Below are 72,089 nucleotides of genomic sequence, written 5' to 3'. Positions count from 1 at the left end.
CTAATTCTGAACGTGACTTTTCTTGATCTAAATAATAAAATTTAACTAATTTAATTCTTAATCCATTCAATTTAATCCAAAATTCATGTTATGGAAAAATTATCATTTGTCCTTATACTTTTAACTTCTTTACAATTTAGTCCTTAGGCTCGTAAAATGAATTTTATGCAATTTTGCCCCTAACCAAGCCTAGCTGAATTTCATATACATCCATATCAGCCCATAAAATTCACAATTTCACACATTTAACATAAAATTTTCACATTTCACAATTTAACCCCTAATTGGCAATTTCATTAAAAATCCCTTAACAAAAGTTGTCTAGTCAACAACAAGGACTCATATTCTTCCATTAAACTTCAAAAACAACTAGGATGCTCTCATGGAAAAACCCTAGACTTTCAACCATTTTGCAAATTAATCCCCTAATTAGCTAGGTTAAGCAACAACGATTCTAAAAACATAAAAATCAATAAAAATGAACACCAAAATCACTTACATGCAATGACTTTTATTAAGAAAAATTTTCAAGCTTCAATGGCTCCTCTATGCTGAAATTTTCGGTTGGTATATGTGTGAGGAATATGAGTATTTTGTTTTATTTTGTTTTTATCTTTAATTGACTAATTACCTAATTACCCTTACCTAACTTAAAAATTTTCAAAAATACCATGCCATGCACATCCACTATCTCAATTAGTGGTCTAATTACCAAATAAAGACCTCCACTTTAAAGTTCTATAGCTATTTAACACCTTTTTCTAATAGAACCCAACTTTCACACTTTACGCGATTTAGTCCCTTTTCACAAATTGAGCATACAAACGGTAAAATTTCTTAACAAAATTTTTATACCATAATTCTAACATGCTGTAGATATTAAAATAATATTAAAATAAATTTTACGATCTCAAATTTGTGGTCACGAAGCCACTGTTCCTATTTCACTGAAAACAGGCCGTTACATAAGTTTCATTCTCATTGTATTTACTAACCTTTCACAAGTTTACTCCATTTGTAATGACCCAGTTTCTAATGGTGTCAAAAAATGCAGTTTTAGGACCTCCTTTCCATAAACTGAGTCCGCAAATATTAATTTGGGATATTTAAAAAGTTATTATATAGATGAATTGAAATTTGGATAAGTAATTTAGTCAAAATTATAGCTAATTAAGACTCAGGGACTAAATTGTAAAAGTTTGATTGTTATAGATTTTTCAATTAGGAAATGGCTTGGGGAATTAAATTGCAATTAGCCAAATGTATAAAATTGTAATTAAATCCTTGGCAAATATGAGATAGTGGACGGTAAAGACAAAATCCATTAAGTAAAATTTAAACTAAATTATGTTAAGTAATTAAGATTTATTAAATTAATTAACCTTTAATCATCTTATAAATAAGATGATAAGTGAAAGGAAAGAGAACTTCTCATCTTCATCCTTCCTCCTTAACTGATTGTCCATTGAAGAGAAAAGAGAAAAACCACTTTTAAGGTTTGACAACCCACCATCAATTAGGAAATGCAATTAAGTCCTTTTCTTATAATTTTATAAATTTGAAGACACGAGAACTTGATTTAGTTAGCCCATGTACGATTTTTTGAAATTGTTAAAGTTTTAGAAAGCTTCCTGTAATGGCCTGAATTTTCAGTGGTGTCAGAAAGGTGATTCGAGGTCACTAAATTTGACAAGTGAGTAGAAAATATTATTAATTTAGTGAGAATAAGTTAAATGTGAAGTTAGGAAAATTATTTGAAATAGTGAATAGTGTACTAGAAATAAATATTAAAATAATTAAAATAAAAAATGAGGTATCGAGACCTCGAAGATTTTAAACCGAGCCATAAATATTTTTATAAATATTTATGGAGTGTTAAAAAGTTAGTATTAAAATTTCGTCAAGAAATTTTAAAGTTCCGATAGTTAATTGAACAAAAAGGACTAAATTGTAGTAAATGTAAAATTATGGAAAATAATTAAATAGCTTAGATGATAAAAAAAGAGGGCTTAAAAGGCAAATAGACCCAAGGCCTATTTAGGCTGGACGGCAAAGGTACAAAATCAACAAGAAAATAAGGAGAATTAATGGCAAAATTGGAATATTACAAAATTTACTTAATAAAGCTAGGATTGAAGTGGAATTATCTAGACTTCTCATTATTTTTCTGCATTCTCATCAGTAAAAACACCATAGAAGGGTATTCTTTAAGCTGGTTTTTCATATTTTTACTGCAAGTAAGTTCATATGGCTGAAATTTAATGATTAAATGTTAATTTCATGAATGATATAGTGTATGATGTATATATTTGTTGATGAATTGAGAATAAAATAACAATACGAAAACCGAATAAATGATCAAATTGAGACGAACGTCGGATTTGAGTACTTCTGATCAGTGACAAGTGACAAGTGATAAGTGGTAGCTTTAGCTACACTTATCTGATCAGTGACAAGTGACAAGTGATAAATGTGATCCGTGTAAGATCGTGGCAGGGCTGTGACTTTGGAAAGTGATAAGTGATCATATGCAATACCATAGTTATACTATGGCAAAGTGGAAGTGAAGTACTCAATTTTCCGTAACCGTTCCCTAATTTGATTAAGGATGGCAAGTGATAAATGGACCCAAAAGAATTATAGTAATTGGATAAGTGGTAGTGAGTTTATACAAGAGGACTCACCAATGATTGTGGTTGACAGGTGAACTTAGTAATGGTGTATAATGTATAAGTGTATGAATGTTTGGTAAGATTTATGTTTTATATCTATGAACTTACTAAGTTTCTATAAACTTACTTGAGTGTAGTCAATGTCTCATGTAGATTGACGTGAAAATATACGGAGGATCGGATCAACACTGAGGATCACACTATCCAGATTATCTCTGGTAGCTTTTGTAAATTTCCTTTTTGATTTATATGGCATGTATATAGTTTGATGATTATATAAATGCCAAAACTTGTTTAATGAATATGTATTAAAGTAAAGAGTGATGAATATGCTAAATGGTATAATTACAATAGAAGTATGTTTTGGGCTTTGGAGACCCATTTAAAGGACATTATGACATGTTTCGGTAAATGAATAGTAATTAACTCATAATAACAGAAAATTAATTCGGTAAACTTCGGTAATGCCTCGTACCTTATTCTGACAAAGAATATGGATAGGGGGTGTTACACTTCCATTGTTGATTTTTTGAAGAATTAAGTGTGAAATTGATAGAAATTAAGCTTAGATTTTGAAAAGCACTAAATTGTAAAGCTTAATTGATAGTTTCGTACATTAGAGACCAAATAGAATAAAATGCAAAATTGTTATGAAATTTTGGTAGGAGTAGAAAGTAGAAAGTCCCTAATGAATATATGTGAAATCAAATTTTAATCTGAAGGTCTAGATCAAAATTTATGTTTGTCCCGGGTTTAAGGACTAAATTAAATAAATTGAAAAATATGTATGACTTCGTATATTGTGATTTGGTATGGAATGTGATATTGTGTTATTGTAAAATTATTATTCGTAGCTAAAGACGACAAAGAATCGTCGAGAGGGAAAGGAAAAACGAGAGTCGACAATGAGTGACGCAAGCTATTAGTTTGTAAATCTATGATTCAGATCAATTTAATTGTTGCATATTTATGATGTTTTGCATAGTATGATTCATATAAAACGGTTGTTTGAATTAAACTAATATGATTGTGATTGATTATTGAGATAAATGACTAAATTGTATATAATGAAAAGTAGCGTAGCTTAATGATTTATGGTGTTTAGTATGAAATTGAGTTGAGATATGTTATATGACTTGATGAAATGATAAATTGATAATAAATTAAGATTGATATAATTTTAATTGAGTTATATAATATAATCGAAAAATTAGTTACCTTATTAACTATTCGGGCAAAGTTGAATATAGTTGGCATGCCATACGATAGGTTGTGTAAAAACCCATTTTTTAGTGGTGGCAGAAATGGTGGTTTCGGGGACACAAATTTGACAAATGAGTTCGTAAATATTATAGAATTACTTTGAAGTTTGATTTAATGATTTTGTTAATTGAACGAATAATTAGGTTTAAGTGGTAGGCCCTTAAAGTCAAGTGGTTTTAGAAAATGAGGGATCAGAATCTTGTTTCTATAAATTGAGCTCGTAAATATTTTTATTAAATATTTACGGAGTTATTATTTTAGTATGTGAAGGTTCTGTTCAAAAATTTTAATGTTCGGATAGTTAATTAATTGAAAATGACTAAATCGTAAAAATGTAAAACCTAATCGCTATGGAATTTTATGGATTAAATGGTTTAGTTGTTATAAGTGAATGGATTTAAAAGGAAAATATACCTTTTGTAGTATAAATGTACGGTTAATGGCTAGGAAATTTGTTAGTTGAATGAAATCATTAAGCGTTATATAGTAATTAAGTTAAAAATAAGCATAAGTTATAGAAAAATAATAAACAAACTATCATCTTCTCTAACCTAGAGCCACCAAAAATAGAAAAGAAGAAAAAATAACACTGTTGAAGACTTTAAAGTTTCGGTTTAGCTAGAGTGCATGCATGTAAGTCCATTTTCACCCTTTTTTTAATGATTTCTATGTTTCTGTAATCGTTTGAGCTTAATCTAGCTAACCCGATAGTCAATTCGTAAAATATCACCAAATGTAACTTCTCCTCCATTCTTTGGCATTAGTTCCATGAAATGACTTTTGTTATCGATCATGGGTCTAGAGCATCCACTATCAAGGTACCATGAGTTCTTCTTAGAGTTGCTTGTCTTGAAGTAATGTTCTTCCTCCTACAAGCACAAAGTTAAACTTTGGATTTTGGTACCCAAACTTTCTTGGGTTCATTAGCATTAGTCTTAACAATTTTTGTTCCCTTAGGAATCCACTTCTTTAAATCATCATCATTTTGAGATGTGTTTAATTCTTTTGGAATCCACACACTTTTAGTGAATTTGCTCCTAGATGTGAGCTTCCTTAGAGAACATACTTGTCTATCATGCCACTTTTTGTGACAATGTGTGCATGAGAGTGAGACATCATAAATATAGCTTGGATTCTCAAAGAAAATTTTAAATTTTCTTTCTCTTTGTAATTTTACAAAACCTAAGCCACTCTTGTCAAATAAGGCTCTTTGAGATTCAAGCATATTAGTTTTTGTTGCCCTATATGGAACATAAAAAAGGAATTATCCAAGTTCTTATTCTTTAAAATCAAATAATCAATTTGAGTTTGCATATCATTAAATTTCTTTTTTATTTCCTCTTTAGCTATGATTAGAGACTTATTTTCCTCATTTAATTTTGAAATCATTTTCTTATATTTGGAGTTAATAGTCTCAAAATCTATAGCTAATTCATCAAAGGCATATTGTAATTCTTCAAATGTATATTAATTTAATTCACTAGAATTTAGGATTACCTTTGGTTCTTCAATAGCTATAAAACATAGGTTGGCAACTTCATTGTCCTCATCACTATCGGATAAATCGCAATCGCTCCAAGTTGCCATCACGACTTTTTTCTTTTGTTTTAATGCCCCTTTCTTCTTTAATTATGGGCAATCAAATTCAATGTGACCCAGCTTTTTGCACTCATAGCAAATGATTGAGTCCTTTTCCTTCTTGCTTGGTTCACCCTTGATGATGTCTCTTTCTAGGAATCTTTTGGCTTTGTTGAACTTCATGAATTTTTTGAATTTCTTTGCAAACATAGTGTAACACCCCTTACCCGAGACCGTTTCCGGAGTCGAGCATGAGGCGTTACTTGACTTAACTTAAAAGTTTAGAGCATAAAAATTTACTTTCAAAATTAATTTTACCATTCACAATAAAGCTGTCCACCTGCGCAGCAGTCACTAAATCAATTATAACTCAAGCTACAAAACTCAAAATTTAGATCCGTAAATTTTCCCTGAAACTAGATTAATATATATTTTTACCATAAAATTTTTAGAATTTTTGGTTTAGAAAATTAGTACAGTTTATTAGTTAAAGTCTCCCCTATTTCACGGATTGACTATCCTGACCTCTTGTCACTAAAATTCAATTATCTCTTTGTACAGACTTCATATGATGCTTCCACTTATTTCTACTGAAAATAGACTCATTAAGGAATCTATACATATAAATTATAACTCATAATTACTTCTGTAAAATTTTAATGAATTTCTAAATTCAGAACAGGGACTTCAAAACATTCTTGCCCTGTTTCACTAAAATTCAAATATCTAAATGTATATAATTCTTTTGCTTACTCTACTTCTTTCATGTGAAAGTAGACTCATTCAGCTTTAATTTCATATCTCACTAAACTTATAATTATATTTCCACTATTTTTAGTGATTTTCAAAGTTACATCAATGCTGCTATCCAAAACTATTCCATTGAAATTTTTAAAAAAATCAATATAACCCCTTTATAATTACCTAACCTTCCTGCAATTTCAAATCACAACCAATTTCAAGATTTCAACTACTTCACTTGAATACTAATGAAGTTCAACCAATCAACCATTTCAAACTAAAAACATGTATTTTTCAATGTCTAACACAACCATCACATTCAAAGTTATTTTGCATACTTAGTTATTCATTCTATTACTTTTTACTTCAATTCCCTATACATGCCATATAAATCCAAAAAGTTATTTAACAAAATCTACCGGAGTATATCTGGATAGTGTGATTCTCGATGCAGATCCGATCCTCCGAATGTATAAATACATTAATCTACAAAAACAATAAACACACACATGTAAGCTTATAGAAAAGCTTAGTAAGTTCATAGGCATAAAACATAAATCTTACCAAACATTTGTACACTTATACAATATACACCATTACTAAATTTACCTGTCAACCACAATCTTTGGTGAGTTCCTTGGTATAAACTCACTACTACTTATTCTTTTACCATAATTCCTTTGGGCCCATTTGTCACTTACCATCCGTGATCAAAATTAAGGAACGGTTACAGAAAATTGAGTACTTCACTTTCACTTTGCCATAGTATAACTATGGTCTTACGTATGATCATTTATCATTTGTCCCTGATCAGATAAGTGTAGCTAAGCTACCACTTATCACTTTGTCACTTGATCAGATAAGTATAGCACTTATCACTTTTTCACTTGATCAGATAAGTATAATACTTATCACTTCTTCACTTGATCAGATAAGTGTAGCTAAAGCTACCACTTATCACTTTGTCACTTGATCAGATGAGTGTAGCACTTATCATTTTTTTCACTTGATCAGATAAGTGTAGCTAAAGCTACCACTTATCACTTTGTCTTTTGATCAGAAGTACTCAAATCCGGCGTTCCGCTTAATTTGATCATTTATTCCATTTTCGCATTTTTATTTTACTCTCATTTCAACACTAAATACATTTCATCATACATTATATTATTCATGAAATTAACATTTAATCATTAAATTTCAGCCATATGAACTTACCTGGGTCGATTTGCAGAATTTGTAAAAGTTCAGGGACTAATCAACTACTTTTTCTTTTCCTCGACTTGCTTCGGGTTCTCGATCTAAAATAAAAATTTATTCATTCATCAGCATATAATTCAATTCTAATTCATTTCACAGTTTCTGCCCTTAAATTCTCGAAATTACACTTTTACCCCAAACTTTACAATTTTTACAATTTGGTCCCTACTCAATTAACCCCTCAATTGGTCAAAATTTTCTCAATTAACACCTTTTCCAACTATTTTAGACTACTAAATAGCCTTTCATATTCAAAAACGCAACACCAAACCCTAATTCCCAACTTTTTCACAATTAGGTCCCTAAAATCAATTTCTATCAAAATTACTTTAATAGAATCATCATATAACAAAATCAAAGCTTTAATTCCATGTTTATTCATCATAAAAATTCAGTACTCATCAATGGTAACTTTCAAAATCAGCCATAAGATCAATAACTAATGAAACAATTAGTTGGACCTAATTGTAAAAGTATCAAAACCACAAAAATTAGAAGAAATAATCAAGAATTAAACTTACATGATTCAAATATATGAAAAAACAGCTTGGAGGGACTCTTCAATGGCTTTTTTTTGCTGATAATTATGAATAATTGCCTAGAAACTCTTTTAATTGAGATTTTTATTTGTTAACTTTTACAAAATATCCAATTTTACCCTTATTACATCACTTTTACAGATTTTTCTTGCCCAACCGTCCCGCCCATATAGTTTGGGCCTAATTTCCTTTTAAATCCCTCCTTTTTAATCACTTAAGCTATTTAATCACAATTTAACAAATTTTACACTATTTTCAATTTAGTCCTTTTTAGTTAATTGACTATCCAAACGTTAAAATTTTCTAACGAAACTTTAATACCAACTCAATGACACTCTAAAAATATTTCTAAAATACTTATGGCTCGGTTTAAAATCTTCGAGGTCTCGATACCTCGTTTTTTATTTTAATTATTTTAATATTTATTCCTATTACACTGTTCACTATTTCAAAAATTTTTTCCCAACTTCACATTTACTTATTCTCACTAAATTAATAATATTTTCTACTCATTTGGCAGATTTAGTGATCTCGAATCACCATTCCGACACCACTGAAAATTCAGGCCATTACAACTCTCCCCCTTTTAGGAAATTTCGTCCCCGAAATTTCGTACCTGTAAAAAAATTCGAATACAGAGATCTCATCAATTCCTCCGTTTCCCAGGTTGCCTTCTCAGACTCATGTTGATTCCATAACACCTTAACTAGTGGTACACATTTATTCCTCAACTTTTTAACCTCCCGAGCTAAAATTTTCACCGGTTCCTCTGAATAAGTCATGTCGGGTTGGAGTTCTATTTCTGTATAAGGAATTACATGTGATGGATCTGATCTATACCGTCTCAACATAGACACGTGAAACACGTCATGAATCTTTTCAAGCTCCGGGGGCAAAGCCAATCTATAAGCTACCGAACCGATTCTTTCAATAATTTCATACGGCCCGATAAATCGTGGGCTGAGTTTTCCCTTTCTGCCGAACCGCAAAATTTTCTTCCACGGTGACACTTTAAAAAACACACGATCACCCACATTAAACTTATATCCCTTCTCTTCAAATTTGCATATGATTTTTGCCGATCGGAGGCAGCTTTTAAACAATCTCGAATAATATGGACTTTTTCTTCAGTTTCCCGAATCAAGTCCACTCCCACCAGTTTCGGTTCACTTAATTCAGACCAATATAATGGACTTCTACACTTTCTTCCATACAGAGCTTCAAACGCTGCCATTTTAATACTAGTTTGATAACTATTATTATAACCAAATTCGGCTAAAGGTAAATACCTTTCCCAGCTACCGCCGAACTCAAGTATACAACACCTTAACATATCTTCTAAAATCTGAATCACTCGCTCGATCGCCTACCGTCTGGGATGAAAAGTCATCTTGAAATTTAATTTGGTGCCCAAAGCTTCCTGTAATTTACTCCAAAATCTCGAGGTAAATCTCGGATCTCGATCTGAAATAATAGATATCTGCACTCCATCTAACCTCACTATCTCAGACACATATAACTCTGCTAACTTTTCGAGCTGATAATCTGCTCTGACTGGAATAAAATGTGCTGACTTAGTTAAACCGATCAACAATCACCCATATCGAATCTTTCTTCTTCGGAGTTACTGGTAATCCAGATACAAAATCCATCGTGACATGTTCCCATTTCCACTCTGGAATTATAATGGGCTGTAACAACCTTGTCGGCACTTGATGCTCAGCTTTCACCTGTTGACAAATCAAACATCTTTTTACATACTCACAGATTTCCCGTTTCATTCCAGGCCTCCAATACATTTTCTTCAAATCACAATACATTTTTGTACTACCCGGGTGAATAGAACATATACTACTGTGAGCCTCTGATAAAATATCATTTTTCAAGTCTAAGTTATTCAGAACACATATTCTATTACGATAATATAACATACAATTTTCATCAATGGAGTATTCTGAGCTTAACTTATCTTGAACCATCTGTCGTGGTAGACCTGGTAACTCTTCAGGGAACACGTCAGGAAATTCATTCACCATTGGCACTTGTTCGAGCTTTAAATCAGAATCCTGAGTATCTAGGATATATGCCAAGAATACTTCGTTGCCTTTGCGTAATAATCTCTGAGCAGAGAGAGGTGAAATAATTCTGACTGTATCACCCATATTTTCTGACCCAACTGAGATTACATCTCCTGTTTGACATTTCAAATTGATTCGCTTATCACGACAATTCACTACCGCATTATGTTTCATTAACCAGTCCATTCCCAGAATAATGTCAAATTCCCGAAAGGGTAACAACATCAAATCAGCGGGGAATTCATAGCCTTTCACTTCCAGTGGACAATTACGACATATCAAATTAACCATCACACTTTGACCTAATGGATTTGTGACTTGTATATCAAATTCAGTGGACTCAACAGATAATTTCTTTTCAGATGCTAACATAGTGCAAATATATGAATGAGTAGACCCAGGGTCTATCAATGCATAAACAATAACATCATAAAGATAGAAAGTACCAAGAATTACATCAGAGCCGTAGCCTCTTCCCTTGCTCGAATGGCGAGGTAATGCGTCTTTGGTGCTCTATTTTCCGATCGACCAACCGATTCCTCAGACCGAATCAGGCAAATCCCTCAGTAATCGCTTCTCGCCCGAACGCCTACTTCTTTGGGGAATGGTTCTCTGTATCTCCTTCTATTCCACTTCATCTTTTTGCAGTCGGGGACAATCTCGAATAAGATGATCAGTGGCCCCACATTTATAACAAGCCCCCATATTAGTCCCGCATTCTCCAAATGATATCTTCCACAATATTGACACTTAGGCCGGAAGCATTCGAACACTTGCTCACACTTGCTGCAGTCTATCGAATACCTCGAATCGATTGTCTTGGTCTATCTCTGCCCGATCTCCCCGACATTGATGTAGTTCGACTAATTTCTTCTCTAGATTTCTTTACTGGAAAATCTGAAAATAACTTAGAAGCACCTCTTTTGAATGGCTCTTTACTTTTCTGATCCTGCTGTATTTTTCTCGTATTTCATTACCCCCAATCATCATTCTAATTTCATCATTTAACCCTTCTTCAAACCGGATACACATTTCTTCTTCAGTAGGTACAATCGACCATATTTGCTGAGGTAGACAAATTCTCTTTCATATTCAGCCATTGATTTATTTCCCTGCCGTAGGTCGAGAAATTCCCTTTTCTTTTTATCCAAATACTATCTGCCCACATATTTCTTCTTAAATTCATTTTGGAAAAATTCCCAAGAAATTTTCTCTGCCGGAACCACAGCCTCAATCGTCTCCCACCAACTATAAACTTCTTCTTTCAACACAGACACATCACATCTCAAATAATCATCTGGTGAGCAAGCCATTTCTTTAAAAATTCTTATCAAACTCTGTAACCAATATTCAGCTTTGACGGGATCATCATCAGTCTTTCCCCGAAATTCTTCGACTCCAAGTTTTCTAAGCATTTCCAATGGAGAACGCTTACTGGATTCAGTCGTTGTAGGAGGTGGAGGAGCAACCGGGGGTACCACCGATGGAGTAGTAGGGGGAGGAAGTGGTTGAGCCTGATTTCTTTCTTGCCTCATTTCAGTATACCATTGATTCATAATCCCATAAATCATATTCTTTAATTCTTGCTCTCGCATTTGGGAAATCGGAACATCACTGATTGTTCTTTGTTCAGAATTCTGTATTCTACTGTTGACTTCTTCTTGCTCAAGACGTTCGTATATATCGACATCTTTATAATCGAAGAATATCTATAAAAATAACAAAGATTAGATCGGATCATACACATCACACTATCATAGATTTATATGGCATGTATTTCTAAACACTTTACACTTCACACATATTCCGAGAACCGGCTAAACTGGGCTCTGATACCAATAAAATGTAACACCCCTTACCCGAGACCGTTGCCGGAGTCGAGCATGAGGCGTTACTTGAGTTAACTTAAAAGTTTAGAGCATAAAAATTTACTTTCAAAATTAATTTTACCATTCACAATAAAGCTGTCTACCTGCGTAGCAGTCACTAAATCAATTATAACTCAAGCTACAAAACTCAAAATTTAGATCCGTAAATTTTACTTGAAACTAGATTAATATATATTTTTACCATAAAATTTTTAGAATTTTTGGTTTAGCAAATTAGTACAGTTTATTAGTTAAAGTCTCCCCTGTTTCACGGATTGACTATCCTGACCTCTTGTCACTAAAATTCATTTATCTCTTTGTACAGACTTCATATGATGCTTCCACTTATTTCTACTGAAAATAGACTCATTAATGAATCTATACATATAAATTATAACTCATAATTACTTCTGTAAAATTTTTAATGAATTTCTAAATTCAGAACAGGGGACTTCAAAAACATTCTTGCCCTGTTTCACTAAAATTCAAATATCTAAAAGTATATAATTCTTTTGCTTACTCTACTTCTTTCATGTGAAAGTAGACTCATTCAGCTTTAATTTCATATCTCACTAAACTTATAATTATATTTCCACTATTTTTAGTGATTTTTCAAAGTTACATCAATGCTGCTGTCCAAAAACTATTCCATTGAAAGTTTTTAAAAAAAATCAATATAACCCCTTTATAATTACCTAACCTTCCCTGCAATTTCAAATCACAACCAATTTCAGTATTTCAACTACTTCACTTGAATGCTAATGAAGTTCAACCAATCAACCATTTCAAACTAAAAACATGTATTTTTCAATGTCTAACACAACCATCACATTCAAAGTTATTTTGCATACTTAGTTATTCATTCTATTACTTTTTACTTCAATTCCCTATACATGCCATATAAATCCAAAAAGTTATTTAACAAAATCTACCGGAGTATATCTGGATAGTGTGATTCTCGATGCAGATCCGATCCTCCGAATGTATAAATACGTTAATCTACAAAAACAATAAACACACACATGTAAGCTTATAGAAAAGCTTAGTAAGTTCATAGGCATAAAACATAAATCTTACCAAACATTTGTACACTTATACAATATACACCATTACTAAATTTACCTGTCAACCACAATCTTTGGTGAGTTCCTTGGTATAAACTCACTACTACTTATTCTTTTACCATAATTCCTTTGGGCCCATTTGTCACTTACCATCCGTGATCAAAATTAAGGAATGGTTACGGAAAATTGAGTACTTCACTTTCACTTTGCCATAGTATAACTATGGTCTTACGTATGATCATTTATCATTTGTCCCTGATCAGATAAGTGTAGCTAAGCTACCACTTATCACTTTGTCACTTGATCAGATAAGTATAACACTTATCACTTTTTCACTTGATCAGATAAGTATAACACTTATTACTTTTTCACTTGATCAGATAAGTGTAGCTAAAGCTACCACTTATCACTTTGTCACTTGATCAGATGAGTGATCATTTATCTATTGATCTTCATTTCATATGTCAACAAGGAACCGATGAGGTCATCAAGGGGGAGTGAGTTGAAATCCTTTAATTCTTCTATTACCGTCACTTTAGCTTCCCAAAACGTTGGGGGACTATTCAACATCTTCTTCACCATCTCCTTGTTGGGATAGATCTTCTCAAGGGCTTTGAGACCGTTGATGATGTGGGTGAAGTGATTGGATATCTCATTGATTCCTTCTTACATTTTTTCATTTTTAAAAGTTTATTTTGTCTAACACTTTAAAAATAATTTTCAGGACTTATAAATAATTTTTGCAAATTTAAGTAGAGATTTTTAATATTCTTTTTGCTATATCAAAATACTTGAAAAACTAGAGCTAACATAATGTATAGGTGATTCATATAGAGCATTTGGTATAATTGTGGTATATGTATATATTGATGTATTGGATGAGATTTGGTATATGATGTACTTGTATTGGTTGACATTAGAAATCATGTAATTTGTATGCAATTGATTATAACTTATGTTATATTGATTTGAATCAAGGAAATATCATTGAGCTTTATCACTCAACGTACGGTTTGTTTCTCGTGCGTAGGTATAGGTACATCCCGAGATCCCGAGCAGTGAATCTAACATCCAGCTAGAGATCTCCGACTCATCATTGTTTGTAAAGTCTCTTTTTGTTTGTTATACAACATGTACCTAGGTGGAGTTAGTTTTGGTATAAAATGTGAACTTGTGAATATTCATTATTTGAAATGGTAACTTGAGAATGTCAATCGATTTGAATTCCTATACTAGTGATTGGTACTTAATGAAATTGCTTAAAATATTACCCTAGTAATAATCTATCTATATGAATGAATATGTAAATTTGGTAGATGTTAAGAATTGGCATAAATGTAACATTTTGGCATGTCTTTTATGAATCCTAATGCATGAATGATAAGATGTGTTAGAAATGTAGATTTGAGAATGGTGTAATTGAGTTGAAATGGTATGTAATTGAAGTGAACTTCTTTCTAGGTGGAGCTTGTTGGTGTAAAAATGATACCATTTAGAAACAATATGTCATGTCGAGACATTGAGCGTTTGTCGTCGCCACGACACCAAGTTGTCATGGCACGACGCAACGTCGATTATTGATCACTGCGACGAGTCAGTATGTTGTGCCGTAATGAGGAATCCCCTGACATTGCGATGTTAACTCGGTATCTTTAATTCTTTACAATTTGGTCCCAACTCGACCTTGGGTTAGCAATAGAGCTTTCGTAAGCTCATATAAAACCCAAAAATGAATGTTTATTGTATCGTATGCATGTATTCTTACAATTAATTATTAAATGGAATAAAACAAAATTAGTTTTATAGTAGTTACTCCGACAACAGATGTGACACTTTGTAGCTCAAACTTGATGATCGGGTCGGGTAACAGGGTGTTACAACGTTATTTTTAACGCATAGGTAAATACGTGAAGTGAGGATTTGTCGAAGATTAGTCTCTTCACATCCCAAAAGCTAGGAGAAGAGTATGTTATCTCCACTATTTTTTTTAATTATATGACATATACCTAAGTGAATGTTTATGTAAGTAAATAGGGAACTAATTAATTTCCACACTTGTGTTTGATGTGTTTTGGTGAGTAAATATATGGTATTATTTGGTATATGAGTTATGGTTTGTGTTTGGAATGATTATGAATGATTTTGGTATGATTTGGATGCGTTTGAAAACATAATTTTTAGGTCTCCTGTCCCAGGTCTCGAGACATGTGAAGTGTGTCTTGAGTTATACAAACTTCGAAGCTAAAATCCTATAGTAATTGAGCCATGTCTCGAGACATAAGCCCTTTTGTCTTGAGACATGCACTCATTTGTCTCGAGACAGGACAACATTAAAGCTAAACTTCTACAGTGCCATGGTAATGTCTCGAGACTTATAGGCCTTAATCTCGAAACATACAAACCTGTAGTTGAGAATTTTTATTCAAATTAAATAAGGTTCGAAATAAATTTTATAGGCAATTAACCTTTATTAACAACCTAATTATATTCCTAAAAGTGTAAAAAAGTCTTTGATTCACTATTAAAAGTGTTTGAAATCGTAAATGTATGTTTAGTGTTAAATTAACATTTGTTGCTTGAGTTCACTCGAGTAAGGGGTGTTACATAAGCATAATACAAAAAAGGATGGGGGCTTACAATAAGCTGAACAAAAGAGAAAAGCAAAAGAAAAGGGAAGACACCATTTTCCTAAAAGAAAACCTAGCACGACCACTATTGACAACTCCTGTGGAATAACCACACCATCAAAACCTTCATGAAAGACTTTATTATTCTGAGATAAAATTCAAGAAGGAGCCAAGAGCTTAACAAGGAAATATGGAAGAGAGATAAAAAAAAAAGGAAGAAGGTGGTTTGTAGTGAGCTCTTAGCTACCTAACAAATTAAAAAAAAAGTTTGTGTTTGAGAGTTTAAGGAAAGAAGCTTACAATGAATGCCAAATATAAATATATCGCTTAGTTTTTTTTATCAAGTTCAAAGAAGAAGTATAGAGTAATTTAGGGAAATATGTTTTTATTTTTTTATATATGTTATTGAATCATAATAAAATTATTATATTTTGTTAAAAATATATTTATTATACTTTTGCATGTATTGCATATTTAACATTATTACTAATCTTAATTATTATTTAAGTGCTTGTTGAATTGGTGTTATGAGTGTTGTAAGTCAACTCAACATCAATTCGACCAGAGAATGTACTACTAATTCAAAATTTAAACAATATTAAATATTATTATATAGTGTTTTATCTTTTAACATTTATATAAGATCTGTAAAAGAAAACTAAACCCATAATAAATCTAAAAAAACATATACATAGCGAGATCTAAACCTAAAATATCGAGTATTTTAAATCTTAAACATTAACATTCTAACCAAAGAGTCATTATTATTTTATAAAACCTTTTACATAAAATTTGTTTTTTAACCATATCTTTGGTTTGCCATAGTTATAAATTACATTTTTATTACTTTTAATATGTATTCGTCACGCAGATTTACATATGCCCTAATTACAAATAATGCATAAATTACTTAATTGTGAAAATTAAAAAGAAATTTAGGGTACAAGACACTTTAGATTTTGTGTAAAATAAGCGTACCCATACATGATTTCAAGAATGCTCACCTACCCTTAAAGTTTGTAAAAAATTCGTAAACCTCCTTTTAAGATTTACTTATTAAACAAATTTTAAATGACAAGACAATTATACCGTTGCTATTATTTCTCTATGTATTTTCTATTTAATTTATTTATTTCTCTATTTAAAATAATAAAATTTAATTACATATTAAAGTACTATGTAATTAAATATATTTGATTTCAATTAAAATTAAATATTTCAAATTTATATTTAAATAAGTTATATATTAATTTTGATATAAATTTATTAAATTATTTGTATATAACAATTATTTGCAATTCACCTGGTTGAGATTGTGGATGACAGGGAGCACATATGGTTGTATTAATATTAAATAATTTGTTGTACTTACTTCGGTAAGATTTATAGTTTTAGCACGTTGAACTTACTAAGCTTCAATGAGCTTACTTGTGTTATTTTCTGTTCTTGTAGATACTTTGAAGGTTGGACGGTCGGATCGACACTGAAATCACACTATCCACTCATTTTTGGTAGTTTTTGGAACGTTCATTTCGGATTATATGGCATGTAATAGGCTTGTATGTCATTATTATTGTTTTGATATGTAAAATGTTAAAGTATGATTTTAAGTACAAGTAGGTAACCTAATATGATATGTGAACTAAGGAAGATGTTTTAGTGCAAATATATGGTATGTGTTAATGAAATGTTGTGATTGAGGTGCCTATGTTTGGCATATTGGTTGAGTGTTAGATGGTGTGATTTAACATACTTTGAATGATAGTTCTTTTTGTTGTAAAAATTGTATATACTTGTGGCATCAATGAGGATACATTGGTTAGGCACTTAGGATTGTTGATTTAGCATGTTTTTAGCTTGTTTAATGTCACTTTGAATAGGTCTTTTAGCTGGTAAATGGATTACCTAGAGTCCAAGTACTTGAAATGGTAAACTTGTTGTTTAAAGTTCATTTTGAGTTCACACGGCCTGAGACACGGTCGTGTGTCATTTGATGAGTTCTTTAGGGTGCAAGTCAGTGAGTTACACGGCCGTGTGACCCTACTTAGAGAGTTACATGGGTGAGGACACAGGTTGGGACACGACCGTCTGTCTTTAGTTCGATTGTTACATAGCCTGAGACACGGGCGTGTGTCTCAATCGTGTGAGGCACACGGCTTGGCCACACGACCGTGTGACCCTGTTTTGCAAATTTTACATATTTTTACTAAACTTTCCAAACTATTTCAAATTGGTCCCAAATAGTTCCTAGGTTATTTTTAGAGCCTTGAGGGCTCGATTTAGGGGCGGCATGCATGTGTATGAAAGATTTATTATGTGTTTATAGTATTGAATGATATAGTGTAAAATGTTTCTAATTGTTCAGTAATACTCTGTAACCCTAATTCGATGACGGAGACGGGTTAAGAGGGTTACACTAGCACACGGCCTGGCAAACTGATATGAGACCCTACTCATTGAGTTACACGGGTGAAGACATGGGCTGGGACACGATCGTGTGTCCCTTGGTTGAAAGTTACACGGCCTGAGGCTATGTCACACGACCGTGTGACCCCTGTTTCAAATTTTTGCTACTTTTTCCCTAACTTTCCGTTTTGTTTCAAATTAGTCTCGAATTGTTTTTAAACTATTTTAGGGCCTTGATGGCTCGATTTAGGGACGAAATGTATGTGATTGATCGGTTCATGTTATATTTAAGTTATTAAATGTTATGATATTTAAATGTTTCCGATTGTACGATAATACTCTGTAACCATAATCTGGCAACGGAGACGGGTTAGGGGTATTACAATAAATTATATATTAACTTTGATATAAATTCATTAAATTGTTTGTATATAAAAATTAATTAGTTAAAAGCTCAATTCGGAAAGAAATTGATTAAAATAAAAAAAATAAAAAGGACTCATTTTAAAATTAACTCTATGATTAAATTAAAGTTCAAATATTTAATATGTACTTACATAAAAATGGTAAATTACACCATTAGTTATTAAACTATGAGTAAGTTTTTGTTTTGGTCACTTAACTAAAAAAGTTACAATTTGATCACTGAAGTATTCAAAAGTTTTCATTTAAGTCTTGGCTGTTAAAATCGATGCTATATGAGTTTCTTTTTCGCATTACCTACACTAATTGAAAGCTCTCTTTTCCCTTTTCTTTTACAATTCAATTTTTTTCATGAAACAATTTTAGATGTTATGAATCTACAAATCAAAATTCAAACAACTTTTTTCCAATCTCCAACATTGATTGTCAGATCGATTTAGATCTAAGGTATGTTCTTCTACTTGTCAATGGGTACTGATCAATCGTATCGATTGCCGAAGCATTGCTTAGAACTCGCTGGTGAAACTTTAAAAAAAAAAAACTTAACAACTTAGTGACTTAAATAAAAACTTTTTAATAGATCAATGACTTAACTAAAAACTTACAAATAGTTCAATGATCAAATTATAATTTTTTTTTAGTTAAGTGACCAAAATGAAAACTTACCTATAGTTTAATGACTAATAGTGTGGTTTACCTAAAATTATTATTATATATATAATTATGATTCATAATGGTTTTAAACAACAATTTTACATCCAATTACGCTTTATCTTAATGGTATGTTTATTGCTATTCTTAATTTATATTTATTCTAATTTATAATTATAATTGTAGGTGTAACTTTAAAAAAAACTTACATATATTAATTAAAATATATTATGCATAATGTAATTTATAATTATATTTAATAATAATTAAAATATTTTTTAAACTAATTATAAATTTATTATGTTAATCAAATTTTTTATATATTTACTTCCTTTCATACGAGTGTAGCATCACATTTTCTAGTATTTGTTTTTTAATAAAATGCTTAGAACTACCAATAAACCCTCACCGACCCTTAAATAAGAGGATAATGCACTTCAGCGCACTCGAACCCATATCCTCCTGCATTGGTAACAATATTGATGTCAACTGATTTAAGACTCAATTAACTTTAATAAGAAATTATTAAATATAAATATTGAAGATAAAATTTTTTTTACTTGCAAATTTTCTTTTAGAAAAGTTGGGCTTTGATCCGACCCGTTAAAATCAAGTCGATTTAAACCCTCAATAAGCCCATATATAAGTTAAAACAAAGCTAGGGTTTTGTCTCCCTCTTGCTCGCATTTTCTTAAGAAAGAACAACTTTCAGCGGAAACAGCCGCTTCCTCCAACATGGTTAGCTTCTTCCTCTTTTTTTGAACCTCAAATCGCTCACTTGGATTTGTTCCCACTCTTTACTTATTAATTCAGTTCTCATATTTCCTGCTGTTTGCTTTAAATTTTCTTTTAAGATTTGTTTGATGAGTTTGTTGAATCACTATATACTTTGTACATCTTTCTATGAAAAATTGAAAAAAAGTGTTTCTTTTGTTTTTATAACGCTGATTTTGGCTTCTGGGTATTTTTGGGGTTATTTACAAAATTATATTTGATTTTTGTCTGGTCAATATCTTATTACTGTTGTATGGCAATAGCAGCTTTATACTTCTAAATATTGTTTTACATGTGATGGAGAAATAAGAAGTTTAGTTGCTGAAATTGGAATGTTAGATCAAATGTTTGTTGTTGATTTCGTGTTATGGTAGTTTTAAAATGGTTTGGGTTTCTTTGATAATTGGTTTATAATTGAGTTTTTTGAATGTGTTAACTCTCCTTTGTTTTAAATTTGGGTCCATATATTGTTTTTAATGTGAAAACTCTTGTGCTTTAAACAATATAAATTTTGGCTTTATTTAAAGTTTTCTTCTTACAGGCTAGAGGGTTGAAGAAACACTTGAAGAGGCTCAATGCCCCCAGGCATTGGATGCTCGACAAGCTTGGTGGTGCATTCGTATGTTGTTTTCCCGAGCTTTCTTTTGGCTTCCTTACCAGTCCGATGCTGCTTCATTTTAATTTTGTATTCATTGTATTTGTTAATGCAGGCGCCCAAGCCATCGTCTGGACCCCACAAGTCGAGGGAATGTTTGCCACTTATTCTCATTCTGCGAAACAGACTGAAGTATGCTTTGACATACAGAGAAGTGATTGCTATTCTTATGCAAAGGCATGTTATGGTAGATGGGAAGGTTAGGACTGATAAGACCTACCCTGCAGGTTTTATGGGTATGTGGGACTTGCCATTGTGAATCAATTAAAGTACTTGTATTTTTATTCATATTATAAAGTCATATAAAGTGGGTTCTAGTATCTCAGATCTCTGCATGTCTTGGTAAAAGCCATTGTTGCTTTTCCTCTGCATTTTTCTTGAAATACCTGTATTGATGCTTATATCCGGGCATGGGTTTGGGGATAAGACCTCCCAAATACATGTAAAATTTGGAAATATTGAACATACTTTTGTCAGAGGCATACTTGTACCTAACACTCACATTTGAGTCTGACTAAGTAGCTAAAAGTATTTTGCACTGGTCCAGGGTTCACTATTTTATCCTAGGTTTTGAAATTCATGGGTTATTACTGGTACCATGTACTTCACTCACTGAATCTTTTGGCTGAAATTCATGGCTCTTAACTGTCCCTTGTTTCTTACTACCAGATGTTGTGTCAATTCCCAAGACAAATGAGGACTTCCGTCTCCTTTATGACACTAAAGGTCGTTTCCGCCTTCATGCCATCACTGGTGATGAGACTAAGGTTTGTATTAATGGGACATTAGCTTGTGATGTTTCATGTTACTGTTCGATATTCATTATCGACTTTTACCCTGTTGTTGTCTTTTAATGATTTGACATAGTTTTGTTGAATTCATACTCCACAGTTTAAGCTCTGCAAAGTTAGGTCTGTCCAATTTGGCCAGAAGGGTATTCCATACCTGAATACCTACGATGGACGCACAATCCGTTACCCAGACCCTTTGATCAAAGCCAACGACACCATCAAGCTTGACTTAGAGAGCATCAAAATTGTTGATTTCATCAAGTTTGATGTTGGGAATGTTGTCATGGTCACTGGTGGAAGGAACAGGGGACGTGTTGGAGTGATTAAGAACAGGGAGAAGCATAAGGGTAGCTTCGAGACAATCCATGTACAAGATGCTGCTGGACACGAGTTTGCAACTCGTCTAGGCAATGTCTTCACAATCGGTAAAGGAACAAAGCCATGGGTTTCGCTTCCCAAGGGCAAGGGTATCAAGTTGTCGATCATTGAGGAAGCGAGGAAGAGGCTTGCTGCTCAGGCTGCTGCTTAAACCTATCATATCTAGAGTTTTTTTTTTGTCGAAAGACTTGTTGGATGAATGCTGGCTGGTCCTGTCCTAGCTTCTGTAGGGTTTTACGGATTTGCTTTTTATTAATGTTCTTTTTTCTATGAATTTAGTTTAGTTACTCATTTGGTTTATGTTATATTTTAACTATCATTTATCACATTACAGTTCTTTCTGAAATCTATTGTTTTACTTGGATTCGTCCTTGTCTTTTGTGATAAGTTCCTTTATGCTAAGGCTAAGGCATGGTTTTTGAAACTGGATCAGTTGGTAGGACTGAAAACTGGTCTGCAATGAGAGAGGAATCGGGTCATCCGTGAACTGGTAAAAAATTGACTGGGTATTTTTATTTTCTGGTCCAGGTATATCCTAGCCCGAAACCAAAAAACATTTTTCAGCCCAAACAACTTGAAACCGGCCCAAAGTATTTAGCCCAAAAATCTAAAATAATAAAACAAGAGAAAAAAATAAAAAGTAAAATTAAATTAAAGGCAGGGGGTTGGGTTCTCTGCCTCTGCCCTGCTCTACTGGTTGCTCTCCTATTCTCAAATGAAAATCTGAAATAAAAGAACTGAAAATTCCGGACTTAAAAGAGTAAAGAGGGGAGGGAATGGGATTTTACTTCGTAAATGAGAGTGAGGAAGAGAGAGCTTCTTTTCCACAAGGATAGACTAAATTTTGAAAAAAAATCCACTTTCTCCGCCTCTTTGGTAATTCTTTGGTAATTCTCTACCTCTTTTCTTCCTCTTTTCCTACTGCCAAACATAGTGTTAAAAGGTTTTTCTTTCAGTCTCTCCTATCTTAACTAGTAGTTGAAGGCTCAATTCTCACTTTGAGTATAGAGCAACTTTAAAATTCGTAACCAACATCTACCTTTTAATGGGCTATAGTTCTATAATCGCTCCGATGGATTCTTTGAGAAAAAAAAACTTCCAGCTTCAGATTAATTTTTGTCAAACAAGGATGCATAAGCATTAAACAATCACTTCTATGAGTAAATTAGTGGAGCAGGAAAAAAAATCAAAAGTAAAAAAAATTATTAAATATTTGGGTCCAATCATCTATTACGACATCATTAGGCTTTGTCCATTACACAACAGTTTCATTTACCTCCAACGAGGAGAATGTTTCGGCAAAGTTGCCTTCATGGCTAAATAGAACAACAAAGAAACATACTGACAAAATTTTGAACAACCTGTACTATTGTATCTCAAAATTTCACATCAGTTGTCCATGTACCTTGCACACTGGGGTGTTTGGTTACATGCCTTGTCTTCAATTTCACCACCTTTCTTCCCAATGCGTTTCTTAGTCTGGTTGCATAAAGAAGGATATCTTCAGGAGTCATATTCTTCACGCATACCACCCGCTCGTTTTTGTTCTCTGAGAAATTGGCAAGATATATGTTTTAAACGGCTGAAATGATTTTGAGAGAAAAACATGCATGTTCATATAGATATGGCTAAAAACCAATGCATGCGTGTATGCATTGTCTAAAACTCATCCAAGAATAACTTACTGTAAAAGCCCTTCAAATGTGGATGCTGCCCACGAATGAGCTCAGTAACCACCTCGAGCTGAGGGTTTTTCTCTTTAAAAGTCGGTAACTCCGACTCCATAAATGCCCTGGCATACCAATGTCAAAATTACCATGAAATTGAGAGTGATTTTGAAGAATTCAGCATCCATTTAAAGGAGAGGAACCATATTTGTACATGCTTCTCGTTATTATTAATTATAACAGTTGAACTTGAGACTACCATGGCATGAGTCGAAACCAAATGTTAACAAACCATCCTATGGCCTTGTTATTTACCTTACTTGAAAGGCATCTCAGTATTGTATTATTAAGTCATTAAAAAACCTTATTCATGTGAGAACGACTAGCAAAAGCAGTCCATTAGATCTTACCATCCCTGCAACATATTATTTACAAGAATTCCTAAAGCCAATTCCCTCTCCAGCAAGGCCCAGAATAGCCTCAGTCACAAGACAAAAGAAAAGGGTGGGAAAAGTGCTTCTCTTTCTTTTTATTTTGGTCCCAAAATACTTCAATGGACGATTAACAGCAAAGTTCAAATTTTCACTACTCTTTCACCAGGTAGCAGTGACTATCGGTGCATACACATGTAGAGATGACTTGAGTACCCTAATGTAACCCGAAGTGCTAAGCATTCAAATGTAGTTGTACAAATATTAAAGAAAGCAGCCTGTCTCAAGATGAAATCCATCATCATCCATGATATCCTGCTTAATCTATGAAATCCCACAACTTTGGTGATCATATATTTAATCACCTAAAACTCGATTCAGATCATTCATAATATCATCAACTATCAAACCATCACATAATGTGCAGATGAAAGTGACACGAAGCTTAATACTAGCTTGATATAACGGTGTAGAAGCAAATTCATTCGTTATTAGCAAATTAGCCAGCTTAAGTATACTCAGAAGTGGTTCGATAGTTTAATTTATTTATAGATACGAGTCTTCAAAGTGTAAACAAGGATGATACCTAAAATTGAAATGCAAATCTTAGCAGAAACTCTAGGCCAAAAATCAAGAAAACATTTAACAAAAAGGGACCTGCTTTATTAGGCAAACAAAGACGAGAAAAACACATTGCAATGTTCAGAAAAGAGAAATGCAACAAACATTGAAATTCAGAAAAGTACTTCACTCAAGAGTTGCCAAGCAAATTTACAAAAATTAATATTAGCCAGAAAGTTAAGAAGATAATACTCGAGGGGTTTATATAAAATTTAACAAGTGGAAAACAAGAAAGGTTGAATCATACCTGATGCCCCTGCTACTCCCTCCCCAATCACAATAGCTTACTATCAGTTTTTTAAGTTGCCAAACTCCTCGCAATGCCATCTGCATTTTCGAAACATAAACAAATTATTAAGTAATTATATGTTTAACCCATTTTTGTTTCTTTCTAAATAGCAATACAGCCAAAAACAAAAGAATTACACCCTTTGTTTTTTGCCAAAAATTTCCATAAAATTTAGAATATACTCCTTAGTAAACGAAAAAAAGAAATGAATCCATAATAATTCAAGGCACACTTCTGTTCCTGTTTCAGATTGCAATTAAGAAATGAAGTTTCTGTATTTAATCAAAAGGTCTAGCTACATATTTACTCACAAGTGAACAAAGACAACAACTCAGTCGAATCCTAAAACATGAAAATATTGAAATTTTATAAAAGATAAAAGATCCTTGGAAACCATACAAGTTTGAAGAAAAGAGGAAGAGGATAAAAAAAAATACAACCTTTGAGAGGGATTTGAAATTTCACTACAAAGAGCTGAAAGTTCGAAAAAAGGATAACCAAAACTCAACTAATTCAATTTATTCAACCCAAACAGATATAATAGCCAAAAAAAATCAAGGAAAAAGGGATAACACCGGTAGCAACGAAGCGGCAATGGCTGAACCAATGGTCTACAAATGAATAAAGAGTAGAGTAACCAATGGTCTAGAGATGCATGAGTGACTCACCTATGATGCCGCGAAGTTACCCTCAGTTGTGAGTCTCCAAAGTGAGAGATACGGCGAAATTGGAAGAGACAATAGAAAAAGGAAAAACTAACTCCATAGGCCCAATAACTTGGGTTGAGACATTGGGTCTAAAAAGATTTTAAGCTTATTAGGCCATTTCATTCTAACAGAGGTGCTCATGGGCCGGGCCAGGTTCGGGTTGAGGCTAAAAAATTTCAGCCTGCATCCTAGGCCCAGGCCCGGTCTGGCTCAAAATATGGGCCTGAAATTTTATCCAAGCCCGGCCAGGAAAAAATTTCTAAGCTCGAGCCCAGCCCGACCTATTTTTTAATAAACATAAAAAATTTATTTTAAAAAACAAGTATTTTAAAAATATTTTAAAATTAAAAAATTAAAAAATACATATTTATTATATTCGGGCTAGGCCGGGCCGGGCCCGGGTCAAAAAAGTGGTGCCCGAGGCCCGGCCCGTTTTTTAAATGGGCCTCATTTTTTGTCCAAACCCATATTTCGGGCCTATATTTTTACCCGAACCTTCCCATATTTCGGGCGGGCTGTCGGACCGGGCCGGGCCGTCTGGCCCATGAACACCTCTACATTCTAATATTAACAAAATTTCGAGTTAGTATTGGATTGATTTGGATAATAATTATTTTTTATTTATAATTTAAAAAAAATAATTATATTTAAAAAAAGATAATATAAAAGACAAGTTGGAACCATAAACAATAAATGAAGAATTGGGCAAAACCATAAGGTGAGAGGAAGACCACATGTTATAATTGTATATGATGAAACTCAAACTCGAACTTTAAAAATTTGGAGGCTAGCTTTTGCTAAGACTTCGGAAAAAAAAAGCTATACAAATTTATTTTTTTAAGTTTAAAAACAATGAACCAAACCTACGGAATATGGAATAAATTAAGATGGGTTCAATTATTTTCGGTTTAATTTTAATTAAGATTATATTTAATAGGTTTAATTATCAAAATGTTCTACCTTAATCATATTTTTTACCCAAAATTTAATCAAACAAATCTTTACCTTTTTTTACCCAAGCTAATGGGCGTTCCACATTCATTCAAATTTGAGTTATAAATATAATTACTGGTATAAAATATTTTTGTGGGTATAAAGTAGACAGACAAAATTGCAGGAGTCATATATATGATTAACAATTACACTGTACGTTAGTGGGAACCCAACCAAATGATTTAAACTCCCTAATCTAACTCAAAATAATCATTTTTTACAAATCCTCCACTGCCCCTTTTTGTACGACTTACACGCCACACCTTGAGGACTCCATCAAGGCTCCCGGTGCAGATGGTGCAACCATCTTCAACCTCCTCCCCTGCATGTCCCAAAAATGCTGTCACACATCTGATGGGTCCCCTGTGCCCAACCAAAACGGCTAGACATACATGTTGACCATCATGTTCCCTGCTCCACACCCTGCTAGATGAGTCTGCTGACCCACTGATTACATAGTTAGACACACTGGCTAAACACATGACTGCATGGGTGTGACCTTGGAGCGCACCACCGTATTGCAGTTGGCCCGATGCCCAGCCTTTCAGCCAGTAATGTACATACCCGTCGGTGCAGCCACCGTATAAGACTCCCCCGTCTGCGGTTAGTGTTAGAGTTTTGACGGGTGAGCATTTGGCTGGTAAGGTTACCATGAGTGAATGTGGCCATTCACCTCGGCAAAAATTGCGCCGCCAAACTCTGACGGTGGCGTCATCGGAGGCGGTGTAGAGTATTCCATCGTCGGCCACCACGATGGCGTTGATGGGTTCGGAATGTGCAGGGATATTCTCAATGCATTTGAGGTCTGATATTCTCCAAACTTTCACGGTTTTATCAACAGATGCTGAGTATAGGATGTTATCTGATATATTGATTGCCAGTGATGTTATTGGCCCCATATGCCTCGTCTGCAAACCAATTGATCAATGTCTGTCAAATTTGTAATAAAATCATATGCAAAGTATACCTAAATAATGTAAAAATCACAAATGCTATAAACAGTAAAGGGAGGGAGCAAAATATCAATTTCTGGAACCGTTCATACATTAATTACTCATGCAACTCTAATTTCCTTATTTAAGAACTCACCATATCCATCTTTGAACATAAGTGTCAAACACGAATAATTAAAAAGAAAATAAAAAATCGAAGTAAGCATAGATTGAAACTCGAAAGCTAGCTGATTTTCATTTCAATCTTCCCAACCATATCTCTCTGTGAACATTTATATAGAGAGAGAATTGACAACGATGTCTGTTTCTGCAGTATATATTAGAAGTTGGTGACTACGTTTTCATCAGTGAAATGCCCTAACCTAATATTACTTGCTATAATAACTTAACCAAATTTTGAGAAAGTTAGTGCAATTTAAGGTCATAAAGAAGATAACCAATATCTATAGCCAATAAATTGTGTGTCAAAGGTGTGAAACTGTGACATGATATCCCCTCCCCCCTCGCCCTTCTTACATATCATTCTTCCTTTTCTCGGTCAATCAAAGTTCCTAACAACGTTCACATATAAGATCAATGAAGGTACACTCTTTTCCAGTCCATTATTCAATTTTATGCAGTATGCCCATCACATTACATGTTTATAGCAAGAAAAGAAACTTTAGATTGGAAATTTCAGTGCATCACATTTAATGCAGAAAGCTTGATATTTCTAAAATCAACTTAGGCAGATAGTAGTTGAGAGTTGAATCTAAAAGGGACCCCATTTACTTTCTCTGCTCCCTCATATGCTTGCTAAGCATTCACTCTCCCTATCATAAAGAACCCTTCATGTTCATTATTAGCCATGTTCCTCATTTTCAACCAAAACTCACCGATCGGTTACCCCCACAACAATTCTACTTTAGTAGAACTCGAATGCATCTTGGATACGGGTATAAATCTGACACGAATATATTCGAATTTTATAAGATTTTTATGTGCTTGGAGGGTCTCTGAAGGCTCATTTCCCATTCCCAAAGTATTACACACACGTGTTCGACGTCAGAGTAAAAGCAACTTAGCTTAAAATTGCTAAAACAAATAAATATCATAAATGCATAGAGCAAGATGAACAGCTAGCTATAGAACATTACCATTTTATCTTTACTGGAAATGTAGCTCCGGACATAGCCGCTGATCCGGGGAATTGTTGCCAACTTGATATGCTTCAGTGTACCATCCCATGTTCTTCGCCACACCCGAATCTTGGTATCACCATAGGCTGCAAAAACCCTTTCATGGGATACCGCAAGAGCAACAACCGTGGATGCTTTAGTCTTTAACACTCCACACTCCGAAAACTCAGGCAACTTCCAAATACGTATCAAGTTTGTATCGGAACCAGTGTAAATGATCCCATTCGAGATAGCTATGGATAAAATCTGGCCATCTTTTTTAAGGACCGAAGATAGGCATTTATAGGAAGCATCAAGGCTTATGGTGTGGTTTGAAGGATTGGGGTTGAAAGTGCGGAGAGGTGAGGATAAAGGAGAAGTGTGCAGAGAAGGAGTGCTGTAACGAGGTGGAGAGCAATGGAAACCATTGAAGGAGGCTTCTTTGGTGGAGAGGCTTCTCAAGAAGCATTGAGCTGTGGCGTCTCTTAGTGCAAAAGAGTGGTTTGGGGGAGAGTTTGAAGGGTCTAATGAAGCCATCTTTTTGTGATGAGTTGTTTCTCTTATTGCAAAAGATGAGCAGTTTGGAGGTGAGTTGGGGGAGTCCATTGAGGCCATCTCTCTCTCTCCAGTGCAATGCAATTGAAAGAGCTTTGTAAATGATTTCTGTTGTGTGGACCTTATGGCTGTCTAAATGCAAAGAAAATACATTTAGTAGCAGTGATTTCATGATGGAAAGAAAGGTCATCAAATCTGTCGCAAAAACAAATGCTAGTACTTATTGTGGTCACGAACATGTAGGCAATGTTACATACTGTATTAATGGCATTTCCAACTAAACTTATGGAAAACATAAATCACTCTCTAGAGGTTTTTCCTTAAATAATATAATACCTACTTCTATTCAAACTCTACAAACCCTTAAATTAGAAGAAATATGAACTTTAAATTCATGGTTTTTCTTTTTGTTACAATAACATTAGTGCCGTTTGATAAAACTCAATAAATTATTTCCTAGAGTTTTTTAAAAAAACTAATATATGAGTTTCATCTACAATACGTTGAGTTTTGGTGAACATGGTAGGGCCGGATGATCTTGATACTTGTTAGGATTTGGGAACCGCCAGCTTAAATGACCCAATAGGATTCGAATCTCTGACCTGGATAGACTCGACCCGAAAGAAGAATGTTTGCCTATAAGTATAGTTCGCTGGGGACCTGCTGGAATGTTAGATGTTCCCAAAGATAGCTCGCAAGGGAAGCTTGCAAGGAGAGATCGCGTAAGCCCCGCAGGAATGAGGTCGCGAGCCCTGCAAGGAATCGCCGCTCATGACTAGCAGATACGAGGCTCGCTAGAGGAGTCAGTCCCAAGATCAGAAAGGATCGCGTGCTCCGCAGACACGCGTCCAATAAGCCAAGGGATACCCAGGCAATGTTAGCACTGGGGACAGGGAATGTTAGTACCATTGGCCCCAAGACCGAGACAAAATAGTGGACCCAATTGTAAGCTGTAATAGTACCAGTAAGAACATGTATAAATACCCCCGACGTTTCCCTTAATACGATACAAGAAAAATGTTACTTAACAATTGATGAGGTGAACTTAGAGTACTTCTGACTAGTAGATTTTCTCCAGTTTGATTCAGTTCTCTTCACCAAAAAAAAATAAAAACAAATGACTCACCCAAATGAGACTTTTCCTTTTATCCTTTCTCTCGGTCAAGTAGAAACGTCGGGCTCTGACCCCCGACAAGATGAGACAAATTTGTTCGCCGCTTGATTCACTGATAGACCCGAAAACCTTGACAATGCGATCTACTGATGGTCATCCCCTTTGCTGGACCTTAATCTTTCCTTAGGCCAGGGAATGCCCTCTTCCCTCAACCAAGAACCACCCCCACCACAGTTCCTTCATGAGTGAACAGATGGCTGCACAAGAAGCACGGTTTGTAGAACAACAAGCCTTTCAGCAAGAGTTACTATGGCAGAATGAGGAACTACGCAGAAAGGCACATGGTGACAACTAGGGGTCCCAAAAAAAGGCCAACACCTAATATGAAGCCTCGAGTACCTAGATGAAGGAGTGGCTAAATGAGATGGACGAGTTTTATCGTGACGTGAGAGCCTTGCACCTTGAGTCATGAGACATGGATTGGTTATTCTACTCTAACCCCACTAGCTTCTGAAATTGTGGCAATAGGCTTGTCCCGTGATTTCAAGGTACCTAATGATATGTTTGAAAGAAGAAGGGACTCACGAGCCTATCTGATGTAGTATAATGACTATATGAACGTGTTGGGTGCATCAGACGCAGCCAAATGCAAGGCCTTCTCTACAACGTTGAAAACAAGTGCCAATGACTGGTATCTCTCCCTCTCTCAAGGCTCAGTTTGCAACTTCTTGCAACTGGGGCAAATGTTCTTAGGAAGGTTCAGAGCCCATCGAGCGATCATGAACACACCCATGGGACTGATGTTAGTAAAGCAACGGGAGGGTTGGTCTCTTCAAGACTACGTAAAGAGGTTCCATGCAGCTACGCTCAACACAAAAAACTTGGAAGATCAGTGGGCGATAGATGCTTTCATTATGGGAGTGCAGAATGACCACGTACAATACTCGTTCACAGACAACAGACCGTAGAGCCTATCCGACTTGTACGAGCGGACCCATAAGTTTGCAGAGGCAGAAGAAATTAAGAGAGCATTACGGGCCAATTTCCAAAGGGAAGATAGACAACCCAGGAGTAGAGAGGGACATCGCACTAGGCAATCTCCTATCAACCAGACCCTGCGGGTCAGGATCGACAAGTCGCACATGACCGTAGCCCAAGGCGACACACTTAGAAACCTGTAAAGGCCCCAGCAAGAACACGAGAGGTGTTATCCTCCCCAGGGTAGGTTTGAGGGTTACACCCCATTGAATGCCACGCGAGCTTACATCCTCAACCAAGTAAAGAGCCTAGGCATCCTTCCCAAACCACCCCCGATGTCAAGTACCAATAGAAGGACGTATTCTAGAGACTGGTGTACCTTCTATGATGACATGGAGCATAAAACTGAAGACTGTTTCATGCTAAAGGGTGCAATAGAAGAAGTTGCCTGAAATGGTGAACTTGTTGAGTTCATAAATCGGGGAGATCCACAGCAAGGACAAAGTTTACAAGGACCGGATCCCAATGGTAAGCAAAGGGTGCAAGGCACCATTCATGTAAGCATAGGCACCAATGACGAGTACACATGAGGGGTGTGATATCACTTAGTTCCCCGAAGAAGCCGCGACACTAGGAAAAATAGAGTGTGGAGTTCGAAAGCGACGATGATGAGCTAATACGCGATGAGGGAGAAAACGACCCAATAGTGGTTTCAACTACAGTTGCAGGCTTTAAAGTTAAGAGGATACTTGACGATAGCGGTAACGCAGTGGAAGTCCTATCTTGGGAAGTGTATAAGAAAATGAGTTTAAAAGAACAGTCTTTGTCCGCGGCCACACTTCCACTCATATAGGTAGATCCCATCAAGAGTGTTCTCGTAATTATAACACTATAACATATTTATGTTATAAGTCCATTAAAAGTCATCCTTCCCTTATCATTACTGGTATCTAGCACTTTAATATTAGGATAGATTTATTTATAATGCTAACAGCCACATACTAATGATGTACTTTATCTCATTAAACTGAAGACTTGACTACATACCAAGTGTTGAGTTGAGTTTCCATCACGGGTGACTCTAATTAATGGGCTTAAGTCTCATCCCTTTTGAGGTCTTGTTGACTACATCTCTAGCAAGACTTTTTGTCAAAAGATCTACCAAATTTTTACTTAACCTCACATAATTAATAATGATCACTCCATCAGAGATTAATTGTCGGACAAAGCTATGTCTTAAACCAATGTGTCTAGACTTTCCATTATATATTTGCCTATATGTATTTGCTAGAGTAGCCTCACTATCACAACGAATAGAAATAGGTGAAATTAGCTTACGCCATATAAGTACATCATAAAGCAAATTTCTTAACCATTGTACTTCTTTAGATATAGTGGCTAATGCAATAAATTCTATTACCATGGTGAAATCAGTAATACATGTTTGTTTCTTGGAACCCTAAGAAATAGCTCATCCACCAAGAATGAAGATCTATCCACTAGTAGATGCATGATCTTCCAAACTTGTAATCCAACTAGCATCTAAATACCCTTTTAAAACTAAAAGATATCCATTATAATACAATCCATAGTTAATAGTTTTCTTTAAGTACCTAAGTAATCTATTCAAAGCTTGTCGATGCAAACTACTTGGATTACTTGTGTACCTACTCAATTTGCCAACAATATATGCAATATTTGGTCTTGTACAAGTCATTATGTACATAAGATAACCAATTAGACTTACATATTTCAATTGATCAATTTTCCTACCAGCATTAGATACGAATTTTATTTGAAGATCCATAGGTGTATATGCTGGTATACAATTGAAAAGATCAAACTTTTTAAGCACCTTTTTAATGTAATGTGATTGTGATAAAGCTATAGTGCTTTCCTCTCGGGTTATTTTAATCCCAAGAATAATATCTGCTATACACGTATCCTTCATAGCACAGTTGTTTGACTATAATTTCTTTTTGTTCCAAATCCGTGTAAAAAAGGAGCATGTCATCTACATATAAGCAAATTATGACACCTTTTTCATTTTCAAATTTGTTATATATGCATATATCAGATTCATTTATTTTATAGCCATTAGTTAAAACAACCTTAACAAACTTTTGGTGCCATTGCTTTGGTGTTTGTTTAAGTTCATATAGGGATTTAACAAGTTTACATATATTATGCTCCTGTTCTGGAACAACAAGTCGTTCCAGTTGTTCCATGTACACTTCCTCTTCCAATTCACCATTTAAAAATACAGTTTTAACATCCATTTGGTGAACAACCAAATTATATATTGAGGTAAGTGATATTAAGAGTCTAATTGTAGCAATTCTTGCTATTAGGGCATAGGCATTAAAGTAATCAATACCTTATTTTTGTGTAAAACCATTGGCTACCAACCTTGCTTTAAATTTATCAATGGTTCCAATGACCTCATTTTCTTTTTGAAGATCCATTTACAACCTATTGGTTTGGAACCCAGTAGAAGATAAACTAAGATCCAAGTTTGATTTCTCATTATTGAATCCATTTCATCATTTATTGCTTCTTTCAAAAATCAGAGTCTTGAGATTTTATTGCCTCTTCAAATGTAATAGGATCAGATTCCATATTATAACAATAATGTATCTTATTGCATATACTTTCACCTTTTCCTTCTACAAGAAACATAATGAAATTTGGTCTAAAATCTTTTACCTTTTCAATCCTTTTACTTTTTTAAATTCTAGACAAGATTCATCATTATTATCAATATGTTCCAGTGGAATCTCATTCTCATTTGAAGAATGAATCAATTGTTATGGTTGTAATTGTCTTAAAATAGAATTAAATCTATTTTCATAAAAATAGCATATCTTGATTCAATAATGTATTAATTGAAATTGAATCATTTGGTTCAATTACCATGAACCTATATGCCTTGCTATTATGTGCATATCTTATAAATATGAATTCAATTCCTCTTTCACCTATTTTTTTTACATTTAGGTGTTGGAACTTTGACAATAGCTCTACAACCCCAAACCTTCAAATAATTAAGGTTTGGTTTCATTTTCTTCTATTGTTCATAGAGGGTTATTTTAATTTCCTTATTAGAAACTCTATTCAATATATGGAAAACTGTTAGAACAGCTTCTCTCCAAAAACTTGGACCAAGACCTGAATATGGTAACATTGAATTTACCATTTCAGTCAAGACTATTTTTCCTTTCAGCTACACCGTTTTGTTGTGGCGTGTAAGGGGCTGAAACTTGATGGCCAATTCCAGTAGATTCAAAATAACTTTGATTATAGTATTCTCCACATCTATCCAATCTTAAGCACTTGATAAATGATTCACACTAAAGTTCAACTTGAAATTTATAAATTTTGAATTTATCAAGCGCTTCATCTTTTGAATGCTATAAATATACATAGCAATATTTAGAACAATCATCAATAAAAGTAACAAAATATTTTTTTCCACCTAATGTAGGAGTACTATGTATGTCGCATAAATCACTATGTATCAAATCAAGTAACTTCGTTTTCCTTTTATGTAACGCTTTGCTTAATTTATTTCTATTTCTGTAAATTCTGACACAACTGTGTATCTGCTTCAGTGGTTAATTTTTCTAGGTGTGTGTATGATGTCTTGGGTTCAAGTCTCCCTTTCGCCAAATTTGTTACTTTAGATCCAGGTTTTACCCTTGTTGAGTGGGCATATACAAAACTGTCTGTTAATTCATATCAGAATGAGCCTGCTGGTTCAAGTGGTAAGGGAGTTAGTGTGTTGGGGGTCTATTGCTTGAATCCTTGCGCGAGTGTGGATGTTATTTTGTTCAGATGTGTAATAGAGTTTCGATAAAGTTAGAATTCTGAGGTAGTTGAGATTGAGTTGTTAGTGGGGCGTTGGGATTTATCGAATATTTTTTATTTTTTATTTTTTATTTTTCTTCTCAAAATTTTCTCTTTCTTCCCAAAAATTTGACATCAATTTTCTCTGTTCTATGCCACTTTCTTTTCTTCTTCCTTTTCAACGATTTTGTTCTTTTATCTGCTACCTTAACTTTGTGTTTTGATATTTCGGTGTTCATCGTGCGTTTTGGTAACTGAGGGTTTCATTTGACAGTAAGTTTCAGTTCTGTTAATTGTGTAGGATTATTCAATTCATGGAGATTTTCGTTAATAGAGTAATCTAGGATGAAAGTTCTTTGAGAACGTTTTGTACAGGAATTGGAGGGAAACATTTTGTTAGTGCTCCAATGGTTTAGTACGCGTTAGCAATGGTTGCCGTCGATGGCAAGTCAATTTCGTGATGTTTTCTTATTCCGAATTCATTAATCAATCTACTAAATCGATGTTGGGTACTCTATTTTTAGGTTTCAGAAGACTCGAGAGTGGTTTCGCATCAAAAGTGTACTAGATGTGTACTCAAAATGCAGGAAATTAGGTTTTAGTGAAAGTCAAAAAAGTTTTCAGTCGACGCCACACGGGCGTATGCCTGGCCGTGTGGTTGGCTGTGTGCAAGACACGGTCGTGCGCAAGACACGACCTTTGTGATGGTGTGAGTATAGCCATGTGGGTCACACGGACTAGGCCATATTGGGTGTGTGGGCTACATGGGCGTGTGGGTTTTGGGTCTGGCCGTGTAGGCCACACGAAAAATGCCAATTTGGGAGTATGGGCCACACGGGCATGTGAGCCAACAATTCTAAAATTTTTCCTAGGGTCACATGGTTCATTCCTATCGATTGTGGGCCTACCGTAGGGTCGGAGAGGGCTAACCGAACCCTAAATTATGTGATCTAATATTCTGATAGTCTACCTTATGTAGGGTACTGGTATGTATATCTGTTATGTTTAAGTAAATATATACTATCTGAATATGAGCATGTTATGCATAATATTATTGTATCTTTTATTCTGTATCTGTGACTGATGTGGGTTTTGTATATATGGAGGAAGTGATCTGTACGGCGACACATCGCCTATATTATGGTAGCTTGACTGCATATTATTTGTAATGTGCCACTTCGACACTATATAGTATGTAGGGAGGGTGGGTGTTTTTAACCCTACATAGTGTGACGGGATGGTCGGAGATGGTGTGTAGAGGATGGGGGTAAGATTTTGCATAACTGTACTACTTATTTGATTCTGTTACCTGTATCTGAAATGGTCTTAAGCCTGAATCTGTATCTGACTGTATATGAAATTTCTGTATGTATTGCATGTCTATTTTATTTGGGTTACACACTGAGTTTACCAAAACTCACATTTGTTTGTCTGTTCTGTTTAGGTGATCCACGGACTTAGGCCGATCGGTGTAACGGAGCCTCACGGTGACCACGAGTTCATAAAATATTAAAGATTATGGTTTTTATTTTAATTTAAGGATTATTTCTAGGAGCTTTGTAATAATTGGACTCTCCGGACTGTTTGGTTAAATTTTGGGATTTGGATTTTCGTATTAATACTTTATTTGCGACGGTTAGCTAAAAACATGGTTTTTACTAAAACAAAGGTTTTTCGAAAATACGAACGAGATTTTTAAATATAACGTTTTCTATGACTTCCACTGTAATTTATGTTTTGGCAAATAAATTAATTAAATAATGCTTTTGATTATATTTATAAACGAATATGAGTTATAAAACTTGAATATTTTTCGAAACGATTCAGTTTTCAAAACACTTTTTGTGACATATCCGGATACGGCCATATCGTCTAGGCCATGTTTAGGGTGTTACCTTTAATGGTATCAGAGCCAGGTTGCAAAACTCGGGCTACAAAATTTTGGGTTCCAAAATTATGTTTTAAAAAGAACTAGTTTTTAAATAATTTAGATCATTCTAAGTAAGTATGTGGTACACCGAGTCTCCGGCGTCGATCCTGTAAGTATTTCTGAAGTTAGATAGAACTTTCTGAAAACACTGTAGTTAGCACATTCTGAAAACTGCACTGAGCTAGTTAGGGACTAAAACCTTTGAAACACTTCTGAACTTCTGATAATTTATGCATAAAATATCTGCTAATAAATATTAGAACCGATACATAAAATTTTATAATGTAGATAAAATTTGAATTTATAATGAGCACTCGTGGAACTCGCGGTCGTGGTATTTGTAGGCATAGTAGAGGCCACAAGAGGGCTCGAGCTGAGTCTTCCACCTTGGGCATATGCCAAATTTAGACACGAGTGAGACACCGATTTCGCTTGCTACTGAGACTGGATCTCAAAACCGCTCGGTTGGGGACGACGCACTATCTCAAGCCATTTTGAGGGTGTTGGAGTGTAACACCCCAAATCCGGCCTAAAGATTAGGCTCGAATCTGGTGATGTCACATTGTAACACCTCTTACCCTTATTCAACACTGGAATAGGGTACGAGGCATTACCAGAATAAATACACTTATAGACATATTAAACCTAGTTATAAAATTTCATCCAAATTAAAAACTTTTAAATTATTATCTTCGAGTCACTAATTAGGGTATACGAGACCCAATACATACCCATTCATATGCTCAATATATTCGTTAAATCAATCTAATATTGAAGAACCCACTTTATGTCTGAATCAATATTAATAACAATTATAAATCTTTTCATGTTAATTTCATATATCACTTAATGAATTTGAATGTTAATTTACAAATATGTAATTCACTAACACATTCTGGTATACACAATGTTTAATTGATGAAATCATTTAATTGAGCTAAATTTCATGTTCATTCCAAATTTTCTTCTAAATCCATAAATGCTTCCACTTACCATTTACCTAATCAATTTCTCGAACAAAGCTATCACACAACAATAATACATCACCTGTGCTTCATGAATTCAATATTCGATTCTTATCACCATCAAATCCATGTCATTCGAATATTTAAAGTTTATTCAAGCATATATTATTACGTTTCATATACCAAACATATGTCAAAATTATGAATGCGCAATCAATTCATTTGTCATTTATTTGACCATCAAATTAACCTCAAAATTTATAACATTCAATTACTTAAGATATGCCATAAAACACTCCTTTAACATAAACTAGCACCATGGCTAAATTTTCATTATGCTATTTATTACCCTTTTTCCGAATCACATAGTAAAATATTACAAATATGTATATATTTGAATACTATAATTATGCATCAACTTACCAACATGAGTTAATTCATGAGTCACTCATGACATCACTTCATGTCAAATATACCACACACATATGCTATGAAACTTTATTTTCTCTCATGAGCTTACCATGACCAGTAATGCACCAATATAAACATCACTCCTATTTCAACGTTTATCGAATATAATCAGGCATATAACCAATTATACACAATTCATTCATATACTTTATTGTCCTCCTCCTGCTCCTCTCCGTCCCACATCCTTTATGTATATAACATACTCAAATAGCATTATACATAATTTTACTATTCACTTATATTTAAATTCAAAGCTGTGTATTTGAGTCAGAGTCACTAAATCATATTTATCTGGAGCTACAGAGCTCTAAATTAAGATCTGTTAATTGACTCACATATCTTCTTACCATAAAATTTTCAGAATTTTTGACTTGGCCAATTAGTACAGTTATTCTTTAAAGTCACCCCTGTTTCACAGCTCAACTACTCTAACCTCTCTTCACTAAAAATGAATTATCTCATTGTACAGAATTTGATGATATTTTCATTTGTTTCCTTTGAAAATAGACTCATTAAGGATTCTAAGCATATAAATTATAACTCATAATTATTTTTTTACAATTTTTAATTATTTTCCAAAGTCAGAATAGGGGATTCCGAAATCAATCCGACCCTGCCTCATTAAAATTCAAATATCTCAAAATATATAACTCTTTTGCTTACTCTGTTTCTTTTATGTAAAAATAGACTTATTAAGATTTCATTTCATATCTTATTCACTCTATAATTCAATTTTCACCATTTTTGGTGAGTTTTCAAAGTCACACAACTGTTGCTATCTAAACTGTTTTGTTGTAAAATGTATTCTTTCATAATTTCACTTTTTCACTATCTCAATTCCATTGAATTTTTCACATCTCATTCCAATAGTTTATTTCAATTCATATACAATTCATTCAATTTATCACTATATTCAAAGCAATCCAATTTCTCATTTCCAATTTTAAGTCAATCTTCAATTCAGTTCCACATATATATTCATCACTCAATTACACTTAGTCAATTTCCCGATGAACACTTCAGAATAATAACAGATACACGGTGGAATCAACACATAGCAACCACCTTATAATAAATGATACCCGGTTCACATAGTAGCCTGCACATAGTACTACACACGTGATCGAAGCTATCCGGTACACGTAGTAGCCTGCACATAGTACTACACACGTGACCATTTTCATCCGATACACGTAGTAGCCTATACATAGTACCACACACGTGATCGAAGCTATTCGATACGTATAGTAGCCTGCACATAGTACTACACATGCGACCTATCATTCGGGTACACGTAGTAGCCTGCACATAGTACTACACACGTGACCTAGCAACTTCACTCGTATCTCTTTCATTCCGAAGGTTCAATCGGGAATTTTCACTTTTTCTCACTTTTTTTTACCAATCAATGTCAATTTCTCGTCTTTCTCAATTTATAATAACATATTTAGCTTATATAACATTCAAATTATTAAATCTAGTCCAAAAATCACATTTTGGAAGAATTACATTTTTGCCCCTAAAGTTTCACAAAATTATGATTTTGCCCATAGGCTCGAAAATTAAAATTTATTCCTTTTTATTATGTTTTATAACGTGCTGAACATTTTCCCCTTCTATAGAAACATCAAATTCTTGCTCTAACATGCACTTATGAACAATAATAATTTTTACCGATTATGTCGTTTAATTTGTTTTCACTGAAAATTGCTTAGTAAAATTGTTTAACACAATTTCAAGCTTCATATTCTACCATAAAATATCAAAATAAACACATTTCACCTATGGGTATTTTTCCAAATATAAACCCTAGGTTAAATTATTGCTAGAATAAGCTAAATTAAGCTACTGGACTTTAAAAACATAAAGAACATTAAAAACGAGGCTTAGAATCACTTACTATGGAGCTTGAAAGCTTGAAAACCCTAACCATGGCTTCTGCCTTGCTATTTTCGTTCATCATGGAGAAGATGGACAAATTTTTGGCTATTTTGGCCTTTTTAATTCTTTTAATTACTAAATGACCAAAATGCCCCCAACTTAAAAATATCCTATTTCACTTATCTCTTGTCCATTTTTGTCCAACAAGTTAACCAATGGTCTAATTACAATTTAAGGACCTCCAATTTAAAATTTCATAACAATTGGACACTTGTAACATGCAAAACTCAACTTTTGCACTTTTTACAATTTAGTACTTTTGGCTAAATTGAATGCCCAAACGTCGAAATTTTTGAACAAAATTTTTACGAAATCATTCCGTGAAATTGTAGACCATAAAAACATAATAAAAAAAATTTTCCTCATCGAATTTGTGGTCCCGAAACCACTGTTCCGACTAGGCCTAAAATCGGGCTGTTACATGGAGAGGGTCGATGAACCCCATTCTTGATCTGGGGGCCGTGGGTCGGTAACTGAATGAATCCGGTCTAATGGAGCTGAGCTATTTATGAGTGTCATTGGAGTCGCCCCTACTCTGGCTGAGTATTGGATGGAGGCCACCGAGAGGATTATAAATGATATAGACTGTACTCTTGAGCAAAAACTAAATGATGCATTCTCTTTGCTTCACTACGAGGCGTATCAGTGGTGGTTATCAGTCGAAGAGGGTACTCAATGGGACAGTCTAAGCTGGGATTATTTTAAGATTACCTTTTAGGGGAAATATGTAGGCGCGGTCTCTGTTAATACTCGTAGGCGTGAGTTCATGAATCTCACACAAGGTGATAAATCTGTGGCCGAGTATGAGGCTGAGTTTCTGAGGTTGAGCCGCGATGCTCGAGGCATGGTGGCATCTGAGTATGAGAAATGTATCCATTTTGAGGATGGCTTGAGGGATAATCTAAGGTATTGATTGCTCCACAGAGGGAGCGAGAGTTTGCAGTTCTGGTGGATAAGGCGAAGATCGCTGAGGAGGTTAAGCGCGTGGAGCTCCAAAATAGAGATCGTGATAGAGGCAAGAATAAGTGGGATTCAGAGCCCTCTAGTTCTGTTTAGAGGCCTAAGAAACAGGCCAGACCTACCGGGCCGGGCCGATTAGAGTAGGGTTCATGTTGCTTCTACTGGGATTCAGCTATATGGTGTTTGTGGTAGGTGCCATTCGGGCGAGTGTTGGAGGAGGTTAGGGGATTGTGTAATGTGTGGGTCTTTGGAGCATCGGATTAAAGAGTGTCCACAGCGGGCTGATCAGATGCAAGCTTCAGGACCGAGTTCTGTACAGCCTCAGAGGGTAGTTCAACAGCCACCTAGGGGCTGTTGATCAGCTAGGGGTGGTAATGGTATGGGCTGAGGATAGAGAGCACTGGTTAAAGGTGCTAGTTAGACTGAGGCGAGGCAGCCTACACTGTTTTATGTTGCTCGACGCTAAGAGTATAGAGATGCTCTTGATGTTATCACAGGTACGCTATTTATTTTTGATGTTCTATATACTGCTCTGATAGACGTAGGTTCTACACATTCCTATGTAGCTAGTAGTATTTCCAAAAACTTGGGGACCTCTGTGGAGTTTACTTCTAGTGGGATTACCGTACTGAGTCCGTTGGGGCAATTTGTTTGGGTTAGTAGACTTTATAGGAATGTACCGTTGGAAGTACAAGGGATCGTGTTTCCAGCAAATTTGATGGAGCTACCGTTTGGGGAGTTTGGCTTAATTATGGGTATGGATTGGTTGGTTGAGCACCGAGTTAGTCTAGACTGTGTGAGTAAGAGGGTTGTTTTGAGGATCGAGGATGATAAGGAGATATTAGTGATTGGTGAACATCGTGATTACTTGTCTAATGTGATCACTACTCTAGTGGCTGAGAAATTGGTTCGGAAAGGGTGTGAGGCGTATTTGGCTTACGCTAGTGTCTCAATTTCTAGGGACTCTCCTGTCGAGGATATCAGAACAGTGAGGGATTTTTCAGATGTATTTTTTGAGGAGTTACCAGGTTTACCTCTGAATCGGGAAGTTGAGTTCGAAATTGAGCTTCTACCTGGTACGACTCCGGTGTCCATCACTCCCTACCAAATGGCACTAAAGGAGCTTAAAGAGGTTAAGGCTCAACTTCAAGTGCTTCAGATACTTCGAGAGAAACATCTCTACGCTAAGTTGATCAAGTGCGAATTCTAGTTGCGTGAGGTAACTTTTCTGGGTCACGTGGTCTCTGCTGAAGGAATCCGAGTTGGTCCTAGAAAGATTGAGGTTGTGCTTGATTGGAAACAGCCTAAAAACGTATCAAAGATTCGTAATTTTATGAGTCTTGCGGGGTATTATCGGTGTTTTGTTGAGGGGTTCTCTATGATTACAGCTCCTTTGACTAAGCTTCTGCGCAAGGGTGTTCCTTTTGTTTGGACTGATGCGCAACAATCGAACTTGGAGAAGCTCAAGTCTGTTCTGACTCAAGCTCCTGTTCTGATACAGCCTGAATTTGGTAAAGAGTTTGTGGTCTATAGTGATGCATCGCACGATTGTTTGGGATGCGTACTGATGCAAGATGGTAAGGTTGTGGCTTATGCGTCCCGTCAGCTTAAGACACACGAAGGGAATTATTCGATGCATGATCTCGACTTGGCTGTTGTGGTTTTTACGTTAAATATTTGGAAGCACTATCTGTATGATGAGAGGTGTATCATCTACACCGATCACAAGAGCCTCAAGTACTTCCTTACTTAGAAGGAGTTAAATCTTAAGCAGTGTCGATGGATTGAGCTGCTCAGAGATTATGACTGCATAATAGAGTATCATCCTGGTAAGGCCAATGTGGTGGTCGATGCTCTCAGTCGTAGAGCGATAACTGATTTGAGAGCGATGTTCGCTTACCTTAGCCTGTTTGATGATGAGGGTCTATTAGCCGTGTTACAAGTTAAGTCGACTTGGATTGATCAGATTTGAGATAAGCAGTTAGGGGATGAGTCTCTGGGTTTGTAGTTTCGTCAAATTCAGAGTGGTAGTATTTCTAATTTTAGACTGAATAAGGATAGAGTTCTGTGTTTCTGAGGTCGGGTTTATGTACCAAATGATTCTGATATGAGACAGTTGATTCTGAGGGAGGCGCATAGTAGCCCTTATGCTATGCGTCCCAGTAGTAATAAAATGTATCATGGTTTTTGTAAGCTATACTTGTTGGTCGCGGTTGAAACATGAGATTATAAATTTTGTTGTTCGTTTTTTGACATGCGAGCAAGTTAAGGCTAAACACCAGTTGCCTTCGGGTTTGCTACAACCTGTTAACATTCCCTTATGGAAATTGGAATGAGTAAGGATAGACTTTGTTAGTGGGTTGCCCTTGACACCCAGTAAGAAGGATTCTGCTTGGGTCATCGTAGATCGATTTACCAAGTCTGCCCATTTTATTCCGGTTCGGACGAATTATTCTCTGCCAAATTTAGCGAAGCTCTATATCTCTAAGATTGTAAGACTGCATGGGGTTCATGTTTCAATAATTTCTAATAGAGATCCACGCTTCACTTCTCAGTTCTGGAAAAAATTGCATGAGGCTCTGGGTTCGAGATTGGACTTCAGTACTGTGTTTCATCCTCAGACCGATGGTCAATCTAAGAGGGTGATTCAAATACTAGAGAATATGCTTTAGAGTTGTGTGTTTGATTTTCGAGGTAGTTGAGAGGATTTTCTGACGTTAGCTGAGTTCACCTATAATAACAGTTTTCCGTCTAGCATCCAGATGGCACATTATGAGGCTTTGTATAGTAGTAAATGTTGTACTCCACTATGTTGGACAAAGTGGAGTGAGCGTCGTGTTTTGGGTCCTGAATTGGTTTCTGAGACCGAAGATAAGTTAGACTGATTCGAGATTGCCTAAAGTCGACTTCTGATAGATAGAAGTCTTGTGTAGATCTGAAAATGAGGGGTATCGAGTATTCTATGGGTGACTTCATTTTTCTTAAGGTTTCTCTGTGGAAGAAAGTTCTGAGGTTCGGTTGTAAGGGCAAGTTGAGCCCTAGGTTCATCGGGTCATATCGGATTCTGAAGCGTGTGGGATCGGTCGCTTATCAGTTGGAGTTACCTCCAGAGTTAGACCATATCTATGACGTGTTTTACATCTCAATGTTGATGCGGTATCGGTCTGATCCATCTCATGTTGTCTCTGTTGAGGAGATTGGGGTTAGACCAGACTTGACTTTCGAGGAGAAGCCGATTCAGATTTTGGATCGAGATATTAAGGTTCTAAGGAGGAAGTCCATTCCCTTGGTGAGGGTTCTGTGGCAGAATCATGACAATGAGGAAGCCATTTAGGAACCTGAGGACTTGATGCGTTAGCCATTTAGGATCAGGTAAATTTTGAGGGCGAAATTTCTTTTAGGGGGTAAAGTTGTAACGCCCTGCTTAATTTTTTTCTGTTTCTGTAAATTATGACACAATTGTGTATCTACTTCAGTGGTTAAGTGTTTTGGGTGTGTGTATGAGGTATTGGGTTCAAGTCTCCCTTTTGCCAAATTTTGTTATTTTAGATCCAAGTTTTACCCTTGTTGAGTGGGCTTATATAAAACTGTCTGTTAATGCATATCAGAATGAACTTGCTAGTTCGAGTGGTATTGGAGTTAGTGTGTTGGAGGTCCTGTGTTCGAATCCTTGCGCAAGCGTGGATGTTATTTTTGCTCGGTTGTGTGATAGAGTTTCAGTGGAGTTGGAATTCTGAGGTAGTTGAGATTTAGTTGTTAGTGGGGGGTTGAGATTTATCAAATATTTTTTATTTTTTATTTTTTCTTCAAAATTTTCTCTCTTCCCAAAAATCTAATGCCAATTTTCTTTGTTCTCTGCCACTTTCTTTTCTTCTTCCTTTCTGGCGATTTTGTTCTCTTATCTGCTGTCGTAACTTTGCGTTTCAATATTTTGGTGTTCATCGTGTGTTTTGGTAAGTGAAGATTTCATTTGACTGCAAGTTTCGATTCTATTAATTGTATGGGATTATTCAATTCTTGGGGATTTTCGTTAATGGAGTATTCTAGGAGGAAAGTATTTCTTTGAGAATGTTTTACGCAAGAATTGGCGGGGAGCCTTTTGTTATTGCTCCAACGGTTTAGTACGCGTTAGTGATGGTTGTCGTAGACAGTAAGTTGGTTTCGTGATTTTTGTTGTTGTCAAATTCGTTAATCAATCTGCTAAATCGATGTTGGGTACTCTGTTTTTAGGTTTCGGAAGGCTCGGGAGTGGTTTCGCATCAAAATCGTGCTAGGTGTGTACCCAAAGTGCAGGAAATCGAGTTTCGATGAAAGCCAAAAAAGTTTTCTATCGGCGCCACACGGGTATGTACTTGGCCGTGTGGTTGGCCGTTTGCAAGAAACGACTGTGTACCTGCTGAAAGGGCGGCCGCGCGGAAGACATAGCCGTGTGACCGCGTATCCCACACGGTCATGCCACACAGGCGTGTAGTTTTTGGGCCAGGCCGTATGGGCCACATGGGCAAGGCCAATCTGGGCGTGTGGGCCACACTAGCATATGGACCCATAATTCTAAAATTTTCCCTAGGGTTGTATGGTTCATTCTGATCAACTGTGGGCCTACCGTAGGGTCGGTAAGGGCTAACCAAACCCTAAATTATGTGATCTAATATTTTGATAGTCTGCCTTGTGTATGGTACCGATATATATATATATGTTCTGTTTAAGTAAATATATAATATCTAAATATGAGCCTGCTATGCATGATATTACTGTATCTGTTATTCTGTATCTGTGAATGGGGTGAGTTTTGTATATGTGGAGGAAGTGATCTGTACAGCGATACATCGCCTATATTCTGGCAGCTTGACTGCATATTATCTGTAATGTGTCGCTTCGACACTATATGGTGTGTAGAGATGGGTGGGTGTTTTTTACCCCACATGGTGTGACGGGATGGTCGGAGATGGTGTGTAGAGGATGGGGTTAGGATTTTGCATACCTATACTACTTATCTGATTCTGTTATTTGTATCTGAAATGGTCATAAGCCTGAATCTGTATCTGACTGTATATGGAGTTTCTGTATGTATTGCATGTATATTTCCGTCAGGTTACACACTGAGTTTACGAAAACTTACATCTGTTTGTCTGTTCTATTTAGGTAATCCACAGACTTAGGCGGATCGGTGTGACGAAGCCTCACGGTGACCACGAGTTCGTAAACTATTAAAGATTATGGTTTTTATTTTAATTTAAGGATTATTTCTAAGAGTTTTGTAATAATTGGACTCTTCGGACTGTTTGGTTAAATTTTAGGATTTGGATTTTCGTATTAACACTTTATTTGCTACGGTTAGCTAAAAATATGGTTTTTACTAAAACAAAGGTTTTTCGAAAATACGAACGGGATTTTCAAATATAACGTTTTCTATGACTTCCACTATAATTTATGTTTTGGCAAATAAATTAATTAAATAAAGCTTTCGATTATAGTTATAAACGAATATGAGTTATAAAACTTGAATGTTTTTTCGAAACAACTTAGTTTTCAAAACCCTTCTTTTGTGACATCTCCGGATACACCCATAACATCTAGGTCGAGTTTGGGATGTTACATTTTAACCTTAGGGAAAGGGTTTTTTTGTAATTTTAGTCAATATACATGTATTGCATTTTTTAATATTATTATTAAAAATATGAATTAAATCTAACTTATGCATGTCATTCAATTTTCTATAATTCAAATGGCCTAATCTATAATATCATAAACAATAAGATTCAACCATATAAGCAGAAATAATATTTTTATTCTTATTAATAATATTGAGTTTGAATATGCTCTCATACATATATCATTTCCCTACAAAAATTCCTCTCTTAGATAAAATAAACTTATTTGCCTCAAAAACAAGTTTTAAACCAAACTTATTCAACAGACTTCCAAACACTAAGGGCACGTTAGGTTCGCTGTAGTGGAATAGAGGTGTAATGGAATGGAATAGAGACGTAATAGTAATTCAATTGTTTGGTTGAATGGAATGGAATAGAACTGTAATAGTATTCTTGTGTTTGGTTGAATGGAATGATGTTGTAATAGCATAAGGAAAAAAAAACTAAAATGACTAGAATACCCTTAGTAGAATTTTTGTAGGTAGATGATTATTGTTATTGTTATTAAATTTTAATAAGATTATTAATATAAATAATAAATAATTTAATCATATTTTAACATAATTATTATTAAATATAATTTAATAAAATTCTTAATATTAAATATTCTTATATGAATTTACTAAAATCATAATATATAATACTATAAAATATAATTTTAAATATTTATTTTACTAAAGTCTATTATTCGATATTATGCATACTTATGCATACTTATCAATAGATTTTATGCATACTTATCATAATATTCTTATATGAATTTATTAAATTCATAATATTCTTATGCATACTTTATGCATACTTTACATTTAGATCTTTTATATAAAATTTTAATTTAATCTTTTAAAATTATAAATATAATCTATTAAAATGATAAAATTTTCTTTTTATTATCATAAAAAATATAATTTAATTCATACTCTCAAAAAATCTTCTAACTTCGTCTCTATACATAAGCATAAGTATATGATAGTCTAATCATTTTGAAGTTTTTCATGTATATGGTATGTATGATTCGAAATGTTCATTTTTAAATAAAATTTTCTTATATTTAGAGTGAGTTTGTATACATTTATATTAGACATAAACCATATCCAAGATTTATACCCGAATGTTAACCAACTTTTCTCCAATAATTATGTACTTAGCCTACAAAATATTGGAAAATTTTATTAAACCCGTAAATTGTTTTGAAAATTTTATTAAGCTCTTGAAATCTTTGAAAAATCATATGAAGCATTTCAAAATTTTTTAGAACTCTCATTAAGCCTCCAAAATTTGTTAAAGTTCTAATTAGGCCTACCAAAATTTTTGAAAATTCTCATTAAATCCCTCAAATTTCCTAAAATTTTAGGTATTCCCTCCAAAATTTAATGCCAATATTCACCACTGAAGAAAAATAAGACAATTTTCAAGGCAGAGGAAACTGCAGCCTTAATTACAGAACAACAATGGCGTATCACTTCAAGAATAAATCAATTGAAAATCAAATTATAAAGATGAGTTAAACAAAGGGATGCTAATGAATGAATCCTACAAAAGTTGGTTAGTTAAGTAGTTAATACCTACGTACGCCACTGCGGTCATACATCCTTGCTGAAAGGCACTCGTAATGAAGGTGACCCCTTCCACCACAGTTACTGCATATGACGATGGAAATGCAGTCCTGACTAATATGGCCTGGCTGGCCACAGTTGCGGCAAAAAATGTCCCGGAAGCGGCCTCCTATGTCTGATGACAGTTTCGACTTGGCACATTGTCTGGCTACATGACCTCATATATTGCAGATATTGCAAACTGGCTCGTTATGGAAGTCACGAGCAAGGTGACCGGTTTTATGACAGTTATTGCAAGCCTTCTCATTCGTACAGTCGGCGACAAAGTGACCTGCCTTGTAGCAGTTGTTGCAGAGTCTTGCATCATGAGCCGGAAGTCTGGGATTTAGGCAATCTCGAGCTAAGTGACCCATCTTACAACACATATTGCAAACAGGCTCATAGGGGCATTGTCCAGCAAGATGCCCTGGCTCCTTACAGTTCCAACATATAGTGGTTGAGTTGCACTCGACAGCAATGTGACTACAAAGAAACGAAGAGAAGAAAACAGATCATTAACGAATTTCATGGTCTGAGAACGAACAAATATGAAATGGAAGGTTATACCTTTTTTCTTTTGGCTTAAGCGAAAGGTTCTACAAAATTTAAACGAGGAAATGACAAACAAAGAAAAGCATATTTCTCAAAAAGGAGAAAAGGTCAACAATGTGAAAAGCAGCTAGTATAAGCCCAAGCCTCAAATCTACCGTAGCACTAAATCGAAGTGTTAGTCAAAAGTTGGAACCACAAATTCTACCGCAGCAAAAATAAAGGATGCCGGGATTGAAGATAGTTTATGACCTCAAGCTTTATGATGTATAACCAGACTAGTCTCCTCCGGCAGGTTCCATGAACCGGTCCCTTTTCCGAAATGACATATTCTTAATATTTGTATCCTCCCGTAAGGCCTTAATGGCACCCTTTAACACATGAACAAAACTAGAAATAGGGAACACTAGACCTAAAAAATTCAAGCAAACCACCTCAACTCCTACACGATTATAACCGAAGTAAGGCGTGGCAAGTGAAACTGACAAACGAACATGGCCTAGAAATCAAAAGCTCGTGAATAACTAAATGAAGCAAGCAAATTCGCAGTTCAAGTGTTCAACTAGGAACTACATCATAAAACATTATTCTCGTATATCGGTCCGAGATGTGTTTTCTTTCTAACGACCACAGTATTCTAACAGCATAGAAGTATTGAACTTGGGGACCGTGCTGTTGTTACCTTCAGCAGCAAAATGGAGAGATCCTTAACAATATACGGTATGACAACCTAAAAACTTCGAACTAGTTCCCTTACAGTCATCCAGCAACAGTTGCAGAGAGCATATCGAAACGGTAGTTCGACTAGTGCAATACCCTTGATCCTTGCATTCCATGTCTCTATTCCTTAACCTTCTTTTCACATTGTCTCAGAACTTTGTCTAAACTCTAAACCTAATAAATGCATTGATCTCAAGCATAATTTTTCCAGCAAAAAAAGTTCAAACATGAAACGTTTTTCATTTTATTTCCAAGAATTCCAAAAAAAAAAAAAACACACACACACACACACAAAACTTCAGTACAGTTAGAAACAAATTTCACTTCAATTTCTATCAATTTCACAATAATGAAAATTATAACAGGATACTTCAAAATTCAAATAATTATTCTCAACCATCTATTTTATGATCAAAACGAAAAAAAATGATTATTTAAATCTTAATTCTATAAACATTGAACTTCGAGAACAAAAAGTAAATAAGAATGAAACATCATCATACACAAAGATTCTTAATAACTTAAATATCAAAATAATATAAAAAAAAAGTTTATACCGATTATTTCGACGGTCCCTGGAGTACGGTGAATCACGGTAAGCAACACGACCAATGCTTCGAAAAACCTTCCCACCTAACAGGCTCCTGCTTCTGTTGAAACTCATTCTTTAATAAAAATCTAAAAGCAAACCATCAATTCTACAAGAAAAGAAAGCAAAATTTAACGAATTTCAGATCATAAAAGAAGAAAAGCAAACCATGTTCAATCGAACATGGAATACAAAGAAAAGCCGAATGGAAAACGCTAGAAATGAACCAAAATTAGGAGAACAAAAACAAATATTCCAGATTTGAACAAAAGCAAAACAAAATCAAAATCAAAATCGATTTTACAGAAAAGAAAAGACAAGAAAAACAGAGAAAGAGTGCGAGCATTTTTCGTTGTTGATAAAATGGAGAAAAGAAAAAAAAAACGTGAGAAGAAAAGAAACATACGAGAATAAAAGAAGCAGAAATCGATGGAAGGGAAAAAAAATTACCTTGCAAACGTTGGAGAGGATGAGGTCAGAAACCGGAAAAGATGGTAATGAATTGGGGGAATCCCTAATCCGTTCTTAAACATCAGAATGGCTATTACAGCCAAAGTCGGTAATAGATGCGGAACGGAATCGGGGTGTAATAGCATTACACCCAACCAAACATCCGTTTGGTGGTGGGCCCGAGGAATTGGGGGAATGCATACCGATTCCCCCAACCAAACATACCGTAAATTCTTCTTAACTTCTGGTACATAGAGTACATAAACGATACAACAATCATTTTATCCATTTTCATATTATATTTCTTAAATTGATTCAACATTTTTTCAATATCATGATTTTTTTCCATAACAGAATGACCTTCAACTATTTGATAACTATTGAAACGACTGACAAGAAATTTCTTACTTGTAGCATCTTTGATCATTATCTTGTCTCCAATTTGTCCCATAATTCCTTAGCGGTGACCTCATTTTGGTAGGTGTCGAATAAATCATCGGCTAAACGATTCAATATGTGGCATATGCACATGTAATCAACATTGTCCCATTTTTGCCTTTCTCGGGTTGCAACAACAAATTTGTTTTCATTCTCTTCTGGTCTTGGAGTATTCAAAACATAGGCAATGTCATAACTTTGCCTACATAAGAGTAGGGGGGCCTAATAAGCAAAGCTAGGTACGGAAGGCCTAAATTAACGTAGAGTCACCACTAACCAATTAGGGATAGGTTGGTTAGCCACCTATCGTCTAAAAGTATAGAATTAATATTAGGAAAAAAAATCCTAAAAGTCTAGACTCGATCTCATCACCAAATTTCGAGTTCGAGAGTACAGTTACATGTGGGGAAAGTTATAGCACCCCCACAATGCCTATCCGGGTATATTCCTACGGGGTCTTAGGAGTTATGTTTTTTTATTTAAGCATATTAATGTCTTAATCTAAGCTAAAATCTTATGGAAATATTAAATAAAAACTCTAAAGAAAATGTCTCCGTTTTACTTGTAACTCGATTAAGATGTGTTCACCAAACTTATCTAATTTGAAACTCAAATTAGAGATTTTTACTTTAACGGAAACCCTAAAAGATACCTAAATAGTTCTAGTAAAATACCTTCAATTCCTAAAATAAATCCTATTTTAGAATTCTAAAAACCCTAGAAATTACCAATGAATTAAAAAAATATTAAAATCCATCTACAACCTATTTGATCTTTTATTATTATTAGTTTTAAAAGATTTAATTAATAACATTGAACTTATCAAGTTCTTATGAAAGTATCCTATGTCGGGTTTATGATTTATCTTACGTTAAAATTATTGATCTAAGGTTTAAATTAGTCAAAGTCCTAAAGTAATATATCTTAAATAACATTTATTAGCTTTCTTAAAAGTTTTTAAAATAAAATGCTTAGAAAGACCTACTTATGATTTACAATTCACCTACAAAACCCTTAGTTTTAATATTGAACAAAGTCTTAAAGAATATTTACATATTAATTTAAGATTCTAAAGAGGAATCTTATTATTTAAAATTAGTTTAAAACCCTAATAAAAAATTATCCTATATATTATTTATAATTTTTCTAGCGTAAATCGTAGATAAGATCCTAAAACTAACCTAAATTCAAATGTAAAAACCTTATGGTTTCATTAAAATGTAACACCTACTTAACTAACTTCATGTCAACATTTATAGGATGGAAAAATGACCTAAAATTCCCTCTTTTAAAGCGAATAGGAATACAATAGGAAAATTAATTAAATTGACTAAAGTTAATGAAACGTTAAAACTCTTTCAAAAGGGCAATAATAAAAAGAAAACTTAAATAAATTAAATAAATAAGACATTGACATGATGACGATGATAATAATAACAATAATACACCTTATTCATAATATAATAAAAGAATCAAAGTAACATAAATAAATAATATTAAAATGTATGTAAGGAGAATGTGTAAAAAACATAAATATAAATAGACATAAAAATAAATAAAGACGAAATAAAAATAAATAAAAATTATACAAGGGTGAATAAATATAAAACATTAAAATAAAGTGCATAATTGACATTAAATAAAGGTATAAATGCAAATGAAAGAGAAGATATAAGTGTAAATAATTTATTAAAGATGGAAACAAAATGACATAGATTGATTTTGAGACTAAAAGATAAAAAATGTAGAAGACAGAGGACTGATGTAGAAATTAATTTACTTTTAATTTTTAAATTTCAGATTAAATCGAAGGTTTGAATAAACAAAAGGGTTACGGGTGTAAATAGGCCAGAGAGTGAGGGTAGCGCTGCAAAAAACAGAGTATTTTTTGTAAACCTAAAAAGTAAAGAGGGTGGGAATAAATTACCCATTTTTGGCACTTATAAATGGGAAAAATCTATTCATTATTTCATTTTTAACCTCATTTAAAAAAAAAAACTTTTTCCTCCTATGTTGGCCATGGTTGGGCTCTCCGGCCTCTGGTGGCTGGAATTTTTTTTTGCAAAATCAAAGTTTTCTTTAAAAAAATCACTATTTTCTTAAAAATCAAAGATTTATTCCGAAATAGTTGAAAAACATCAAAACTTTGTTTTAAAATTTTAAACTTTCCTTTAAAATGACTAAAAAACACATATTTTTATTTTTAAAAATCTAAACTTTCTTTTTTTCTTTTTAAAAATCACTATTTTTCTTAAATATCAAAACTCTTATTTCGAAATAGTTAAAAAAATTAAAACTTTGTTTTAAAATTTAAATTTTCCTTTAAAATGATTAAAAAACATATTTTTATTTTTAAAAATCTAAACTTCTCTTTTTAAAAAAAATAAAATTTTTTCCAAAGATCAAGCCTTTAAAAAAAAAAAGAAAAACCTTTATTTTAGAAAGGGAAAGGGAAAAAAATGGGATTTTGGGGCTCCTAGGGACGGAGGACCGACGTTCCGGTGACATCCCCTTCATCGGATTCCAATTTCGATCCCTCGAGATATGTATATGACAAAAAAAGAAGAAGAAAAGAAATAGAATGCTTGTTGTTATTGTTTTTTTTTTACTTTTTTTTAAGAACAAAATATGAAAAACTTCTTCTTTTTTCTTTCATTTCATTTTATGTATATATACTACTTTCCAATATTGTTTATTTGTAAAAAAAAGGATAATAATAACATTTAATAATATTATTATTAGTAGTAATGGTAATAATAATTTGGGCCCTCGGTAGGCCCAAATTAAAAGGAAAGAAAAACAAATGCCTCTAATTGTGCTTGGACAAAAATAATGTCTACATGCAGGTTTCAAAGTTGTTAATAAGAAGTGTATTTTTTTTTTGCCATCGCTGAAAACTGTCACCACTAAAACAAATAAGTTTGACAAAGCTGGAAGCCAACTCCCTTAGTATTCCACTTTCATGTGTTGTTATAGTCATCATGAAATATAACCTTAAAATTGTTAGTACAACACTCGGGTGATGAAAAATCTTGAACACACGAACGAAACTTGAACAATAAATGAAGAAATATGACAAGGCTCCAAGGTGTGTATCAAGCCATTATCTTTAAGGTTATATTCGTCCCTACTTATATTTGGTGTACAAAAGAGTTCCAAGCAAATTAACCTCGATATACAATGAAGCCGATGACTATTTGTGTTTTGCACTGACGAAAATAGTCCACTATGCACTGAGTAATGTATAACAAGAAACTCAATTTCTACAAGCGATTTCTACAGTAATACTTTATAGAATAATCTAATAATATTAAAAAACAAAGGAAGAAAAGAAATAATTTTAGAATTTATTGGTGTGATTTTCAAATGAAATCTCATTCTTATTTATAGGAATTTTCATATGTCTTTATAGAGACATCTTTAAATAGGTGTCTTTTCTAAATAACAATATCCTTAAAAGACGCATAATTATTTATTTAATATTATAACTATTCAACTAATATTATTTGAATAGTTATAATTTTGTCAAAAATCAAGTGATACAACTCTTAACCAATAATTAAAAGATTCAACTTTTGATTAATTACACCACTTTATTTATAATTATTAGAACACTAAATATTTGAAAATGTTCATTACCGTCAGTTTCTTCTACCAGCTTATTCAAAGCGATCGAAGCAAAAAGATATATCATCATCCGGTAGATATTTTATTGATGATGATTGTCAATTCTTTTCGAGACTTGCTGCAGGTCTAACTAAGTAGCCTACAGAGGAAGAATGGGAAAAATCCAAGATGATGTTTTTGATGGATAATGAGCTGTCCATTCTACCTGAAAAACCAAATTGCCCCGACTCAAAGGAACTCTCAGCTTAGAGTGGTACCTGAAATTTTCTTTCACAATATGCCTTGCCTTGAAGTTCTGAACCCTAACGATATCTGAATCAAATACTTGTCAGAGTCTATTTCAAAACTTCCAAGACTAGAAACACTTGTTCTTCGTGACTTCGAAAGCCTAGTCAAGCTCCCCTCTGAAGTTGAATCCCTTAAATCTCTTCAAGTACTGGATGTTGGAGGCATGAAGATCATTGAATTACCTGCAAAGATCGCAGAGCTAGACTCTCTAAGCCACTTGGAAGTATCCTTTTATGGATGTAGCATCGATAGTAAGCATGCTAAGCTGCCAAGCCAATTGTTTTCCACACTTGAAGCATTGGAAACACTCGGCATCAGTGTGTACCCAGCAGATATTTGATGGCACAAGAGTGTTGTCCTTTATAAAGGAAGTGAGCAATTTGAAAAACTTGACTTTTCTTCTATTTTCCTTGAGTGAAGTTTCTTGAGTTGTTCCTCTGAGAAAGTGCATCATGGAAGAAAGAAAGAGTAACAGAATTCGAACTTATTGTTGGCCATGACGTTAAGTTTAATACGCCATGAGTCCCACCGTCCGTAGAGCTGAATTATGGCTTAGTATCGGCTCAGAGCTTGAGATTTGTCAACGGTGGGGAGATTCCAGATGCTGTTCTTGAAGTGTTGGCTCGATGTACTGCTTTCTATTTAGATCATCACCTCAACATCATCAGGCTATCATAGTAGGGGATTGGCAACCTTAGCAAGTTGAAATATTGTATAATTAGTGAAAGCCCATACCTTGAAACTATTATAGACGATAGCAAGGAGGGAGTTGAGGTTGTATTTCCATGCCTGGAGCACTTGAGTATTCATTATTGCTGGTGTTTGACATGCATTTGGGAGGATGTTCTCCCCGAAGGAAGCTTTGCAGCTCTAAGAACTCTGTCTTTGCATGCATGCCCCAAGTTGACATATATTTGCTCAATGCTGCAGTTCGTTCCTAGCTTGGAAGAGTTGTTGGTTGATGACTGCGAAGCAATTCAAAAATAGTTTCTGCAGATGAGTAAACTACCGAATCTTGTTGCATTTCACTTAAGAGTTTAACACTTGGTTATTTTCCTGATTGGTTCATACTGTGGAAGGTACACAGACTAACTTGTTTGAATACATTACCGTCTATGAATGCCCTCAGTTGAAGAAGATTGAAAGTGCAATAGGCTCAGATTTTGAAGCCATCTTCAAGGAAGTGGAAGAGTGAGGTGGTTCTGTTCTGAAAAACCATCAATGAATCCTAGCTAGTAACAGGTTTGTCTCATAAAGCATAAATTTTTATAATTTTATGTTGATGAAGGATTTCATTTTTCTTAGCCTGCAAAGAGATTAGAATCTCATCCAACCATAAGTGACAGAAGGTTGAGATGCCATTTTAAGATTTCTGATGCGTAAGTTTAACAGTTGAAACAATAAAACTTATCATCGTATAAACATAGCTATTTCATTAACAAGATTAACAAATAATAAATCTTGTCAATCACAATCACTCAACATGTGAGTTTATACACATACATATACAAGTTGCAAAATATATTCAATCACATGAGATCATTCAATAATAAGTCATGATATACATTCAGAAGACCATGTAGACACTTATACCATTTAATAACAAGTCATATAACCATTGGAAACTTGCTCGATAAACAGTATAAACGGATTCGGATATACAATTAACCATCCAGAATGCTCAAACGAGCTAAACCAACCGAGAACACACCTCGACACCAAGTGCCTAGCCCTTAGACTAACATCCCTCTGAAACACATCTGGGCACCAAGCGACAAGCCCGTAGGCTTTACATCTACCCCTAGAAACACACCAGAATCACTATAAATATAACACGATAGTCCGTAACAAATGTTAGACTTCGGTATATTCAGTGGACAATAACAAGTCAATAATCACCATCTCATCACAAACCTAAACTCGTACCATGCGTAATAAAACTTATTAGCATGTCAATTGTATCCTATCCTTTGTTCATCCGGGCTCGATATATCATCATATTAACAATATTTAAATCATTTACTTTCTTGACTCACATCAAATTATAACAATTTGATTATATTTAAAATATCCAACAACTACAACACAATATCAATATAACATTTCAATTTATATTAAACTAAATCGTATTTAACTTACGAACTAAACTTTAGAGTTAGTAAAAGTTCGGGGACTAATCAACAACTTTCTCTTTTCCTCGGTTATCAACTTGATATTGATCTATAAAATTGTTTATTTCAATTTATTAGCTTAAAATTCATATAATATTCAATTTAGTACATATTTCCTATTTACCATTTTTCATAATTGCCCCAAATATTTACACTTTAATCAATTTAGTCCAATATTAAAACGAGCTTATTTCCAAAATTACTTCATATACCCAATTTTTTGTCGAACATTTAACCATATATAAACAACCCTTAAATTCTAAAATCTTTCAATAAAATCCTTCCAAATTTCTCATTTTATCTATTTAATCCCCAAACTCAAAACAATTCAAATTTACTTTACAAAATAGTTCAAAGTCACCATTAAGCTTCAATCTCAGGCATACACATTAAGAAAGCTTCAAAAACAACAATGGTGAATTTTTCTAAACTTTGACAACTTCACAAATTAGTCTCTAAACTAGTTAGATATCATTACAACGATCTCAAAAACGTAACAGTCATGAAAAACGAACCAAGAAAACAAAGCATGAACTCAAAGCCAAAACTCTCAAGTCCTAAAATGGTGGTTCGGCCAACTTAAAAAGAAAAATGAAGAAGATGAACTTCATTCATTTTGTTATTATTATTTTATTACCTAATTTTAATTTAATATAACATTGAAAATTATAAACTAAAATAGCAATTATATCACCGCCCCCTATCTTCAATTATGACAATTTTGCCATAACAAACCCTCTCATTCTCATTCTACTGAATACTACAATTAGGCATTAAACATTAATAGAAATTGAATTTTGTATTTTTTATGATTTAGTCCTTTTTCTTTAATTGCCTAAACAAATGTCAAAAATTTTAAACTAAATTTAAATATGACACTAATGACCTTGTAAATATTAATTATTTAATATTTACGAACTGACACGTCGGATTTGTGGTCTCGAAAATACTATTTTTGTCACCACTGAAAAACGGGCTATTGCACTTCAATAATTGCTTCGATCCAAATCCAAACCAATCTTCAAGATAAGTTGTTATGTGTAATTCGGATATCAATGATGGGCTGATAATTATTCATAGTAACAACTATAATCACAATCCAAGTATTTTTATTTCCAAGATTTGTCAAATCAAACATAGTAAGTTTTTTGAGCGGATAGTGCTACTACCAATTTGTAACACCCCTTACTCGTATTCGATGCCGGAATAGGGTACGAGGTATTGTAATGGCCTAAATTTAAGGTTATCAGAACAGTGGTTTCGTAACCACAAATCCGATTTAAAGAGAAATTTATTTTAATATTTTTGCATGAATATTTATATTATAGGAAAATCATATGAAAATATCGATAGAAAAATTTTACCGATTTAGTGGTTAGTTAGAAAAAGAAATTATTGAAGAAATTATTGAAGAAATTGGGTAAAAATAAGGTATTGAGACCTCGATCTCGTAAAACCGAGTCAAAAATATTTTTATAAATATTTATGAAATGTTAGTAATATGGTATTAAAATTTCGTTAGAAAATTTTAATGTTTGGGTAGTCAATTAAGTGAAAAGAACTAAATTGAAAAAGGTGTAAAAGTTACTAGAAGGATTAAATAGCTCAATTGTTAAATGAGGAGGGACATAAATTGCAAATAAGCCCAACATGAGTTATTTTGGGCGGCATAAGCTGAGAAAAACAGGAGAAATCGTGAAATAAGGGTAAAATGGGAAAATAACAAATTTTACTAACATAAAAATAGGATCAAATTGGAATATCTAGAATTCTCTTTATTTTTCTGCATTCTCATCAGCCAAAAATGTCCCAAGGGTTTATTCAAGCTGGTTTTTCATAATTTTTGCACCAATTGAGTTTATCCTTACCTTTTTCTTGTAATTTTTGTGTTTCTAAGACTTTTACAACTAGGTCCTATTACTAAATTCATTAGTTTTTGATTTTATGAATGAGATTGAAAGTTGATATGAATATGTGCTGGAATTTTATGATGAAATAGCATGAAATTGAAGCTTTAATTTGTTTATGAGATGATTTTATTAGGTAATTTCAATAGAAATTGATTTATAGGACTTAATTGTGAAAAAGTTTGGAATTAAAGTCTAGTGCTAAAATTCTAATTTCCAAAGGTTATAAAGTAGTTTAAAGTGATAGAATAAAGTGTTAATTTAGAAGAATCAGCTCAATTGAGAGGTTAATTGAGCAGGGATGAAATTATCATTTATTGAAAGCTTAGGGGAAAAATAGTAATTAACATCATGCACTAAAACAGTTTTGGACAGCAGCAGTAGGTTTAATTTGAAAAATCACTTAAAATTGTAGATATCGAATTAGAGGATGAATAAAATATGAAATTAAATCTTATTGAGTCTAGTTTTTTATAAAAGAAATAGTGTAAGCAATAGAATTGCAAATCATGAGATATAATAGATTTTGTGAGACAAGGTTAGAATGAATTCGGGTTCCCCTGTTCTGACTTTGGAAAATCATCAAAAATTGGAGAAAAATAATTAGGGGCATAAATTTATATTTTTAAAATTCTTAATGAATCTATTTTCAAAAAAAAAGAAACGAGAACATCATTTGAATTCTGTACAATGAGATAATTAATTTTTAGTGAAGAGGGTTCGGAACTGTCGAACAATGAAATATGGGAAACTTTAAAGAATAAACTGTACTTATTGGCTAACCAAAAATTCTGAAAATTTTATGGTAATAAGATATGTGAGTCTAGTTTTGGGGAAAATTAGCAGATATTAATTTGGAGTTCCTTAGCTCAAGATATAAATAATTTAGTTACTATGACTCAATGAGACAGCTTTGAATGCATTGTAAATAATAATGGAATTATAGAGTATGTTACATATAAACATGAAATATATTAGATTAATGATTAAATTTATTTATTTATATCCAAAAATTCAAATACAAAGCTAGATCGAGGAAAAGAAAAAGTTAGGGATTAGTAGATTTTGTTTACGAACAAGTATCGAGGTAAGTTTGTATAACTTGAATTATATTCTTAAATGCTTGAAATGTTTGTTATTGATGTGAATATGATTTGAATGTTCATTGTATGAAAATTGATGAAACATTGAAAATTGACGAAACATAGTAACCGAGTTAATTTTTATCATTTGTCAAATAAATTGCAAAACAAGTTATATAACAAAATATAGATACATTTTAAACCTCACTAATAAACAAATTCTCATGGCATTAAATAATCATCACGCATCAAAGACAAACGTACTTGACATTTCCATCACATAAACCGAATTAATCAGTGCAACCTCAATGATGTAATCATCCTTTTAACTTACTTAACCAGGCCAAATTATACCATCATCTCACACATAGAATGACCCACCTATCATACTTCTCAATTATGTCACTTAATAGACCAAATATACCTACCATTTATTATCATGATCAATCCACAACCAAAATACATCCATATATCAAAATTACCACAAACACATATATATACCATGACTAAATTTCTTAAACGTTTGATCAATTGCTTTTCAATACCGCAATAATTCTTTCAATACCAATACGTATTTACCATTCAATTTATCATTAACCGATTATAATCGGGCATATAACCATTTATACAAAATTCATTCATATATTTTATTTTCTCCTCCTCCTCTCCATTCCACATCCTTAATGTATATAACACGCTTAATAACATTATACATAATGTCATTACTCACTTATATGTAAATTTAAAGTTGCTCATCTGAGTCAGAGTCAATAAATTATTTTATTCCAGAGCTACGGAGCTCCAAATTAAAATATGTTAATTTTCCATAAAACTAGATTCATATATCTTATTACCATAAAAATTCCAGAATTTTTGACTGATCCAATACATACAGTTTATTCTTTAAATTTTCCCCTGTTGTACTGCACGACAGTTCTGACCTCCGTTCACTAAAAATTTATTATCTTAGTGTACAGAATTCGGATGGTATTCTCGTTTATTTATCATGAAAATAGACTCGTTCAGGATTCTAAAAATATAAATTTTAACCCATAATTAATTTTTTAAAAATTTTAATGATTTTCCAAAGTCAAAATAAGGGATTCTGAAATTATTCTGACTCTGTCTCACAAAATTTATTATATCTCATGATTTACAATTCCATTACTTACATCGTTTCTTCTATGAGAAACTAGACTCAATAAGCTTTAATTTCATATTTCACTCATCTTCTAATTCGATTCCAACGATTTTTGGTGATTTTTCAAAGTTGGCACACTGCTGTTGCCCAAAACTGTTTTAGTGCAATATATGATTACCATTTTGACCCTAAACTTTTAACACATAACAATTCCATCCCTAGGCTCGGAAAATGAAATTCTTTCAATTTAAACCTTGATCCAAGCCTAATAATTCTCATACATATCAATAAAAGCCCATGGATTTCTTAAAATTTTAGAATTTTTCCACAAATTCAATACTTTTCAATTTAATCCTAAAACATATTTTCATCCAAAATTATTTAATAAAACACCTTTAAACATCCATTAACATCTTAATTTCATCACCAAATAACAAAAATCATACGAAATTATCAATGGTATCTTCCAAAACTTTCAAAAAAATCAAAACTAATAGAATACTAAGTTGGACCTAATTGTAAAAGTCCAAAAATATAAAAATCTCAAGGGAAAAACAAGAATTGAACTTACTTGAAGTTAAAATATGAAAGACCAGCTCTCAACCCTTTTCCATGACTGTTTTCCACCGAAATTTCAAGAATAAATGGTCTTGAAATCCTTAAAATAAATTTTGGCCACATAAACTTTATTGTAATTCTAATTTTGTCCTTAAATACATAAAAATCTTTGATTTTTTTTAACAGTTTGCCGCCTCAGCCACTTAAATTGGTCCATTTTATCTTTTAGTCCTTCCTTATTTAATTGTTAGGCTATTTAATCACTTTAGCAAGTTTTACATCTTTTCAATTTAGTTCTTTTTAATTAATTGACGACCAAAACGTTAAAATTTTCTAATGAAACTTTAATACTAACTCAATGGCACTTCATAAATATTTATAAAAATATTTATGGGTCAGCTTATGGATTCGAGGTCTCGATACCTCATTTTAGACCCGATTTACCTATTAAATTCTTTTTTAAATCACAAAATTCACTAATTCAAAAATTCTTCTAAATTCACACTTGACCCATAATTATTAATTTATTAAAATTTCAAGCTTACTTGTTGGATTTAGTGATCCAAAATCATTATTTCTGATAGCACTGAAAATTGGGCTCTTACACAATTGGCATTGATTAAGGCACTGCTCAAAAATTGCCTCAACACTTCTCATTGGAAAATACCAACTTTTGGTTGGCTAAAATGAAATGTGGATGCCTCTAACTCTAAATACCATAATCAGACAAGTTTGGCTACTATTATTCAAGATTCTGATGGCAATTTTATCAAAAGTCATGTGTTCTATTTTTGCAATGTTTGAACTTGTTCAATCTGAGGTTATGGCTATATATTAGAGAAGCTCTTTTGTGGCTTAAGAGCTTGTGTCTTGATAATATTATTGAATCGAATTGCAAAGTGGTTGTTGATGCTTTGTGCTCTCAAGCTCTATCCTTTTATTGGATATGGCAAGATACAAATAATGGGGCTCACTGTCTCGCAAAAGTTGTCTTATTACTTGCAACCCAAGTTATTTGGAACATTCCCCTTATTATTTGATTGAGTGTTGGTCTTCGAATAATTTATTTTATGTCAACATAGAATTTGAAGGAGTTAGATCTCGATGGGTTGAGGAAGCCTAATAATTCGGGTTTAATTTTCCTCATTATTTTGTTGTTTTATTTCATTTTTTAATAATATCGTTTTCCATAAGAAAAGAAATAATATATTGATTAGTTCAAAAAGTTATGCGTTTATATAAAATATAAAATATAAAATATATAGACAAATATATTCGGATTTTAAATTATTTTAATCTAATAAAAATATATGCGAAGAGATACTTTGTTTTTCTTCCTTATCCAATTTGTTCTCAATTCCAATAATTTAAAATTTAGAAAAAAAAGACATAATAATTTTGATTCAAGCCCCACTTGCAGCATCCTTCTCCAACAATTTTCCAACTCACCATTAATAAATCCTCCCATCAACTATACACCAACATTATTTATTTATTTTATTATTAAATATTTATAGTTATCCATTATCTCCCTCTAGAGAGAGTTGACAAAACCAAAAAGAATCCATTGATCTGTTGTAAATTTTAATCAAGCTTCCCTTATCTTAACAAATCTCCACCCAACTTGCCACGTCTGATTTTCCTAGTACCCATATTTTATTTTATTTATTTTCTGTTAGTTTTGTTGAAAAACTTCAATCCAAATTAACATGATCACACATATTCCCTACTCAAAATTATTTCATCCACAATTCTTTTTTATTTTTATATTTTTCTTACTTTAAAAGAAAATGACTTGTTAAATTGTATTTTATAAAAATCGAGAGATTAATCTAATTGAATTACAATTACAATGTTGTCATTAAATCCTTGACCTAAAAGTTAATAGGTTCATCTGTATGGAATTGATAAAAATTAGTAATTTAGAGAAATTAAAGCAATATTACATGTAAGATAGAATTTAAAAATAATTTGTGCTGTTAACTGGATAGGGTCCATTAATCTAGTTTCAAATTTAATCAAAGATGAATGATTAAACTTTCATGTATTTGTTTAAGAAGTTGGAGTTGGATTCCGATTTTAAAATTGTTTTTAGAATTCATTGATTAAATTTTTGAATTCAACTTAAATGCTTGAAGTTTAACTAATAATATTTTACTAAACTCACTCAATTACAAAAAGTCACAAAATGGTCAATTAATAAATCAAGTTTATCTTTTTAGTCATCAAGATGACTTGGCAGTTATAAAGATTGGTATAGTAACAAATTTAGCTTTCTACATTCACATATTTGTGTCAATTTAGTCTTGATTCTTAAAATTGGTCTTATTATTTACACTTTGCATAATGTAGTCAAAATTTCAAAACTTAGATTTTATTATTGAAAACTAGTGATTTAAAAATATATAAAAATATAAGTTTTGAAATCTTGAGATTGAATGTTATTTTTTTAATTTTTATACTTAGACTAAATTACGTAATGTGTAAATATTAAGGACTAATCTTTTGGAATCAAAATCACGTGAATGCTAAGAGTTGAAGTTGTTATCATCTCAATTTTTATATTTGCCACATGCCTTTCCATTCCCTAGTAAATGGTTGGTAATAAAAAAAAATCCCGAGAATTATTTTATAATTTTTTAAAATTGAGTGATGGACAATATAATTTACCCATTTAAATATTTGAATTTTACTCACGGAAACTGGAACTTCACTTTGAGTTTACGCCCGGACCGAACCGGCATGCTAATAGCAATAAATTGCACTTGGCCGAAGTTAAATGGTTTGGTCCAAGGCTCCAAGCTGACCACCACCTACAATACCAAAGCTTGTTCAACCGTTTAGGTACGGCAAGATATTTTAGTTGGGACAAACTCGATAATAAAAACCCAAACAAAGGTCATTTTCGTCAAACAAAACATAAGTTGGTCCCTTTCGTAAATTCCGCCAACACACCACCTTTTTAAAACCCTCCCCACTTCCCCACTCTCTCTCTCTCTTTCCGTTTATTAAAAAAGAAAAAAACTGTACATTCAAACCCCAAAAAAGTACATCAGGGAGAAAGTGAAAGGAAGGGAAGAAAACAATGGTGGATGATTTCATGGTATGTGTCGACAAAATTATAGCATCTGCAACTTGTTTTGAGTCTTCTTCAGTGAATGAAGGACAACCAAACTCAAATACAGCTGCTGGGAATACTAATGTTGTTTTTCCTATGACGAAAGCAAGTGGTGATGGTGATGGTGGAAAAGAAGGAGATGGAAAAACTGGGTATAGTTCAAAGAAGGTGAAAGAGGTGGTGGAGTGTAGGATATGCCAAGAGGAAGATGATTTGCTTTCTTTGGAAGCTCCTTGTGCTTGCAGTGGCACACTCAAGGTCTTTACTTTTCTGGGTTTTTCTCGCCTTCTGTTTTTAAAGTTTTAAGTTTATATTTCTGGGTTTTTTGATTGTATGATTTAGATGACTCTGATCGTATGTTTCATTGGTCTTGCCAAGCTCCTTTTTTTTTTTTTTTGTCGTTAGGAGAGGAGTAGTTGTAAAAAATATAAAAAAAAATTTATTTATGCTTTGGTACTTTTTTTTTCTTTTCCTTTGACTTTGTGGCTCTAGTGATGGTTCTTTGTTATTGGCTTATTGCATTATACAATTTAATAATAGTAATAAAATACACAACTTATTGCTAATTCTAAAACCGGGCTTTTTTAGGGGCCGGCTTTGTTGGGCTTCAGTTTTGTAGCAATGGTGCTATGATGTTTTCTAGGTAGTTTTATTGGTTTTGGAATGCGAGCATTTCTTGGCATTAGCATATGCCTTGTTTGAGTTTCCTTTTGACTTATTCTTTCTTCATACGTTATTTCCTAAGCTTCAATATGAAAATTTCAAATGGTGTTCTTTTTCTATTTTTGTAAAAGATTTTAAAAGAAAAGAGAGCCTGTTCTTACCTGTTTCCTTTTCTTCTTTGCATTTGCATGACTTCTACTAGGTACTCATATAGCCAATACCTAGCTATATATATATTAGCATGACTTCATTTTTCCCAAAGTTTCAGTGTCCTGTATCCGACATATATGGAAAACCATAGGTTGTTTATATGGTTATCTGGTTTAAGATGGGTTTGTAGTTTTAAATGTTTGAAGTATCTTTTTAACTTATTGTGTATACATTTTTGTTTCAGTTTGCTCACAGGAAGTGCATTCAAAGATGGTGCAACAAGAAAGGTGACATAACTTGCGAAATATGCAAACAGGTTGGGGGTGTTTTTAGCCCTTTTCTTTTAATTTGCATACATAAAAAAAGTACGTGTTTGATGGATAATGTGTACAATATTGCTCTGTTTTTATCAGGTTTTTTCACCAAATTATTCTCTTCCTCCGACCAGAAGCAATCCAGATGTTCTGGCAATTGACATTAGGTAATCCTCTTTTTGGTTAACAGCTTCTACTTCTGTGTCTTTCCTGTTGGACCATAGGAGATATTTGTTCATCCCATTCCTTCTTAAATACAATATCTACGTTTTTTGGTTGGTTTCAACTTGTATGCTCTCGGACAGATTCTCACTGAAAATGCTTGTCACTTCATTGATAGCAGTTGGAAGGCTGTAGTATGACATCCTTGTTTGTGATCTCGTGTATTGAATTGTCCCTGAATTTTCATTTTGATTATTTTGTTATGTTTGCTTTGAATTATCTTCATGATCAGGCAAACATGGAGCCCGCATATTGATCTCCGTGACTCGCACCTTCTGGTGCTAACTACTTCTCAAAGCCAACTACTCCAATCAGAGTATGAAGATTATGTTGCTGCAAATAGCAGTAGCCTTGCCTGTCTTCGATTGGTTGCCCTCATTGTAAGCAAATAATGCTTAATTATTTTCTCAACGTTCTTTACTCAAGAATTATAACTCGTCTCATGTTTGGAATGTTTTGTTGGTTTGTTGCAGTTGCTAATCATCCTGCTCGTACGCCAACTTCTTATGTTGACAAGGGATTTTGGCATGATACAGGAGGCATCAACTTTCATTAACGTGAGTTCAAATCGACATCTTTGGAATATCTATTGCACCATAGTAGTTCCTCAGTCTGCATTTGCATGTTGTGCCTTAATGCTTATATTTTGCATACAAGCATTGGACACGATGCCAAAGCAATGTCATACATATGTGCCAGATGTAAATTTAAATATGTTGTTGCACTTTGTGTTATAAGTTGAAACATTTTCTTTTAAAATGATGCTTGATAAGAGTACAGAGGTAGTTGTAAGTCTAGATAATGAAGGATGTGGGCTGCTCGGGATACTTTTACATTTTCTTTGTTCTTTTTTATTTCTAGCTAAGACTGAATTAGAATTTTGGTCAGCAGTTTCAGGTTTTGCTTCTCCAATTTGCTGGCTTTCTTCTGCCAATGTATGTGGTGGCCCGCACATGGTACTTACAAAACCGAAGGAGGAGACAGGTTAGCTCCTGATATATGTTATTCTTTCTTTGATGTCATGGCTAATATCAGATATGTTTCTTCTACCTTTTTTAAACCGTAATGTTCTAATGGCTCATTGTGCATTTACTTTTTATGCTATACATTTTGTGCGTTTCATGTAGTCTAGTTTGATTGAACCCCCTTTTGTACCAAAACAGGAGCCCCTCTATTCCTGCATAATGATATTGCACGATAAAGATGTGCAAGACTAACAGAACTGTAACGATAGTAAATGTTCTTGGACGACATTGACAAACTTATATTGCTCCAGATCTTTGTTTTCTTGAAGCATTTGAATTTGAAAAAATCTTAGAAAATATTGAATGTTCCCGTGTTTGACACTTACACCTAAGTCTGAGTAACTTCCATGAAGTAGTTTCCTTACTGTAAACATCTCTGTATGGATATTGGATAATGTATTGTTGAGCACTGTTTGGTGGTATTGAACTGTTTGTTCTTCAATGTGATTTCAAACTAAACTTGTCAGAAAATAGCTTTCTGTCTGCAGTTTTCTTCCTACCATTTTAATTGAAATTTTTTTCTTTCTCTTGAATGTTTCAAGGGTTAAACCAGCAATGTGTTATCTGCATTTTCGGGTAGGAGGCTGTTGCATTGGTGAGGGCAGAGAAGCAAGTTGTGTTGTTTTCCATAATTGCAAAAAGGCAATTTCCCAAGTTGTAATGAATGAAAAAATAGCCAAAAAAGAATGGCTGAAATCCTTTGTATCTGTCTATTGAAGAACTCGGAAGCAATTGTATATGTGATTACGAGTTTTCTTTTACTCGTTTGTTTAGCAATTCATATCAATTAGAGTTAGGCCTATTATGATAATCAAATTGCTTGGGATTAAACTAAAGCTCTTATGCTTACAATATAATATTTTTATGCTCTTGTCATGGGCCAAGAGATTGTTGGCAAAAAATATGATTTTTTTAAATTAAATTAAATTATTATATACATAAAATAAAATTATTCATTTTAAAAATTAATAACATTAATATATATATTATTTAAATTAAATAATAATGATTAAAATATTTTTTACATATTTAAATAGAAATTGACATAAATATTATAATATTAATTGTTTATTTATCATTAAACTATTAATTTTAAGATTTAGAGCATTATATTAATATCAAATATCACAAAATAATTATTAAATTAGTATTTAGTGTCACATTAATTGTATAAATATCTTAAAATCTAAAAATGTTATAATAGTTATTAAATATTATTCATATTAATATTTTATACAATTAAAATTCTCATATTTTTATATTATAAAAGTATTTATTACTAAATATTTATAAATTATAATCTACATATTTATTATTAAAATATTTTTAATAAAATGTTAAGAATGTTCTCTAAAATTTAGAATAATTAGTAATGTTGGAATCTATTGTTAAAATAATATATTTGTAACGCCCCAAAATTTTGAGAATTTAATTGTGAGTATTTGCAGTAATTTAGTTTCTATATCTGTGGTTCTGTGTTTTGTTATTGTGTTTAAGGTTTAGAGTTTGAGTCGCATCATTAATAGTTTTATCATTTTAGAACTACCCTATCCATGCATTACATAGTTAAGTATACTTCTGTACGAATCTATGTTAAGAATGAGTTTGCTGATTCATTGGTTAAACATTTGTCTATATTTTGTCTAGTCTCAAGTTCAAATCCCACCGTATTTGTTAGGGAAATTTTTGCTTGTTGTTGGAAGTACGCTGGTGTTAAGACAAAAGCATTATTATTTTTAAATGTTTTGTACACTTTCTTTTTCTTTCCCTTTTCTTTCTTCTTTTTACTCCTTCAATTTCTCCTATTCAATTGTGTTCAACAAGTGAATATCGGAATTAGTGAGACCCCTAAGTTGTTGGAAGATTTCTGTGTAAGTTCTGTCGGAATCCTTAAACCTCTGCGAAGTTTCATTAGTTTTCTGTTGCGTTGCTAAATTGGGAATTATTTGATTGTTTTGCATAAACTCTTTGGTAATTAGTCATTTTGTTTTCCTTAGGCGTGAGTACGGAGGGAGGTGATCCTTCGCGTGTTGTGCCGATTTAGTACTGTTGAATTGTTGGTAAGCGTTCGTCGTCGAAAGTTTAACGTTGAGGTTTCGACACTTTTGCTTGAGTGTTAATGTATGCGTTGATTCATTGTTATAGTTGTTTGATTGGTTGTTGAATGGTTAAGTTAGGTTCCAGGATTTCTCCATGTTATTTCTACTTCAAAATCTCTTCAGGTGCATGCCAAAAACTTCATTTTTCATGAATTTTGGGTGCCCGAAAAAAAGGCTATAACCGCCACGACCGTGTGCCAGGCTGTATGTGGCCATGTTAGTGCAGGTTTCACACGGGTAAAGGACATGGGCATGTATCTAGGCCGTGTAACTAACTGTTTGAGACTTAGGACCACACGGGCAAGCACACGGGCGCGTGCCCAGGCTGTGCGTGTCATACGGGCAAGGACACGAGTGTGTGTCCAGGCCGTGTAACTCTCTGTTTACGTTTTAGAATTACATGGGTAGAGGACATGGGCATGTGCCCAGGCCGTGTGAGCCACACGGGTAAGGACATAGGCGTGTGTCCAGGCCGTGAGTGTTGCCTAAGACTGATATTGATTTCCTCAGTGTATGAATGATCTGAATTTGATTGTACTAGAACTCTCTGATACTCTGTGACTAACGTATGAATACCTTAACTGTATGGGTACTGTGATTCTTATTCTAATATTGAACTGTGCTATCTACTTGTGAAACAAGTTAGAATGATTGAATACATACTATGGATATTTGTACTCTGCATTTGCATGGGTTGGAATATTGTGAAGAAGGAAGTAATCTGCTTTGAATTAGTGGCTAAACCACCATGCATATAGTTCTAATTCTGGCGCTTTGTCGCATTATGATCTAGCAACTAAGCTGCGTCTCTATAAATGTGTCAGACAAACACTCTGTGGTGTGTAGGGTTGGTTGAGCATTGAACGCCCTTAACGGTGTGTTGGGATAACCGAAGATGGTGTGTAGCAGATGGGGGTTAGGAATATCTGCATTTGAATCTGATCAATTCTGTATATGAAACTGAAACTGTTTTTGCATATGTAACTACTCTGTCTTGAATCTGAATTGAAAATGCTTCTATTACCAAATCGAATCTTTGAATTCGGAAACTATTTGATAAATGTATTTCAATTGAACAAACTTCTTTTACGCACTGAGTTCACAACTCATTTTGTTATTGATTGGATTTCAGGTGGTTCTCAGACTTGAACGGGTCGGCGATGTAGGAGCTCGGTCAAGCTTTTATCTTTCTTCTAAATACCACTATTAAGAATTTCGATATTCTAAGATATTATGATGTTTGGAAACACTATATATTGAGTTAATTGCTATGTTTGATATTATGTGATAAATGGTTCATTTCGATTGTGCTATAAATGTGGTGTTTTTAGCATCGTTGATGTAACTCTCTGGACTTGGTCTAAACGTCTAGGCCAGGTTTAGGGTACTACAATATTATAAAATTAAATAATATTTTATTAAAATAATAAGTTTCATTGTTTATATTAATATTTCTTTATTTAATATTAAAATAAGAATGTAAGTTACAATATTTGAGATAAATTATGTTTAATATTTTTAAAAATATTAAAAATATTATTACTATAGTAGTATTTAACTAAATTCACGTTAATTTTAACTCCAACTATTTTTGTCAACTAGTAAATCATTTTCTACCAAACTATTTTTTACAGAAAAAGCTAAAATATAAAATGCAAAAAAGTTTTCCAAAAGTCACAAACACCCTCTAAATGTTTAAACCTGATTTCTGTCATTTTCTATATATATAATAATCTTAGATTTATATTAACAGTGTAATTTTTTAAAAAAATACTACTTTTGTTTTTAAATAATATAAAAAATATTAAAATTACAAAATATAGAAAAATAAAGGAATAGTGATAGATTTTAACTAGTTTGGATTACCCATCAACAAATGAATGAATTTTGATGGGATTTGAATTCTTAGGCTAAATCTTATTTAAGAAAGCATGTACTATGCTTAGACCCGTTTTGAATTCTACTCAAGCCAGCTAGAGAGCATAAGCCTCTATTAATTCTCATAAGGGTTAAAATATATTTGAAGTACTTAAATATTTTATTTTTATTTTTAAAAATTTAATTTTTTTATCTTTCAAATTTTAAAATCCAGATTTAATTATTAACATCATTAAAATTCTTTGGTTAAATTCATTGGTTTGATATTTTAAAAGAATAAAATACTCACTAGGTAACTAATGGTCACTAAACTAACTATAAAAACGACTAAGGCAAGCGCACCTAACGAATAATAGTATAGTTATGGTGAGTGGGGGATATTGTATCTACGAGGACTAAAAGTACTAGCAATTACTATTTTTCTATTATTTAGCTGTCAAATAGAAGTGATTGTTTTTAATCTAAAATTACTAAACTAATTTAACTAAGAACGTAACAGAAAATAAAATAG

The 72,089-nt window shown here is 33.4% G+C and overlaps 6 protein-coding genes across 7 annotated transcripts; 3 read left to right on the top strand and 3 right to left on the bottom strand.

Annotated features, from left to right (window-relative positions):
• The first annotated feature begins 19,809 nt into the window (after positions 1–19,809).
• On the top strand, positions 19,810–22,131 carry LOC105777065 (40S ribosomal protein S4). Its single transcript, XM_012600120.2, has 5 exons — positions 19,810–19,905; positions 20,483–20,560; positions 20,652–20,832; positions 21,266–21,363; positions 21,488–22,131. Exons 1-5 carry the CDS (start codon positions 19,903–19,905, stop codon positions 21,914–21,916), a joined length of 789 nt encoding a protein of 262 aa, XP_012455574.2. The 5' UTR covers positions 19,810–19,902; the 3' UTR covers positions 21,917–22,131.
• Positions 22,132–22,967: 836 nt separating this feature from the next.
• LOC105777066 (54S ribosomal protein L51, mitochondrial) lies at positions 22,968–25,560 on the bottom strand. 2 transcript variants are annotated; one of them, XM_012600121.2, is made up of 4 exons: positions 25,442–25,560; positions 24,732–24,811; positions 23,451–23,557; positions 22,968–23,314 (listed from the first exon to the last, which is right to left on the bottom strand). In XM_012600121.2, the coding sequence occupies exons 2-4, from the start codon at positions 24,809–24,811 to the stop codon at positions 23,142–23,144; spliced, it is 360 nt and encodes a 119-aa protein (XP_012455575.1). In that variant the 5' UTR covers positions 25,442–25,560; the 3' UTR covers positions 22,968–23,141. The 2 variants fall into 2 exon arrangements, with proteins under 2 accessions (XP_012455575.1, XP_012455576.1); XM_012600122.2 differs by lacking the exon at positions 25,442–25,560 and adding an exon at positions 25,214–25,372.
• A 975-nt stretch (positions 25,561–26,535) lies between these two features.
• Positions 26,536–29,417, bottom strand: LOC105775024 (protein JINGUBANG). The gene is made up of 2 exons (XM_012597568.2): positions 28,563–29,417; positions 26,536–27,381 (listed from the first exon to the last, which is right to left on the bottom strand). The coding sequence occupies exons 1-2, from the start codon at positions 29,196–29,198 to the stop codon at positions 26,665–26,667; spliced, it is 1,353 nt and encodes a 450-aa protein (XP_012453022.1). The 5' UTR covers positions 29,199–29,417; the 3' UTR covers positions 26,536–26,664.
• A 14,867-nt stretch (positions 29,418–44,284) lies between these two features.
• On the top strand, positions 44,285–44,677 carry LOC128033905 (uncharacterized). Its single transcript, XM_052622400.1, has one exon. The coding sequence runs from the start codon at positions 44,285–44,287 to the stop codon at positions 44,675–44,677; it is 393 nt and encodes a 130-aa protein (XP_052478360.1).
• Positions 44,678–48,432: 3,755 nt separating this feature from the next.
• On the bottom strand, positions 48,433–51,067 carry LOC105778075 (zinc finger protein GIS2-like). Its single transcript, XM_052621699.1, has 3 exons — positions 50,898–51,067; positions 50,416–50,508; positions 48,433–49,072 (listed from the first exon to the last, which is right to left on the bottom strand). Exons 1-3 carry the CDS (start codon positions 51,041–51,043, stop codon positions 48,769–48,771), a joined length of 543 nt encoding a protein of 180 aa, XP_052477659.1. The 5' UTR covers positions 51,044–51,067; the 3' UTR covers positions 48,433–48,768.
• A 14,025-nt stretch (positions 51,068–65,092) lies between these two features.
• LOC105778187 (hypothetical protein) lies at positions 65,093–68,362 on the top strand. The gene is made up of 7 exons (XM_012601833.2): positions 65,093–65,485; positions 66,285–66,356; positions 66,454–66,521; positions 66,809–66,956; positions 67,050–67,133; positions 67,468–67,560; positions 68,144–68,362. The coding sequence occupies exons 1-7, from the start codon at positions 65,195–65,197 to the stop codon at positions 68,147–68,149; spliced, it is 762 nt and encodes a 253-aa protein (XP_012457287.1). The 5' UTR covers positions 65,093–65,194; the 3' UTR covers positions 68,150–68,362.
• The last annotated feature ends 3,727 nt before the right edge of the window (positions 68,363–72,089 follow it).

This window comes from Gossypium raimondii, chromosome 10 (assembly GCF_025698545.1).
Source record: "Gossypium raimondii isolate GPD5lz chromosome 10, ASM2569854v1, whole genome shotgun sequence".
Taxonomy (NCBI): Eukaryota; Viridiplantae; Streptophyta; class Magnoliopsida; order Malvales; family Malvaceae; genus Gossypium; species Gossypium raimondii.
The sequence above is the reverse complement of the archived record's forward strand: the minus strand, read 5'-3'. Positions and strand labels throughout refer to the sequence as shown.

Bases quoted from the DNA above. Each gene is read 5' to 3' on its own strand.
- LOC105777065 (XM_012600120.2), top strand. The intron at 20,833-21,265 runs GTATGTGGGACT...TCTTACTACCAG, and splicing joins CTACCCTGCAGGTTTTATGG to ATGTTGTGTCAATTCCCAAG. The intron at 21,364-21,487 runs GTTTGTATTAAT...CATACTCCACAG, and splicing joins TCACTGGTGATGAGACTAAG to TTTAAGCTCTGCAAAGTTAG.
- LOC105777066 (XM_012600121.2), bottom strand. From the start codon at position 24,811: ATGGCATTGCGAGGAGTTTGGCAACTTAAAAAACTGATAGTAAGCTAT. The intron at 23,558-24,731 runs GTATGATTCAAC...TTGGTATGCCAG, and splicing joins GGGAGTAGCAGGGGCATCAG to GGCATTTATGGAGTCGGAGT. The intron at 23,315-23,450 runs GTAAGTTATTCT...CCAATTTCTCAG, and splicing joins ACATTTGAAGGGCTTTTACA to AGAACAAAAACGAGCGGGTG.
- LOC105775024 (XM_012597568.2), bottom strand. From the start codon at position 29,198: ATGGCCTCAATGGACTCCCCCAACTCACCTCCAAACTGCTCATCTTTT. The intron at 27,382-28,562 runs GTAATGTTCTAT...ATTGGTTTGCAG, and splicing joins TTTCCAGTAAAGATAAAATG to ACGAGGCATATGGGGCCAAT.
- LOC128033905 (XM_052622400.1), top strand. From the start codon at position 44,285: ATGAGGGGTATCGAGTATTCTATGGGTGACTTCATTTTTCTTAAGGTT.
- LOC105778075 (XM_052621699.1), bottom strand. From the start codon at position 51,043: ATGCTATTACACCCCGATTCCGTTCCGCATCTATTACCGACTTTGGCT. The intron at 50,509-50,897 runs GTAATTTTTTTT...GAGTTTCAACAG, and splicing joins TCCTCTCCAACGTTTGCAAG to AAGCAGGAGCCTGTTAGGTG. The intron at 49,073-50,415 runs GTATAAACTTTT...GTTTCTTTGTAG, and splicing joins AGGGACCGTCGAAATAATCG to TCACATTGCTGTCGAGTGCA.
- LOC105778187 (XM_012601833.2), top strand. From the start codon at position 65,195: ATGGTGGATGATTTCATGGTATGTGTCGACAAAATTATAGCATCTGCA. The intron at 66,522-66,808 runs GTAATCCTCTTT...CTTCATGATCAG, and splicing joins GTTCTGGCAATTGACATTAG to GCAAACATGGAGCCCGCATA. The intron at 67,134-67,467 runs GTGAGTTCAAAT...TTTGGTCAGCAG, and splicing joins AGGCATCAACTTTCATTAAC to TTTCAGGTTTTGCTTCTCCA.